Source organism: Gymnodraco acuticeps, unplaced genomic scaffold, assembly GCF_902827175.1.
Source record: "Gymnodraco acuticeps unplaced genomic scaffold, fGymAcu1.1, whole genome shotgun sequence".
NCBI lineage: Eukaryota > Metazoa > Chordata > Actinopteri > Perciformes > Bathydraconidae > Gymnodraco > Gymnodraco acuticeps.
In genome coordinates this window covers 1,586-73,674 of record NW_022990794.1, presented here as the reverse complement: position 1 = coordinate 73,674, position 72,089 = coordinate 1,586, and the positions used below count along the sequence as shown (strand labels likewise).

Genomic DNA, 72,089 nt, shown 5'->3' with positions numbered 1-72,089 from the left:
ATACAAATGTATTGCACAATAGCTGTGCTTTATTTTAACTGAGCTACGCCTGTGGCAAGCTATTAACAGGCATTACACTTTGCCTTTTCTTTTTCTTTTTTAGTGTAGTGGAGCCTCACTTCAGAGTGTTTACCGCGACCTATCTTTGGTGTTATGAAGTGACTGAGCTCGTGACATGTCTACGGGAGGGCGGGGGAGCATCGCTGCGGGGCAACTGTGGACCTCTGTCGCCTGTCAGCGCAATTTATATGATGCCGTTTAAAAAAATGAAGGGCGGTGCCGGCCGTCAGCGTACCGAGCCGGCCGTCAACGGCCCGCTGACGACCGGCCGTTCTGTGATTCTCCAGGTCCGCCCTGTATTCCACCGGGTCACCGCAGCACCGCGGTGCAGACGGACCCGCTGGAATACAGGGTCTACCGCGTTTAGGAACCGTTAAGCAGAACCGAAATTGTGTATTTTGTATGGGTACCCGGTACCCGGCATTTTCTTATCGGTTCTCATCTGGAACCGAGTTTCGGTTCCCAACCCTATTGGTAAGATACTTTATTTTTACAAAAAGCAGGCAAGATGAACAAAAAATGGTCTCTAACTAATCTCAGATTGAGATGACAAAAAACTTAGAACAAAATCATAATCGCTCACGTGGTGAGGAACAAAACTTTTCTTTGAGCACAAAAGAGTAGTGATGGCAGTTTGACACTGAAGCTTCGAACGGAGCTTCAACCCTGGACTTCCTATTCCATAGAAGCAGTGCTTCGAAGCTTGCTTCAAATCACGTGACATATGACGTCAGAAGCAGCAACTGCTTCAAATCACGTGACATGTGACGTCCGAACCAGCAACTGCTTCATTTCCTGAATGAATCACTTGACTGGTTCGCGGTCCATTCACGCGATTCAATGCACTGCCTCGTCTCTATTCTGACAGGTGACAGGTTGAAACAGTTTCGAATTTGAGCGCTTCAACACTTTATGACCGCTCTAAACAATGCGCAATGTGTGGGTTGTCGTAGTTTGCGTTGTTGCTGTTGAGTTGTTGTTGGTATTGCATTTGAATTGTAGTATCATTATAGAGCAAGCCAGGAAGAAAGATAGGTCGTTCTGGCTCGGGAAACACTTCGAAATGTGGAAAAGTTGTGAACAAAAAGACAATCATCAGTCATATAAAAACAGTTCTATATTTTAAGGAATAGATAGCCCAGTGGGTAGAGCCAGCGGCCCGAATGCGGCGATGTCCTCGGCGCAGCTGGTTCAAAGCCCGGAATAGATGTACTTTTAATCATTGCTTTTCAACTTGAATACTTTAATAACTGATAAAAGGCCCTCTCCTCCCAAAAAAATGTCCAGCACTCTCTAGTCTCTTCTCAATAACCCAATACACACAATTATCAATCTTTAATTGCAAATAGAACATGATATTCAGTCTTAGTGTGTGTGTGTGCATCGAATATTTTTCAAGGCAAAGATACGTTAAACCCACTGCAGCCTTGCACTTCGCCAGGAGAGGTTGCTGTAACTGAAGCTTCGAGAAATTAACCTATTTCCGACACAATTGTCCAAGTGGTTCGATGCTTCATTCAAAGCTTCATTTTGCCATCACTACAAAAGAGCATAGACCTGACCAAGGCAAAAGACAAGGAGCATAGACCTGACCATGACAAGAAACAAGACCTTCCATGGCCAAAGACAAAAACGAACTGACACTGAACACTGGGAGACAGGGGAATTTAAACACAGGGTAACAAGACACAGGTGGGAACAATCAGGGGCGGGGCTGACACTGATGAGCACAGGAGACACAGAAGGGGTGACAGGTGAAAACAATCAGGAAATTAGACACACCAGGGAAACTAACGACAGACATGAAAACACAGGGGAAAAGACCAGACAATACACAGGGAGGAAAACATGACAAGGAGAACAGCATAACACCCACTACCAGACACACAAAACTAAAAACGTGACACAACACAAGAATCGTGACAACGAGCCCTTAAAGGCAGAGAGTGAAATTCAGTGAATCATAGGAATGAATGAGGCCCCGCCTCCCACGCTGTATCCAGTTCTTATTATACATCCATGATTCTAGCGCACTCGAGCTGGTTTCTCCAAAATTACCTACCCCGTTAACATAGAGATGTCTGCCTTCGCTCCAATATAATGGAACCAGATGGCTCACTGCTTGTAGTGCCCAATGCCTCAAAAATATACATTTGAAACACTCAACAATAGAGGTTTCTCAATACTCTAATTTCCCCTCCTCAACTCCTTTCCTCGACTCCTATCCTCGATACTTAGTCCCGCCCACAGGAGATGCGAGCGGAGGACTGAGGAGGGGAACCGAGGAGAGAGGAGGGGAAGCAGCAGGCGGTTAGAGAAATGAGAAGCAGCCCTCTGTCTGATGGACAGATGTGTTCATGACGACTTATTTACTTTAAATTAATTGACAGTGCGGTATAATGAGACAATAACAGGCTACAGATGCGGACACACAAATATTTATATAAATATATACAATTTCAGAATCAAACATGAGAGCACTCTCATAATAATGTAACACAATCAGAGACTGGATATACCCAGTACTCAAGTTGTAAAAAAAAATCAGGGGGGATGGTGGATTTTATCATATGGGGACATCATTTGTGCTGATAACCCGCCGAGGGTGGGAGACCAACCAGCATGAAGATAATTATTATACTCCTAAAACAACATGCATGTTATGGATGTTCAGATACTCCTTTCATTGCTCTTGACCAAGGCACCTCAGAATTAGAGTCGGTCCCCGGGCTGCCATGGCACCACTAACATTTAGGGTCAAATGCAGAGGACAATTAGTGCAAAATCTTTTTTTCACTTTAATTTAAAGGGGGGGAGGGGATACAAAAATGTGGTTATAATGGAAGTATATGGTACAAATCTTGTAGGTTAACAGTCCCTCATTTATTATTCAGATGGATCAACTGATTATACTAATAATAAAGTCAAAATAGTTTTTAGAATATTGAATTATAGTGTCTTTTTTCAAAAAAGCAGTTACTGGTATACGATCAAAACTGGTATCTAAAGGGTTACATCTGTATCGTAATTAATTAAATCATTATGTAAATTCTTCATGAAAAATGTGAGGAAATTTTTTGGAAAAATATTGATCCGTCATCATTTTATTGCAGTTCAAATACAAATATTTTATGTTAACATTCCCAATGTTACTTTTTTTAACAGGGCATTAAGTGCAAATTGAAATTGTTTACAAAATATGAAAATATATTAAAAGATTATACAGATAATACAAAATAGGACCAATGTTGTCAATGGCTGCCTACTCCACTCTCCCCCATCTCATAGAAGTTTCCAAAGATTTTCATAATCATGCTTTTTGGTCTCAATTTGTCTGGCTCTTGCTTTCGGATTGTTAGCTAAGCAATGGCTTTGAAGCCGAGTCTTGACATATACCTCTGGTCTGAACTTGTTCAGTGGAGGGCCAACACTTGATGAAAAGCAAGGCTGACATGCCTCTATAGCAGTGCTTCTCAAAGTGTGGTCCGCGGACCACTGGTGGTCCGTGAGCGCCCCCTAGTGGTCCGTGAGTATATTGGTAACATTTCACATTTGAAATAAATAAATAAATGTAAGTTTTCCGCACTCTCGCGGGAATATCTCCGCAATGGAGTGAGCTTAAGTTTCACTTTCGATTGCATGATATAGCCCAGATAAACACAGTCATCGCACATGTTGCCACTTGTTTGTACAATTTTCAGGCGATTTGTAAAAAACGATGTGTTTTGGGATATTTGTGGAGTTAGGTGGTCCGCGAGTGTTTTTTTATTGGTTAAGTGGTCCTTGGTATGAAAAAGTTTGAGAAACACTGCTCTATAGGGAGCTCTAGGGAGCTTCTAGTTGTGGTTAAAATGTTCATCTGACTAAGACTAAACCCACGTTCACACTCAGCTGTGGAGATGACCAGAGTGTTCACTGCTTGAAGGAGGGGTTTCAGCTCTTCTGGTGCTGGTGGTATCATTTCATCAACAGTTTTGAGTCTTACCAGCTAGCTAACACGAGAGAAAAACGTATAACTCCAAACTAAGTTGTTATTGCTGCTGCTTATGTCCATAGATTCCACCTTTGGTGACTAAAGTAGTGAGTAATGACTAAGATTACTGATTCTTGACTTACCTGAAATGTTATTTTTAGTATTTTTAAATATGAATTCCCTCAGATCTCGTTGTCCTCCTGGTCGCTTGGCCATTGTGATGACCGTTACCTGCGCTTCTGGCATCGATCAAGCAGGCGCATCACGGCGCTCTGGCGCCCTCTAGGGCACTTGCATAGTATAGCGTCAGTGACTTGGTAAAAATGTGATTGCGTGTGTGCGTGCTCCCTCGCCAGTGGCGGCGCTAGGGGGTGGCTACTTGGGCTCAAGCCCCGGATGTTTTCTGAAAAGCCCCGGATGTTTCACTTACATTTTTTAAAAACAATTTAAAAAAAAAAAAATTATTTTTAAAACGTCTCGGGACTAATGTGCAGTACCGGAGTCCACCAGAGAGGCAGCGACTGTGGGACATTAGCCTGCGTACTGCGTAGCCTGCCCTGAAGAAGAAGTGATCCTTCCTAGTGCCTGACGAGTTTTAAGCTAATAGCCTATACAGTTATGGATATTAGAAAGTTATTGTCATCGAAGCAGGCCACAAGCTGCAGCAGCAGCAGTATCAGCAGCAGCAGTATCAGCAGCTGACAACAATGTCATCACCAGCAGTGAAGAAATGGATGATGTTTCAGGTTTGTTAATCTAATGGTGATATCTGCACTCTGGCTGACTGAGTAAGAAGTGAAAAAGAGTGATGTAACGTTAATGTTATAGCTAGTAAACATGGAGTAACCACACTAAGTATACCCTTATATGTTAGTATTGTAGAGTTATATTTGTATTTATTCATGTTAGCAAACTATGGATAAGCTTAAAATGAGAATAATTTGGGTAAAACTGTGAGCTGGATTTGGGGCCTTTGGACATGTGTTTTTGAGGACAAAGGAAGATGGGGGGAAGGTGAGAGCATGTCTTGAGTTGCATTCAATTTAGATCTAGCTACAGTGATTGGGGAAGCCTAAGGTCTAAGGTGTTGGTGATATTTGGGGCTGCCAATCAATGATGTCCGAATGGGAGGATCTGATAACTCCTCCCATTGTCAAAGAGTAGAAACACAGAAACACACGCGGTGTTCAGCCTCTTTCCTCTGGCTGGCTCACGTGCAGGTAAATTCGGGATCCCAGGGATTAACTGTGTTGAATTTGTACTGTATTGATTGTATTGTATTGTCATATTATCATTAAAGTAACGGTTATTTGGTAGCTCTGGATTCCTTCCTGTATTAACCAGCTTGATAGGGACGCGCGGAGATTTGAAAAGCGGATCAGATATCCCTTTTAATCTCTAACAAGTGGTGATCTCGACGTGCCAGATATAACGAAGCTGAGGAAGAATCCAGACGACCAGAAAGTTTAAATGGAATATACAATGCATATTTTACTATGTTAGGAAAGTTATATACAAAACGTAAACGTTGATCGCCAGGTAGACGGAAAGTCCTGCGTGACGTAAATAGAGCAGTTTGGCGCAGATCTGCAGGTAGTTTATTCCTGAGTGGCGTGGAGACGGTGCAGTTTTGTGGGTTGCGAGGTTTGATTCCTGCACGACAAAAACCTGGAAACACGATATTTTAGATCGGGTCGCCGTTTATAACTGGGGTTAAATAACAGACCAAGGCTGAAAGCTAAAAGCCACAGGTCTGTTATATGTTACATCGAGGGAGAGCGTTTCTCTTTGTCTGTAACTTCTGCTGCTGCCATCTAGTGGCTGAAAGGGGGTATCACACCCTTGAAACTTCTGCTGCTGCCATCTAGTGGCTGAAAGGGGGTATCACACCCTTGACATTTTTCGAGCTTAGAGTTTAATACATTGCTGGCCGGTATTGAAGACGGGACGCACGTTAATAGTAACAACGACAATAGCTCAGTATATTAATTAGAACTGATTTTGGAAAACTGGTACAAAACAATAAGGAATTTAGACAATATAAATACATGTTCAGAAAGTAGACATAGGCCTACACTTGATTCAAATGTCATTACTGTGATCCGATTGGTGTGCTCTGCAGGTTTACTATTGTTCAAAGTAACAGTGGGATTTAAAATGAGAGAAAATATGGGGATGTTTTTTTTTTTCGTAGTGTGTGGAATATGTGATGCTGGAAACATGTAAGTATTTCAGAGTTGTGTTGGGTAAATATGTAACAATGGATGAAACAATTTTTGGAGTGAGTTTTTGTAATATCATTAGTAGACATTAATTATGTTGTTTAGATGGGATTTAACAACTAAGACAGATAGTATGATTAGAAAGAGACAGAGTGGAAAGGGTTGGATTTATTTAACATTAGTGTGCTAGACTTCAATAGGTAAGGTGTCCCGAGACCTGGACTCCCCCTCTGAGTTAGAAAGGCTTCGATCCCGACCCTCCAAGCAGACAAAAGACCTAACCCAACAGGAGACTCATCCTTCTCCATCGTACAGACAGAGAACCAGAGCTGAACCAACAACAACAACAAGACTACATCAAGACTGCAGCCAGAACTGTCTCCACCTGTGGCATCCAGAACCAAACAGCATGCTGACATACAGAGAGATACTCTCATCAGCCCCTCAGACAGGACATGAGAGCAGAATCCGCCCTCCATAAAAACAGCAGAGAGACTGTAAAGGAGGAGTGCAACAACAGTGGCATGATGGGGCTGCAGATGTGACTGGGCCAATGGCTGCCTACAAAAATTACAGCGGATGGATTCAACAGCTGATGGACTGAAGAGAAGACAGAATCAGAGGAGTTGGCATGGTCGATTAGAAGTGAGGAGGCCGGGGTCACGGCTTGAGAAAACCAGGGGAGGAGAAAAGGAGAACGGGAATGAGTGAGTTACACATAAACACACTTATTCACAAAACGCACATTTAAATAACTTGAATTGACTTCATAAATACGTAAAGACAGAAAGATTTATTAATCAATTGGTAAATTCAAAATAGCAGTAAGAGGAAACTATTAAAGTAAAATGAGAATCATCCTAAAACACACTGACAGAGTAGAACCATATTCTTCAATATTTTCAATCTTTTAACAAATCATTCTTTAAGACATTTTTATTCACGTGTGAATAAAGTAGTGATCTCATTGGTTACAATATTGATCACCATTAAAAGGATAGTTTTAGGAACCACTCTAGAAGACAAATCTTTATTTGTATTAATAATGTTAAAGAGAGAGCTGGTGCCAAGCCACATAGTAAATTCCAATCTAAAGTGTTGATTTCACCATTGTAGCATAGTTATTACCATAGGACTTCGGTTTTAAATCCTTGATAAAGGAGGGAGTAATTGTTGCATGTGCGGACACCCAAGGTTCCACACACTGCTAAAAGAGTTTAACATTGTTTTTTAAGTAGACCAGAATTAAAGATAAATGAGTATAATGAGCTATGAAATACAGAGCGACACAGATCCTAGTAATGTTTTGACTCAACATAATAGTTATGTACACAAGTTTCTGAAATAGATCATTAGACATTTTAATACTAATTAGGTGTAAATGGATTGCAGTAGTAGTGGTACTCGAAGGAAGTGAGTTTTGTACCAAGTTTCAGGAAAAGTGGGAGGCAGAAGTCCCAATGACAAGTGAGAATCATCTTGAAAATCATAGTTGAAATCGTGACATATTTTTGTAGACAAAGGATACTGGCCTATGCTGAAATGTCAAAGTCTCTGCAGAGCACGACACATGGCCAAAAAAGACGGAGACCAACTGACCTTTGACCCTGACCGACAGTGTAACTTGACAAGGCACTGTGGATGACTGACTCTGGGGTGAAGCTGACCAAACTTGACATGACAACCAGACAGTGTGAGTGTGAATGTATGCCGGCATGTGATCAGTGTAACTGCATGATTCTAAAACAATAACCAACCAAGCATGTTTTTGGACTAACATATTATTTTGGAGCTCCAAGGGAAACGAGAGGTTTCCTAAGAATTCCACAAAAAGGGGCAACCGCACATGTGATATTTTCCTCCCACATGAGTTGGCGGTTTGCAAATGTAAAACTAAAATCTGAAGATTCTGTTTCTTTTAGGCCTGAAGCACGGAGAGGAACACTTCTTTTCACTGAAGTGTTCGCTGTGGAAATAATGATAATGATGTCAAATTGAAAATAATGTTCGTTATGTCCCTAACCAATTACCTGACAGTTTTTGTTCCCCTCCCATTACAGGGTTTTGTTACACATGATTTCATGTGTAAAAGGGGGGAGTGAGTATAATGTATAAATGTTAACATGGCTGTAAAATTCACAATTTAAATTTTTCTTTTAAGGATTGACAGAAACCTTCCGCCCCAACCCAGATGTTCAAACTGAGCATTGAATGTAATTAACCTGCTCCATATCTGGGGATAAGATACTGTTTGATGAATGTTGAGATGTTTCTAAATATTGATTTGAATTATAACCGGTAACAAAGAAGCAGTGGCCAAGGGGCTACTGTGAAACCGAAGAAGTTGACCTGTGATAATGAAACAATTTTGTAATATTTTAACAGACATTAGAGTAACTGAGGTTTGAAATGTAGAAAGAACATATTACAGTTAAAGCTAAAACATAGTAGTGTATTGAGACAGAATTTAATTTAGACAACATCATGTAACTAGCCTGGTAAAGAAGTAAAAGCCATAGACTTTATTGTTTAGGTCATTATGGGGATATACATTTCATCTCAATTTATAATAGAAAGACATTTGATGACAGTTTGTTGGAATTCTGTATTCATTTTTCAGCTTGATAATATCTAAGCACTGACAGGTAGAAGCAGTATCACCAGGAAATCATTCACTTTGTTAGTATCGTGATTTTGGTTGTTTTTGAATCCATAACATTAGTGTGTTTCTTTACCAGAAACATTAGCAGTTCATATTATATTTAGATTTTAAATAGGATTTCATTTACAAATAAACACGGATGCTTGTCAGAAATTCAGAGCTATTGAAATATGTTATTTAGTTTACCTAAAGATGTTGGGGTTCTTATTTAGTTGGCACAATCCAAGTATTAAGATTCTGAAGCTGCACTGGCAGATAGGAGGTCTACAATTAATTTAGAAAACCTGTTCACAGACGGCTGTTGTTTCAAGACACCCCACCAACAGGCTCCAAGTGGGTCAAAACAGCTGAGCGTAGGCTTGAGGGAGTTGTATCAGATTTCTCCACACAGGTCGCTGGCGCCAAAAGGGGGACCCGAGAAGCACGAGGCCGACACAGCAGAGTTCGTCTGGCTGAAAGTCATCAGGACAAAGTGGCTCAACCCCAGGCTCTCCGACCCCGACCGAGTGACCCAGCGGACCTCTTATGCCATCTGCCTGGGAGAAAAGGGGGACAGCTCGTACCACGGGAGCCAGTGTGCGGCGGGGAAACCACCTGCTAGGACCAGGGGACGACATCAGGACGGACGTGGCCCTGGCAGACGTGGACTACTCGGAAGCAGGAGGAGCAGGACCCTGGAGACATCTCTACAGCATCGACCCGGAATCCGCCATCAGCGGGCCGGAGGACGAGGAGGAGGAAGACATCTCTCTAGCAGGCAGCCCAGAAGCTGCTGTCAGCGGATCGGGGGGACAAAGACACGGCAAGCCAGGACGGCACAGGGGACTTGTCGAGGCAGCAGAGGAGTCTACTTCTCTCTGATCAGTTCTACCCGTGAAGGGAAAGCCGCATCTCCCCCTCCCTATTAGCTGTCCTTGTGGGCTATTCCTCCGAGGGGGGGGGGGGGGGGGGGGGGGGCTGATGATTCTAGCACTCAGCTACCCCCTCATGGTTCCTTCACTGCCATGGAAAGTGGTGTTCTGTCTCCATGAAGGTTTCAAGTACTCTAAATACCAGCTTCGGATGGATTTATACAATGTTTGGGGGACGGACTTGTCTAAGTTTATCTCTGGAGAAGGAGATAAAAAGGGGGATTTGTAGAGTTATATTTGTATTTATTCATGTTAGCAAACTATGGATAAGCTTAAAATGAGAATAATTTGGGTAAAACTGTGAGCTGGATTTGGGGCCTTTGGACATGTGTTTTTGAGGACAAAGGAAGATGGGGAGAAGGTGAGAGCATGTCTTGAGTTGCATTCAATTTAGATCTAGCTACAGTGATTGGGGAAGCCTAAGGTCTAAGGTGTTGGTGATATTTGGGGCTGTCAATCAATGATGTCCGAATGGGAGGATCTGATAACTCCTCCCATTGTCAAAGAGTAGAAACACAGAAACACACGCGGTGTTCAGCCTCTTTCCTCTGGCTGGCTCACGTGCAGGTAAATTCGGGATCCCAGGGATTAACTGTGTTGAATTTGTACTGTATTGATTGTATTGTATTGTCATATTATCATTAAAGTAACGGTTATTTGGTAGCTCTGGATTCCTTCCTGTATTAACCAGCTTGATAGGGACGCGCGAAGATTTGAAAAGCGGATCAGATATCCCTTTTAATCTCTAACAGTATGTATACAGAACATGACTAAAAATTATCCTAAAATGTAACGTTAACCCTTCATAACTCAGTCTACTTTTAACACACTAAAATAACGTATTCCAATTTTTATTTTGTTTTCACGCGTGGAATTATACCGGCTCTCGTTTCAGTACACATAACAACAGAACTGACAGGCAACCCTCTGAATCAGACTCCGATTGGCTGTGACTGCATCCACTCAGAGTGTCCGATTCAGTAACGTGACTCTTACGGCCCGTCCACACAGCGGCGTGCGTCGAAGCTTCCAACTCTTCTGCCCATTCACTTTGAATGGGGTGACGTCACTTTTAGCCGAACTGCATCGTGGGAAGCGACGCGGAGCGTTGCTGGCGTGGCTCGCTGCAAAAGTTGAGCAATGCTCAACTTTTGACGCCTCGGCAGAAGCGTCAGCCAATCGAATCATATGCCAGTACAAGCTCTAGCCAATCAAACCGCTGCTTATGTGTCAGGGGCGGGAGATTCATGTGATTGGTTGTTGGTCGAGTGTCAGACACGCCCGCCGGCAAGCGTCAAAGCACGCCGCTGTGTGGACGGGCCGTTACACTCTTTACGTCACAAACAAAGAAGGTGGATGAGAATAGATCTATAAACGATAAGCAATGCGCCAGAATCAAGGTGAGACTATCCGCATCCTTTAAAACTCCTACGCACATTCGTTTCACCTTAAATAAGTAAACGACTTTTGAGTGAGTTAAGGCATTAGTTTTGCTTCATTTAAGGGTGTTAATGAGTGTTCTCCAGTGCCTTTTGTCCGCTTTAAGGTGTTATTAGGTAGGGTTAATGTTGCTCTCAAAGTGCACCAGATTGATTGCTTTCAACTTCAATATTTAAAAAAAAATCTTCCCGGGTGAGCATGCCCCCGGACCCCCCCGAGAGGAGGCGACGACCCCCCTAAAGGATGTTCGGTCCACCCCCCACTTATTAAAAATAGCACTGTACCCCTGCACCCCGCCCCCTACCCATATTCTATTTTTTTTAGATGAGGCCACTGTGGTGAGAGTAATACATATAGCTTGTATTCCATTTGTTTTGAAAATGTATATTTATACTTTATAAACAAACTGGTTACCCTTTTTTTAATTAGCATGCAGAACATTATGAAAACAAACTTGACTAATGGTCGGCTCATAACCTCAGAACACAGAAGAGGAAAAACTGCATAGATTCTCGTTTCATTTTGAAGGAGCTGCAGACCTAAAGTGTGTAGAAGACTTAAATGATTACAAAGGTCACAATCATGACTCTATGTTAGAGGCAGAGCTGGAGTATGACGGGGATCAACACCAATCTCCCGGGGGAGGTCACTGAGGGTCGTCAAACAACTCCACAGTGGCAAAGCCCCGGGGGTGGATGAGATCCGCCCGGAAATGCTGAAGGCTCTGGGTGTTGAGGGACTGTCATGGTTTGACATGTCTCATCAACGTTGCGTGAAGTCGGAAACAGTACCGAAGGAGTGGCTGACCAGGGTGGTGGTTCCCCTTTTTAAAAAGGGGGATCAGAGGGTGTGTGCCAATTACAGAGGCATCACACTACTCAGCCTCCCCGGGAAAGTTTACTCTAAGGTACTCGAAAGGAGGGGTCAGGCCGATTGTCGAACCTCAGATTGAGGAGGAACAATGCGGATTCCGTCCTGGTCGTGGAACGACGGATCAGCTTTTTACTCTCGCAAGGATCCTGGAGGGGGCCTGGGAGTACGCTTATCCGGTCTACATGTGTTTTGTAGACTTGGAGAAGGCGTATGACCGAGTCCCAGGGGAGTTACTGTGGGAGGTGCTGCGGGAGTATGGGGTGAGGGGGTCTCTACTCAGGGCCATCCAATCTCTGTACTCCCAAAGCGAGAGCTGTGTCCGGGTCCTCGGCAGTAAGTCGGACACATTTCCGGTGAGGGTTGGCCTCCGCCAGGGCTGCGCTTTGTCACCAATCCTGTTTGTAATATACATGGATCGGATTTCGAGGCGTAGTCGTGGGGGAGGGGGTCCTGCAGTTCGGTGGACTAAGGATTTGCACCACTGCTTTTTGCAGATGATGTTGGTTCTAATGGCTTCATCGGTCCTGCGACTTTCAGCACTCACTGGATCGGTTCGCAACCGAGTGTGAAGCGGCTGGGATGAGGATCAGCACCTCCAAATCTGAGGGCCATGGTTCTCAGCAGGAAACCGATGGACTGTCCACTTCAAGTAGGGAATGAGTCCTTACCCCAAGTGAAGGAGTTCAAGTATCTCGGGCAGTGCTGGAATTGGGCCGGTACTCACCGGTACGCAGTACCGGCACTTCTGGTTCTGACCCATGGAGTACCGGCACTTCTTGCTCAGTACCGGCATGCTGGCGGGTACTCTCCGGTACTCATGCACCGTGCCAGTACTCAACACTCTCCCGCCGTTCTTATTATACATCCATATATATATATACAGCCGCCCGGTAACTCAGTAGATGCGTCATGAGGTGCCGAACGGACATTCTCATCGCTCTAACCGCTGGAGTTTCACAGCGGCTGTCAGCTGTTTACTCCTGTCATTCAAACAGAACGTGCTGGAGAGGGGGCGGGGGCTTATCTTCTCCATGTAAATACTGTGGTGGAAACGACTATGTCAAAATTAACCTATTTGACCGTGATTTAATAGTAATACACGTTTCAAAATAATAATAATAATAATAATGCCGAAGTAACAACATACTGAAAACTGTTAGTAAAACCATGTTTTAATGCTTTACAATTTACATACCTAGATGCACGTGTGTTGTGTTTATGCAGTGCAACTCCCACCCAGTGGGTGGCTATGTAGAGTGATAGAACAGAGCAGGCACGCCCCCGAGAGAAGGAAAGCAAGTCACGTCACAAATTAGCATTTCTAAAATGTTAGCGTGGATTAATAAAAGTGCAAAAAGACAGCGGTTGTCGCCGGAAGAAACTTCAAATACAGAGAATGCTGTGCCTGTGTTGGAAATTGTGTCTGATGGGGAGCTTTCTTTGGTTGATCCTCCTGCTCCAAGTTCTAGTGCATTAGCATTAGCACTAGCTCCGCCGCCTCCTCCAGAGCCTCTAACGTTAGCTGCTGCTGGCGCAACTGCCACCACCAACACCGGGCAAAGCGATGCACCTGACTGCTGGACAACGGACCAGGTGCAATATTTTTGCAAGACCAATGCATGGCTCCTTCTTAAAGATAAGAAGCTAGGATGTCGGATATGCAGAGATCATGTCAAATCTTTGGGAATACACACTGGACAAGGACTGAAACTGTCAACTGAATGGGGTGAGTGTGCAGTGTCTCATTTCGGTGTTGACAAGGGCAAACAACAAGCTAGCCTGAGAAAAAAAATCAAAGAACATAAAGAATCACAAGCCCATGTAAAAGCTGCTGACATCCTTACATCTTTTTCACGTGAAACTATTCAACATCAAGTGCAGGCTATGCATAAATCTGAATTAGACACCACTATCAGAGTTTTTCGAACGGCATATAAATTGGCAAACATAGCCGCCATTCACAGACATGCCAATTGATTTGAATGTACAGAAACTGAATGGGCTGAACGTGGGCAGGGTTTTGCACTCCAATAAAACCTGTGGCGAAATCATCGACCACATAGCTCATGAGCTGAAGAAAAAAAATGGCAAAAGACATTACAGAAAACCAAAGAAAACTCTGTGTTTTGGTCGATGAATCTACCACTATTAGTGGTAAAACGGTGCTTGTTGTGTGTCTACGCTCAGCATTAGCTGATGCTGAGCCCGAAACGTTTTTTTGGGAGCTGATCGAGTTGGATGGAACAACGGCTGATGACATCACAAAGGCGTTAATGGAGTGTCTAGGAAGAGATTTTAACGAGGACTTTTTAGGTCAGTGTTTCGTTTCTTTTGCATGTGATGGGGCTTCAGTCATGCTAGGGAAGAGAACAGGCCGTTGCTACCCAGTTGTGTAGTAAATTCCCAAGCCTGTTTGTGTGGCACTGCTCCAATCATCGTCTAGAGCTGGCAGTTGGGGATGTGGTCAAGGGAGGTCTCAGGGCTCAATCATTTCCAGATCTTTTTTGACAACTCTATTCCTTGTTCCATGCCTCCCCCAAAAATCAGAGGCAGTTAGCGCAGTGTGCGCAAGCAGTCGGACAGCGTCTCCTGGTGATAGGGCGTGTTTTGTCCATCCGCTGGGTGGCTTCAAGTGAAAGGAGCGTCAGAGCAGTCTGGGAAAACTACCGAGTGCTTCATGATCACTTCACAAATGCTGCAAACGACACGAGCAGGGATTCCAGAGACAGAGCAAAGTACAAGGGCCTGGATGATGTGCTCACATCTGCAACGTTTGTCAGCAATCTGGACTGATGTACGATGCGCTCACAGAGCTCAGCGACCTCTCTCTCGGCAACTCCAAAAAAGAGAGATGACACTGCCTACAGCAGATAGGCTCTTAACTCGAGAAATACGAGTTTTTGAATCCATGGTCACCATGCCTGGCCCACACATGACTACAGTTCATACAGCTCTAGCTGAGAAGTCCTTCAAGGGTGTTGCCCTGCGTGAGAATGGCAGGCTTGGTACAGATTCATGCAGGTCAGTTTTTTTCCGCAGTATGGTAGAGAATCTGAGACACAGAATGAACTTCCACAACCTCCTCTCATGTCAGCACAAGAGAAATCCCATTACATGGCCGGGAGGCCCGGGACAATCAGCTAAATCCAGGACATGAAAGTTATCCATCCTGGAAGTTGGGCCTGAAGAGGAGTTAGACGTACAGTATGGGGACGTAGAGGTGCTACGTTTGTGCGAAGTGCTGAAAGTGGACAGAAGAGAGACTGTTCAGGGCTTTCGCGAATACAAGGAAACCAGGGCATCCCGTACACCTGCTGCCATGGAGCCTCTACTGAAAGCAGTCCGAACCATCGCTGTCTCCACTAGTGAGTGTGAGCGGGCATTCAGCTGCATGAACGATATCCTTACTGCAAAAAGGAATGCTCTCTCTGTCAGCCGACTGTCCAGCCTGGTTTTCATTAAATGTAATGGACCATCACTAGGACAGTTCAATCCGGAACAGTATGTGAGGTCCTGGCTGGCAAAGGGAAGGAGAAGTGCTGATGAAAGAGCCTGTCCAGCTCCAGCCCCTGATACTGATGTCCCCAAGGCCTTCTGGAGCCTTTTCTAACAATGTGAAGTATATTGCAAAGCAGCTCACCCAGTGAGAAGACTTTTGGCATAATGTGCCGATTTGTACAGATCCTGGAGATAGAAGGACTTCAGACCAACCAGGGAGTTATCTGATCAGCTTGGTGTTCAATGTAACTCTTTACCATGGCTCAGACTTTGTTACTTGCAGTTACAGTTTCTCATTTTAGATTGTGCAAATTTTGCATTTGTTTTTACATGTTCTTTGTTCATGCTCTTTATCATTTTTCTGAGTTGGAAAGTTAGATTGCATCATAGTTTACTTTATACATATTTGTATTCTTCAGTGGTGAAGTATATTTCAAAGCAGCTCAGCCATGTGAGAAGACTTTTGGCACTTTTTTCGTTTTTCGTTTTCTGAGTTGGAAAGTTAGATTGCATTCAAAATGTACAGAAATACTTAATTTTGTTAAAGCTTTTTATAAAAAATGCTTCTGACCAGAGCTTTGTTTCCTTGTCATTAATGTTGAACACCACCAGAGGGGCTCTCACCTGAAAGGTCTCTGCTTCATGTGTCTTCAGCAGAAGATCTAGACTTTGATTGCTATATTTTCAGTTGAATATTGACCTTACTGAGCTTTAGCCATATCCGCTGCCTATCATAAAAAAATGTTAAGTACAGTGAACCTTTCTAAAATATACAGTAGTAAAGAGACAAACCCACCAGCATTATAGTAGCCAAATTCTTGTTTGTGGGCTGTATATATAAAATTGACTTGAAAAAAGTTGCTGATTTTAGAGTACTGGCACCTTTTCATTCCAATTCAGCACTGATCTCGGGGTCTTGTTCTCGAGTGAGGGAGAACAATGGAGCGTGAGATGGGCCGGAGAATCGGAGCAGAGCGCGGGAGCGGTACTGCAGTCGCTTTACCGCACCGTTGTGACGAAAAGGGAGCTGAGCCAGAAGGCAAAGCTCTCTGTCTACCGGGCCATTATTCGTTCCTACCCTCACCTATGGTCATGAAGGATGGGTCATGACCGAAAGAACGAGGATCGCGGGATACAAGCCGGCCGAGATGGGTTTTCTTTTTCTCCGCATGGTGGCTGGTGTCTCCCTTAGGGATAAGGTGAGAAAGTTCGGGTCATCAGGTGAGGGACTCGGAGTTTGAGCCGCTCCTCCTTCATCGTCGAAAGGAGCCAGTTGAGGTGGTTCGGGCACCTAGTTAGGATGCCACCTGGGCGCCTCCCTAGGGAGGTGTTCCAGGCACGTCCAGCTGGGAAGAGACCAAGGGGTAGACCTAGGACCAGGTGGAGGGATTATTCTCTTCGCTGGCCTGGGAGCGCCTTGGATCCCCCAGTCAGAGCTGGTTGATGTCGCCAGGGGAAAAGAAAGTTTGGGGCTCTCTGCTGGAACTGCTAACCCCCGCGACCCGACCACGGATAAGCGGGAGAAGATGGATGGATGGACAATCACATTAATACAACTGTACTTAGTTTTAGTTTCACTTTTACGAAACAGAGTTCCACATGCACTTTCTAGCATGTTATGGCCATCTCCTCACTAGCCCATATGCTGCTGCTGCCCCTGCCAGCTTCTGTCTCTCCTTTACTCTTCTTCTTCTTACATAAGAAGAGATGTCTGTTGATTTTCTCTTCATTTTCTGCAAATTGACATTACACACAGCAGTGATTAATAGTAGCCTACGCTACCCAGATTTGGCACAAAAAAGGGGGAGTACACGTTTCGCAATTATGCCACATCAAGGTGGAACGCTCTTTCCCACAACTGTTAAAGGAAAGTAAAACTATACTTACCTTCAAAACCTCTCTTAAAGAGGCACCTTCGGGGGAGAGCATTGCAAAACTGGGCCCCGGTAATGGTATAAATCTCAACCTGTCGTTCAATGGGACAGCTTCCCCCCCCCCCCCCCCCATCTATGTATATATACTCGCATTTTAGACTCTGTTACTAACTGTATATCTGTAGACTTGGTATGTCTTAAATGTCCGGTTAGGATGTATTAGAACGAAATCTAAAATGAAAATTGTAAATAAGCATCTGTATGTAAAAAAAAACCACCTGTATGTAAATTGTAAATAAGCCATCTGTATGTCAAATATGTCTTATATGTCTTAAATGACATGATGAATTGGAAATGGGGGACCATGATGTAAACAAGACGAAAGGTCTTTCTCTGGTCTGCATCCCCTTAACAATTGTATGTTTTGAACTGTACTGTACTGTACCCAATATACAAGCTGTTAATAAACTTTCAATCAATCATCATCAAACGCATTACAACCAGCCCAGCATACCGACATCAGCTAACGTTAGCTTAGCAAGCTAAACTAAGGCTAACTATGATAGCCGCCAAAGTGTGTTTACGGACGAATTATACCTGAAGTCAAGCCAGCCTTTACTGAGGCCCTGAGCCTGTTTTCCAGGTCTTCTCCAGCGTTTTTCCTTCCTCTCGTTTTAATGCCATTGAACACACATTTTGATCAGAATAACAGCTAAAGGTAAGCATATCTACGTTTTTTTGCTAACTAAAGCTAACACACTAAAGCCTAAAGTGTTGTGGGGCTTAACAGGCAACGAACGTATACGACTTACCTTCTAGAAGTCTGGTGGATTTTTGTCAAGTCAGTAGAAAAGTCAGTAGAAAGAAACGTTTTGCTGCAACCTGCTGGCTGTCTGTGCGAGTATCAGAGTGGTGCGCGCGAGTGTCAGAGTAGTGCGCGCGAGTATCAGAGTGTTACCATGGTAGCAGAGGGAGAGGGAGGTGCTGCAGTATGAGCGTTGGAAGCTCAAATCAAGCGACTCGTTGACTGTGTATTTGTTGTTAAATATCAGATAAACTACTACGCATACGTGACTGGCGAGGCGGTGTGTGTGGTGGGGGGGCCAGTGGGGGGGGGGGGGGAACAAATATATCAGGGTGGCCATGGGCCCCCCCTTGCTGGCGCGAAGCACTAGATGGTCTTTAGAAAAATATCGACTCCGTGTTTGTAGATATCTACTAAAACTACAGCATACAAATACAGAGAGTAATGAAGGCCTGTTATACTGAGTGATATATATTTTACACACTGCTCTGCTTCTGCTTCTGCAACGGACCCTCACAGCTGTCCTCACTGGAAGATATCGTGTCGCGATGAAAGCAGTTTCTAAAAATAATATCCAGGGGATGCATGCAGAGCTGTCATTGGCTGAGATAAATCCGGCCGTTGCGTCACGCCTCCACCGTTCCCGGGAAATGCGTCCGCGGAGGAGCATCAGTTTCTCCTCGGTTAGAGCTCCTCCAGAGAGCCTCCTCGATGCTTGATGCTCGGTCCTCGATGTGCATTTAGAGAAATGAGATGTCCTTCAACATGGCGCGCTGAAATCCATTTCCGGTCACTACCGGAGGACCGAGGAGTCGAGGAGTGGAGGAGTGGAGGAGGGGAAATTAGAGTATTGAGGAAACCTCTAATGTCTCTTCAAGGATTCTGAATCTGGTTAGAAAAGATAGATCCACACAATTTGAAGTGAGGCAGTTTCATGTAGGAACTATTTTTCTTTCTAGAAAAAATAGTAAATGTTTTCCTTCTACACATGTGATACAATCTGTATCACATGCGTAGAAGAAAAACATTTGTATTTTTTTATTTCGAGGTGAACTGTCCCTTTAAGGAGGTAGAATATTTATATAAGAATCGACATAGGACAAATATTTTGTAAATGTAACTTAGCTGTAAAGAAACCCAGAAACAGACACAATGTAGAAAAGCATGACTCATGGTTTTAAACATCTGTGCATCACAGATGATGAAGGGGACAGGAAGTGCTTTTCATTTGCCTTTCAATATTTTGACCTTTACTTTCGAAACATCTGTAAAGGTATCCAGGTTTTGTAAGAATGAAACAAGCTGAAAAAGGAAGATCAATCCTCAGTGGTAGATTAATGTCTGTCTGGCCGTGAACCTTCATCAGGTAGTGATCCAGCGGTACAGAGCCACTGACTCTCATGAAACAGAGCCAGAGCTGCAGCATCCATCACAGGGGGGGGGGGGGGGGGGGGGGGGGGGGGGTCTGGTGTGGAGGGGACCGTCCCGCCTGCAGGACCACCTTCAGAAGTAGGTCATGCTCAGGCTGTCGGCCTCCATTAGCGTCAGCGGCCGAGCAGCATATAGGCCGCAGCTCCATTTGATGATGTCATGTGATGCTGTATAGTGAAGCTCCACCATTCACAGCTCTGTGATTGGTCGGGCCTGAGTCTGGGCTCATTAAGAGGGACAACTTATGAATGGACTGTTTATTTTTCTTTCTAAAGAGGGGCTGAACAAAGAGAAGTCCCAAATATAGATTGTTTACTCAGGAGTCACAGAGACCCTATCACTGTTATGTTTGTGTGTGTGTACATTGTCACAGTCATTAACTCCAGTTTGCATAACTTTTTATGTAGTCAAAAAGAGACAACAATATATCCCAATAAAATACTACAAATGTTTGTTTTTGTAGAAGAACCAAACAAACAAAAGCGTCTGTTAAAAGAGTTGGTTTTTTCCCAAAGTAAGAAATATCATAATATCATAATATCATGATGTTTGCATGGCAATATTGTATTGGTGCAAAGAGGTCAAGTATCAATCTTTTATTGTATTCATTATTAATAATTGCAAATACAATTTAAACTTTTTGGTAACAATCGTTTTGTCCAGAGTTTTTACCTGATGAGGTCAGGGGGATTGGCAGGAAGTTAGTCAAAAAAATAGATGGAGACGTGGGGAAAGAAATCAGAGAGCTGCCAAAACGTTATCTTATTAGATAAAAACAGAAGTTAGCAAACTGCATGATTTGCAGTTGAACAGAAGGTAAAACATTGGAATATACGGCAATGTATTTTTGTCGCAATCATTTGTGACTCTCGTGCCCTGATCAAACCCACAGCTTCTGTATGATGAAAAAAGTATGGGTTTTATTTGGAATCTGTTTCGGTTTTGTTTGGAACTGCTCTCCACTGGAGAGATGTTGCAGGTTCAAATATGGGAATGTCAGTTTCAGAGCTGTGATATTAAATGAATTTGGCCCGTATAGATCTGATGTGGCAGCAGATATTTCAGAGACAGATATCTCAAACCAAAGCTGTCAGCAGGGACAGACACCATGGAGGAACGTGAGAAAATATGTTTTTACTTGCCTTCAACAAGAGTTTGGTAATCTCCCCCTCAATAAACACACTGCGGAGGTGTGGCTGGTGTGTTGCCACATGCCACTCTTAAAGTCAGTTTGAAACAACACACAGGATATTAAACACACACTCTCTCAAACACACACACACTCAAAGCCTCTGGTATTTATAGCTCTGACTTAAAAGGCTGGTGCTGGAAGACGGATATTTACACATACCAGACCAGACATGAGAACAGAGGGTCACTTCTTAAAATGTCCCCTGTGCGTGTGGGGGGGGGGGGGGGGGGGCTCAGGGAAAAAATAGCCTGTGAAAAACTTACAGCAGTTCTATATAACCAAACAAGTAGAGAACAATGATCAGTATTCATTTAGAATCACGGCCTGAAACAAAGAGGAGACCAAAGACACAAATTGAGCATAAACATTGAGAAGCATCAAAATGTGACTCAATGAATTCAGTGTCACCTGGTCGTCTCACGCATCGACTACTACCTCTTCTCTTTGGTCTCCCTCTCAAGTCTGTCCACAAACTTCACCTGGTCCAGAACCGCCCGCACCATCAGCGGCACCCCCCCCCCTAGATACTGTATACGAGGCTCACTCCTCTGTACCTCTCCCACCTCGTGCATTTCAACAATACAAAGTATTGTAACCAAACGTGTGAAAAGTAAAAGTCTTCATCGGGCAGTAAATGTCCCCTGTTAGTGTTTAACTTGTACATCTGGTGTTTCTGGATTCATGACTGCTGCATTCATGTATGTTGCATTTGACCTCTGTAGTTGTTTAAGGTGGTGCTCATTGTAACTCCTTTATATGCTGTTGGGTAGTTTATTCATCATATTTGATTAGATCCTAATGTTTGTAGCGTCACTGTCCGGTGAGAAAAACGTACATTCAGCTTTGTGACGTCACTTATGTTTTCAGATGATCGGGTATCTCATCACATAAAGGAACACTTCATCCTTCAGTTAATCAAAAACATTCAACACATCTTGAAATTCATCAAGTTCACTGGATAGGAAGGGAAAACAAAAGTAGCTAGAAAGTACAATATTGACCACTCGGAGTAGAAAGGAAGCATAAAGTTACTTCACATGGAAATACTCCAGCGAAGTACTTCAAGAACTGTCAGTATATATACTCTGTCGGGAAGAAAGCCCAAACAAGTGTAACAGTATCATGTCCATGGCCTGAAGCAACTCTGATCAATGGTTCACTTAGTGTTCATGTGTCATCATTAAAGATGGCCGTTTATTGTGTTTCAATTGATTTCCTCTTTTGACACTTTACATGTAAGCATTCAGAATCTTCCATACTAATAATGGGGTGAATGATAGAAAAGAGTGGACCTTAGTGTTGGTCATTACTTTATACCGTGTCACCAGCACAGTGAATCACACACCTGCCCTCAGCGCAGCTCACCTGGATGTGTCCGGACTGGAGAGAGTTCTTAGAGATCCAACTAGTGTTGGACAATATGATGAGGGCATTGGAGGGGAAACATAAATGGCATACTATGGTTTTAGTTTTTATACTTTTTTATTAACAATGTCATATTGTACTTTCAGTGTACAATTGTCAGCATTGTTTATGCAATATGCTATGCAAAAATATAATTTACAAACACTCCCCTATTCTTTATCAAACAAGCTGTAGCTGCTAAAGCCTTAGCACTCCTGTTGCCTGCAACATGGCAAAATCAATCCATGTATATTCTTTGGTTCTCTGATATAGATCTGTTGGGTACAGGTGTCACAATATCATCTTGGAGAGTAGTTGAAAATGCAACTATGTGAACAATTATGAAGGCTTAGTTTTGCTACATGTTTCTATCTCTGAACTAACCTGTACATTTAGAGTCTTCAAAGAGTTCCCACAGTAAGGCACTTTTTCAACCAGTCTAAAGCCAACTAAGGTATTTTATTCATGGGAATATTACTCAGCTGACTGCAAAATAAAAACACTTTAATCTGACGCCCACTTCTCATTGGGGGTCCTTTTCCCATGTGTCATTAATCCCATAATTACAGTAAATAAAAACCTCCATGCAGGAGCAGTGCGGGGGTGGGGTCATAAGCACACAGAAAACGTTCAACCTTCATTTTTAACCATAGCCCTTTTCTAAAGCATAATTGTACACCACTATATATAAATCATTTAACCTTTGTATACATTTAACAGACTTTCTCCCAAGTTTAAACTATACCCATAGCCCATAACATTTACTTTAATGCATGTGACCATTTTCTGTAAAAAAAAATTAAGAAATAGAGAAGGATATTTAACAAAGTGATCCCTGATGGTTGCGTCTGATTGGAGCAGCTCAGTTGTACATGGTCATGTGGAGCCACTGGAACCAATCAGAGAAGAGAAAACATTTAGTTCAACACATCTGCTTTAATGATGACACAATCTTTACAGTTGATGTGTCTCCTGCCTCAAAGCTCGACAGGGTTCAGTCACATATCTGAGAGGACTGCTCTTTATACACTCTGTATTAGCTTGTAGAAAGTACTCTTAACATAGACCTTATTTGTGTGGAGGTTTGACGGTACGGTACTGTATGTCAAATGAAACTCTGACTGACAGTGCAAAGGACAAAAAGAGACAAACAGCAACATTTCAATAAGAATATAACAACCAGAAAAACACCCCATTTCTACTGATTCTTTTATTTTGTTCTTTATTTTTTTGTCTTTGCTTGTTTATCAACATCTTTATTGTGCGTTTGATTGCTATTTTTGAGTCACTAAAAAAGATTGAACTGAGCAAAATGCAATATAAATACTGTGTGAACCCAAATAAAGCGTTTAAGTTATAACACAGTTAGCTTAGCATCAACATGTGTGCAGATTCAAGAGGAACAGCCAGAGCCGGCCCGACCCATTAAGCGACATAAGCGGCCGCTTAGGGCCCCGCAGCCACTAAGGGTTTCTAGCAAAATAAATAAATGAAAATATTCTCAGTACCATCGTCGCCGTGATAAGTATGTTTAATTAATTGTGTTAATATGCCTAGATTGCCTACTCTCAAAGTCATGTATTATATTATTGAGTCAATCATATAATACATTCACCGTGCTTTACCTGAACCTCATCATGACACTAGAGAGGACGGCAGGAATGTAATTTCCCGTGTTCAGTGAATGCAACAGAGGCAAGACACCAGAACAACCAGAGAGTTGAATGGAAATAAACATCTGTCTTATTGGCTGACAGGTACCTATCCTGTGAGCTGTGACAATGTTTAAACTGTCAGTCGGACTCAGAGTTTTTGAAGATGGACATAAGAAACATTTTTCTTAAAAAAGACGACAATTCTCAAGTGGTGGCTCACACAACAACCCCAGAGCCACCACTTGAGCCAGGTGAACAAGGTATGTACATGTCAGTAACTTCCAAGTTATGCGAACATGTAAGCAAAGCATAAATTACAGCTACGTTGACGTTACTTTGAATCGCGGGGTAAGCTAAACCGTTAGCAAGTAGCTATAGCTAGCCAGATATATTAAATAAACACTTTGTCATACAATCTAAATGTAATGGTTTTTAGCATTACCTGGTGATTTCAAAGAAAGCTCTCTGGGAAATGTTGACTTACTGTTCGATATGAAGCTAGAAGCTACCTTACACTACACAGTTGATCCGGAGTGCTGTCAGTTAAAGTGTTTCATAGTTAGCTTAGCTGAGCATCAACCTAGCACTGAAATATATGGATGTTATGTGACAGTATTTCTGAGAAAAGGTCAGCTGAAATGGTGGCATAGTTGCCACTGCGTGTCAACAGCATGTTTGAACGTATTTGCAGCAGTAAATGTGGCTGTTTGGGCACTGACGTTGCCATAACAACACCTGAATTTAAATGTGCAACCTCTTTTTGTGACAGATTTTTGCAAGAAATTATAATTCTTCTGAATGATATTCCTATTGACAGCTAGTTTCTATGTGAACATTATGAGATGGACAGCCAGAGAGAATAAATGAAAAACAGTTGTGAAATACTATATGACAAAACAAGAACACAGTTTAAGTGATTTGTAAAATATCCATAAAGAAAAATCTGTTTACAGTTCTGTTTCATATGGGTGTTGAGAGATGTATCCATAGATCTCTTAATTTTACTCTCAAAGTGCACCAGATTGATGCATTTAACTTCAATATTTAAGCATGCCCCCGGACCCCCCTAGAGGAGGTTAGGTCCACAGTGTTTACATGGTTATTTATACAATATGTGTGCTTATGCTAACATCATAAGACAAAAGTTGGTTCCGTGTTGTGTGTAGTGAGAACGTGCGGGGGGGGGGCCCCAAGCCAAAGCTCGCTTAGGGCCCCCATAAGTCTAGGGCCGGCCCTGGGAACAGCTTCCTGTTTCACTCAAGTGTAGAATAATGCCTCTAACAAGCTGGAAGTAACTGCTTTATTAAAGCTGTCCTTGGAACAGAAACAGAATGTTAGTGGATGCACTGTGTGAATATCAGCTGGACATGTGACTGACAGATCACAGTTTAACACTCAGTCTAACACTGAGTGCAGATTCAGCTCAATATTCAGAGACATTTGCACATTAGTGGTTCAATAATGATCGATGGTATGTAGCTTCTTGGAACTAGAAAACAAGTCCAAATATTTGTCATCAGTATTCTTCCCTGTCGTACATTGTGAGGACATAAACTAAATGTACATTTTAATCTTTTAATTGTTTTTCTATTTCAGATGTAAATAACGTATTTGTCTGAATTATCATTGGGTATTTGATTTACAATCAAATTGTAGCTTATATTTATTGTGGGATTTTCCTTCACTATATTATGTGTTCCTGTTGCATGTTAAGCCCTTTTTCTTTTTTGTTAAAAGTACAAAGTCAGAGCAGATGAAGGGGGAGGAGTGTGTTGTTCCTACCTGTCTGTAGCTGATGGATATGTTGCCTATCCCCACCATGTCGTACCGTTGGAATTTGTCTGCAGAAGAGAAGAAATGTGAAGATGTGAGAAACAGTTGAACTGTGCCTTCTGTCTGTACGAGAGAATATAAAGATTTACAGAAGCTTTCTAACTATGTTCAGATTTCAAAATGCTGTTTCCAAGTTAAACACAAGTTCGTTTTGGCACATCATTTGTGATGGATTGATCGAGTTTAGCATCATAGCAGAGGGTGTACAATTGTTTGAATTGGGTGCTAATCTGAGCAGGGTTCACAGTAATAATGTGCATTATTGTAATGCATAGTGTATAACATTATTTTAACAAAAACAATGTGAAATCAGGTAAAATTATCATTTTTTCATATTTTTGTATTTCTCCTTATATTTAATATTTGTATCCTCTATTTATTCATTTTTATATATTTCTACGTTTAAGCTTTATCAGATGATTTGTTATGTCTTCCTTATGACTCCATGATGTTTTTGCCAGCGTGAGATATGTTGGCGTCACATCACTGCTGTGAAAACTCCCTCTCTACTGGGGACATCTGGACATGTTGGCAGTGATCAGCAGAAGGAGAGGGTTGGATTGGATTATTCTGGATCATTCATTTCAAGTGTTAAAGTGTTTGAAACATCATATTGCCCCCCCCCACACCCCTTACGGATCATGGTCTCCAGCTTCATCAGCAGGAACAGGAAGCCGGGGTAGCTGATGGTCATGTCGGGCTCCGTGTACCTGAGGCCAACCAGCTGCATGATCAGGTCGTCCACCTGGATGCCTGCAGCACTCACAGAACATCACTTTATTAACATTCATATTTTCAGTATGCCTGAGTTTAAATATATATTTCAATCCAGAGTGAGGTGGAAGAAGGATTACAAATGTTACATTAAGTAAATGTAAGTATTACAAATATAAAAGTATTTCAAGTATCAAAAGAAAAGTTTTTATAATGCTACCATATCAAACACTATAATGAGATTATTATTGTTATTTTAATTACTATAACATTACTTTCCATGTGAATATATAATAATTACATTTTGAACCATGTATTGTTGTAAAAACTCTTTCTATCTGCAATTTTAATCGGAACTAAAGCTGATAAATGTAGTGGACTATAATGAACTATTTATCAGATATGTGGAGGAATACAAGTAGAAGTCAGTCTAAAATGAAAATACAAATAAATGTATTCTGATAATATAATGGATATAAATGTAACTTTATTAAGGCGTTGAATGTAGTCAGAGTATATATGAATGATGTAATGATGCTGAGTAGAGTTAGAGGGGGTTTGTCTCCCTCTGCTGGTCAGGTGTGGATCCTGAACATTAAACAGCTGCACGTCTTACACATGGACTGATACATGCAGCTGAGGGAAGTGCTAAGGTAAATATACTTTTATTGATTTCTTTGATTTGCTGTGAGTCCCACCTGCTGCCTTGAGAGCGGGAGCCACCTCCTGGTACTCCAGACGATTTGTTTTGTTCTTGTCAAACACCAGGAAGATATCCTGAGGACAGATGGAAAACAAGTGAATAACATCATGTCTGTCAACATTATTATCATCATTCTGAAAGCATCACACGCAATGATCGACCCAGCTCCTGTTCCAAAGATGTGATCTTCTGATAAAACATGTTGTTTTTCATGATAAACAACACCTTGATGGTTTTATGTTTTTATCCAGCATGATACTTTTACATTTAAAATGGCAGTGCTGAAATAAACTGCACCACAAAGGACTCAGTGTACAAATAAAGAAAGAGAGGGATAAGAAAATAAATAACCCCCACAGTGATTTAAGGAAGGATTCTTCAAATCAGCCTGTGGAAGAAATCTCCTTTAACCATTACATTTTAGAGTACATAGACAAGTGATTTGAACTGTCATCAACATTAAGTCATAGAGCATATCTGTGACAGGACAGGACTGTGCGTGTGTGTGTGTGTGTGTGTGTGTGTGTGTGTGTGTGTGTGTGTGTGTGTGTGTGTGTGTGTGTGTGTGTTGATGATCTCACCGTCCACCTCCTGATTTTGTCCCACAGACTCTTGAACTCTGACCACTCCAAATTAGCGTTGCCTTGAACCTAAAGTCAAGTCAAGGAAACACAAACAATGCCTCACAGTGACAACATGATGACTTCACTCAGTGTGAAATATCTATCATTTTGTATTTGATTTAACTCACAATTTAGCTGTCAAGTGTTTTCCTCTTGTTTGTAGTTTTTAAAACTTGTCTCGCCTGAACAGGGACTTGAACCCTGGACCCTCAGATTTAAAGTCTCTACCGACTGAGCTATCCAGGCTCTGGAAGGGGTATTATACATTGTGATAGAGGAAACAAATGTTTCTACTACTGTGCTATAGTCTACAGATCTTTTTTTATCTCATCGCTATTTTAGTGTTTCCCACATGCTCTTTTCTCTGAAGTTAACATCTACATTGTATTAAGAAATAATGTAAGATAAAAGTATCAAACCTCAGGATCCAGAGAGAAGCAGGACTCATTCATCGTATGTTGCTGAACTCACTGAGGGTCCTGAATGAAGAGGTATTTACTAACTATCCTGGTTCTCATGGCAGTGATTTACATTAAAGAAAATATCACACTATAAATCTCCACGAGGGTCAAAAACGACACCTCTATAAAAACTCTTCACTAATACTAACAAACTAACAGATATGACAGAGATATAGATAGAAATGACCGATAAGGATACATCCGTGAGGACCACCAGGCTCTTGCAGTGTTCCAGAGCCAGGTACTTCTCACTGCCAGCCAACACTGAGACAGAGAGCACAGAGGGCATTAACACATGCATTCAGTACACACAAGTATAAACAGTATATTAATGAGAGTGAGACAAGTCATCAGAGAAAGAACTGATAGCTGTAGCCCTCATGTTGCAGGCTGGGCTGTTTGGAGTGGCAAAAAAGAATTTCTTAAACAAAAAAAAGAAATGTGATATTATACAGAGGTATAATTAAAATGTGGATTTCCTTATTGCTCTTAGAAAGATCAAAGACAAATAAACGTTTGAATTTTTTTATATAAAATGTATTTAATTGCAAATGGTATATGAAATAAAAGAAAAAAAAGGAATATAATTGAAATGCTAACAATATTTTATTTAGATATTTCTCTATATATTTGCACAATTATTCATTCTTGAATATGAATGTTGTTATGTTAATGACTCTCAACTAGCAGAGGCCTGTACTACGAAGCAGGATTTTCGTTTAGCAAGATAACTTCTGGGATTTCCGGTACTACGAAGCTGGTTCACTTTTTAGCGGGCTAGATCTCCATGGTGACTTATCCTGGAACCTAGTCTGTGCTCCGAAGCCGGATAGGTTCCAGGATAAGAGATCAACTCAGCGAAAGCACCACGCCTGCTGACCAATCAGAGCTCAGTGTGCGGAGGAAATACAGTTTAAACTGCTGTTGCAGGAAAGACGGCCGGCCAAAATCACCGACTGTGTGAACGTGAAAATGAATAGAACATCACCTCCCATCTTCAGAGCAGTCTGACTATTATAACTATTATACTATTATGTTAAGAAAGCTTAATTAAATATCTGCCACAACATAAGTAACCGGATCAAAGTAACATTACGTTGCCTACAGTCACTGTGAGTTCAGACGTTGATGTGTCCCATTATCATTCATATCACATCATATCACATCATAATGTATCATATATTTCCTTATCTGAGTCAGCTGAGCCGTATCTGGCCGTGCAACACTCACAGTGTCACATACTGTATGCAGAAGTATTATTTTAAGCAACACATTAAGTTGACGAAACACTCGAGTCAAATGTAATGAAAGTCAGATGGTGTCTTGGACGGGGCAGTGATATCATAAACCTGTTAATGTACGCATTCAAACACTTTTTCTTTTACCAGCTGTATTCACCTTGCAGGTGCAGCTCTGTGGCTTTGATCCTGGATAAAGTGTTTAAGTCATGGATGTTTAAAGTTTAACTTTTTCATATGTCTAATATTATAGTTTCATTTCACTTTTCATTCAGGAAGTATGACGCTGCGCTGTCAGTACGCTTCTCCATGTTTGTGATTGGTCGAATGCTCCAGATACCACCCCTTTCATGTGAACGCGCACCTAACTAGATAGGACACGGCTGGCTTGAGCGAACGAGTTGATAGCCAGCGTTGTAGGACAGTTTAGCGAGAGCGGCTTTGTTTTGGATGAAGTCAACCGGATAACTCAAAACATATCCAGGATAGTGTTGTGGAATATTTTCCAAGGCCCATAACTTTGACCCAGTTTATCAGTTCAAACTGTCCTGACTGAGCACACGCACCTCGTAACCTTGGCTGCTGTGCTCTCAGTATTCTGTCTCCCTGTTCCTGCCTGTTGGCGTCAGCTGATAGAGGTGTTATGATTCTATGTTCCTGCCTGTTGACGTCAGCTGATAGAGGTGTTATGATTTTATCTTGTTATGCAGCAGTTTGATGATGCTCTCAGAACTAGTTAAATACATGGGTCTGAGGTAGAGTTCTTTAGAATTGACGTGGCAACCCACCCGTGCAGTCTCACCGTGACTGCTGTGATTTGTGATGTGAACTCTCCGGCCGTAACTCCAAATAAACCTCCAGTGTTTGACATCAAAAGCTCCTGCTCCACCGTGTCTCCTTCCTGAGTCGGTGACTCCCACTGCATTGCTACACAGAAGTTTCCCTTACAATTTGGCGTTGTCGGCAGGATACCAACAAATCTTCAGGGCTGGTAAGTGTGATTTTCAAATATACATTTGGACATTGCCTTACCAGAATCTGTGATTGACGGTATCCTAAAATTACCTGTGAAACTGAGCGGCTGCGTTTCGTTTTTGGTTGACGAACATTTGGGGATAATAAACCCAGGAGATCAGTGTCTGGGGACTCAGTCCTGGCTGATTTCCTCTATGTGTGCTGCTCGGGACGGAAGTGCCATACAAGCATACACAGCTCATGTTTAGAGTAACCTTAAAGAAATACATCAGTAAAGTGGAGCTTCTGTATGAGAGCAATGTAAAGATTTGTATTGAACAAATCGCCGAATTCTGGGGTTTCAGCGGCCAAAACAGCAGTTAAAAATAAGCAGCCAGAGATATTCCCCCCATCGCCTCTGTGAGCACGGCTCCAGCAGCAGCCACGGGTGTGTGTGTAAACATCCCCGTGTCTGGGTGGCTGCAGCCGTGCAGCTGAGAGGAAGAAAGTCACAGTTCCTGTCTATATCTTTAACTCACACCACCGCCATCCCTATTAAAAACGGTCTAAAAGCACTCGTTGTTTGTGACCGTCTTCTGCATTGCTGGTAAGGCTGGGGCAGCACGAGGTGCGTGCATCACCTGATGCGCCACAGCTCTCTACTCTGCTGGAGGAACATTTCCTACGTTGCTTGGAAGTGTTGCCTACGTTGCTGGACCAGCTGGTGGCGGTCCGGGGTGCATACATAAACAATTATAGGCTAATTGATCACAGGTGGGCAGTGGCAAGCAAGTGTGGAACAGAAGCTGTGTTTTACCGTTGTGATGAACTCGATGGCAGGTATATAGGCTGGTCGTGTAGGACTACAGTTAACTGTGCTGTTTTTGGAGAGAAAGGGTAGAGAAAAAAAAGTCTATGTTCTCCTGGTCGGGGGTTCATAGCGCCACTAGAATATAGTAGTGGTTGTCGCAAGAGGATAAGCTAGTTATCGCTTTTGGACGGTCTTCAGGCACGATCTTAGCACTTGTACAAGGGTGGATGCGCGAGTAGGTGCTCCATTTCTATAATTCCCTACCCCCACTGAAACCTCTTAATTCGGACTAAATTGAGCTGGATGAGCTTTGCTGTCACGCTGGTGTTTATTACGAGTTCATGTTTTGTTTGTCTGATTGTTTGTATGGGGGGTCTATATTGGTTTGTCCCGCCATCTTGTGTATGTTTTGTAACAACTAATAATGAATCAGTCCATAGCCAGGGTAAAATGAACTAAACTTTAGTTATCTCACCAAAAGTAAATTACTTGAGAAAAATAAATAATATAAAAATGTAAAGCAAAATTCTGGTCGTATAAATGTGCTGCAAAATGAAAAATAAATAGCAAAAGAGTGTTTTTATGTCCTGCCTCTGAGTGTGCAGGGGAAAATGTAAACAAGAAGCCCACTGTTCAGGGTGAGCGCTGTAGGTGTAAGAAGAAAAGAAGATTATATTGCTTTAAGAATCCATTCTTAAATGGTATTGCTGGTATGTTAATGTTTGTGATCTTGTATAAACCCTGTGCCCGTCCTGCGCCCCGAGACCCTCAGAGACCTGCCTGAGGAGATCAGGGTTGCAAAATCTGTTTTTTTTAGGTCAATGTTGTATTATTTGTTTCATTTATTCTTAATCTATATATTGTATGGTAATAATGAATAAAAACGTAATGTATTGAACACATTCCGAAACAAAGCAGATAAGACAGAACTAGACTCAGACATAATACTAATTGTTGTTGAAAACTTTTGCGCTGTTGCTGCAAAATGGAAACTTTGTTGATTGTCTGTTCCAACTGGCCACTGGAATCAGATAATTAATATAAGTTGAAGTTCAATTACAGTTTTAAAAATAGTTTAACATTCTTTATTAAACTGCTTCAAATTATTTCTCGTATCAACCAATTGGTCTCCATAGACATTACTAAGATTAAAATAGTTGTTAAACTACTGACAAGTTTTCTGAAACCGAGCTTATGGACAACAGAGTAAAGGTCGCTGGTTAAGCCAGGATCAATATATTTGTTGAAGTTTTTATTGTGTGCATAATACATGTTTTAAACCTTGGGCAATCTCTTTAGATCAGTATCACTTTTGTGTTGCAAGCCAAATCCAGGGGTTCTACTCGAGCCCAATTTTAAATAAGTATTGAACCCAGCTCGAGCTAAATGTTAAATGTATTTAATTAATGTGCAAGTGTTTTGATTTATTTAAAATGTTCCAGTCTAGCTTCCTCCGAGTTTAGTGTAAACAACATATTGGTTCTCATAACATTCTCACTGCTGTGCTGTCCCAAATGTTTGAAACCTTGGACACACACACACACACACACACACACACACACACACACACACACACACACACACACACACACACACACACACACACACACACACACACACACACACACACACACACACACACACACACACACACACACACACACACACACACACACACACACACACACACACACACACACACACACACACACACACACACACACACACACACACACACTTTGGATGAGTATTCACCTTATCCAAATTGTAAATTGTTGCCTTCTTTAAAGTTATTAGTAATTCAAGATGAATTATTAAATTAAATGTGGTACATAACATAGAATAAACAAAATAACTTTGACTTGATAATTTTGTTCACAACATTAGACCTTGTCCTCTAATCTCTACTAGAATAAGATACGTGTGCATGTTTGGGTGTTTTAACACTCCTGTAAAGTACCTAATCTTGTTATCCTTTTCATTACAGAGCTGGGAAAATGGTGTATTGATTAGATTCTGATCCGTGCAAGTCCAATTTTAACTGACTTTAGTTCTAATGTTAATTTGATTTCAACCCATAAGTAATTATTTAGATTAACTCAACATTTCACATGATGATGGATTAGTGCTCCACATTTTTTTCCACTAATTTGTTGTGCAATTAGGCCAATGGTAAAGAGAGACATTGATGACCCTTTTGTTAGTACGTGGATCCATTTTGTCTATGGCCTTGGACGGCTTCACTAAGAGTCACCCAGTTCTGCCCTGCTACAGTCCGGCTGAGTGCAGTCACAGAGATGCTATGGCTGCTCTACATGACATTAATGGTCTGGTCCGAGAATGGACACCATTCCCTGCTCCCAGAGACAATGCTCCTCAAACTGAACATTACAGCCATTGACACTGTCTCACGTGGGCCACTCCCCCCACCAAGCCATGAACTGAAAGCTTGACATCTGCTTTGAACACCTGGAAGCCTCCCGGTCACACCAGCACCAACCCTTGGGTCAGTCAGATGAGACCAACGGCTTCACTTAGGGCATTTGGTTCAGAAATATGACTCATTACCGCAGAGTGGGTTGTTTTTTTAAGGCTATTCATACTGCTATGCAGAGGATGCCTGTAGATTGGCAAGCTGTTAAAAGCCCCTACTATTTTTAAAAATAGGCCTAATGTCAGGAGCCTCTTAGTTCTACATGTATTCACATTATATGGACAATGTTTCCACCTGGTAAAACTAGAGGCTGCACGGAACTCAGGCTACAATACGACCATTCTGTTCTGCTCTAACGATTCAATTGATAGATTCTACATCAAAACAATTAGCTTTTATTGTTTCCAATGATAACGTCATTTTAAGAGAAGGAATGCAAACCTGTTTTCAAATGTAAGGTTTTGAATGTGTTTGACATTTCTCAGTAGTGACACCCTCAGACACCCAATTCCATTCATGCTATGCCTTCAGTGGTAACTCAGATGTTAAGGGGGATGAAGCTTTTCCTCCCAAATCAGATATGCTTTGTTTTTTCAACAAAGGTATACATTTCCTGCATAATATATGTTTCTCACAATTGTTTTTTTGTAAGCTGCACACAGGTGATACTGAGTCTTCTCGAGTAATAGATTACACCATGCTTAAATAGACTCCTAAGTTATTATTTCATATGAGACATATGTAAGAAAAGGGAGGGAAGAGTCAATTATATTGAGTAATTGATTTTATATTGGAACATTTATTTCTCAAACCTGTTTTATGGAATTATATTTATGGAATTATATTTCTGATAAACTAATCTTTTATCAAACGGTAAATGGTGAATTAATATAACATTTAGAATCATTGAGAAGGGGTGATATCCACAGGGACTAGCTCACCTTTAAATTACAATAACATTTCTCTGCTTTGGACTGATGAGTATATGATTATTGCATGTTAAATGACTAACACAAACCTTACATTTATAATGTGCATGGGTCAGGAAGGCTCCCAAATAATTCTGAGGGGCCTATCCTATTTTTGTAATTAAATGATAATGTGCTAATCCATTACTTTGAGTTGTCTGCACTCAGGAAAACATCCCTATCAAGTGTTAACCCAATAACTAGGATAGTTCTGGAGGGTCAGAGAGGGTCAGAGAGGGTCAGAGAGAGAGGGTCACACTCTCCGGCTGCAGAGGGCACCCCCAGCCACGGGCAAGGAGGCACGAGGTCGTTCGAGATGAGAGGATTCTAATCTTCAACTATCTGAGGAGATGGGATGCTTCTTCACCATTCTGCTCGGTGGGCTCAGGCAGACAACCCTGCGGGACGAGCGAGGACTTCAGAGGCTTCATACAAGGTTCCTTGTTTCTTGGGGGAGCAGATATCTTCCTAACCTCTCCCATCACGGGGGGAGACCTGGATGCGCCACTTGGAATACGCAGTTGCACTGCTCTCAAGCAGATAGCAGAAGGAATGCAGGCAGATGAGCCTCCATTTCACTGGGAGGGATCAACTACAGTGCTCACTGAATGAGCCACACAAAAGCAGAGCAATTGGGGGGGTTGAAATATGGCGCTCTGATGACGAAGAGTTTGAGCCAATCAGCACCTCAGTGCTAATCTATAGTATCAGGATGCCTTTACACACCAGACACTCGTTGTCATAAAGAGAGGAGGAGAACGAGTCAGAAAGACTGAAGGACACGTTCTTCCAGCTCTCGTACAAAGATGAACTTTGCATTGATTTTATATCTTGGATGTTTACAGATGTACAATTAATGACTGTCTTTATATTTCCAATGACCAGACATGTGTTGAATAGTGGTGATTAATATATTTTTGCCGGATCAGATTACACTTTCGCACTAAACAAAATTAATTAATTAATATTTTCAGATGATAAAGTATTGAATAATAAGATATTTCTACTATTATCACAGATAATGTTAATATCCTTTATCGTCCAGCAATCAGGCTTAACAACACTACTCTTTAATGTATTATCCATGCACAGAAATACCTACAATGATGTTTCAAGTACTGGATTCATTTCAGTTTTGGCCCAAAACAAATATTTATAATATTTCATATAACAATTATGTAGCATATTTGATCCTCAAATTAGAGAAGTATAAATTAAAGAAATTGATATTCTATATTCAACATTAGATAAACACAGAAGAATCCTTTCCAAGTACCATAAGTAGCTCAGGTAAGTATGGCTAATAGGAATAATTGATAGACTTAATTTGGTACAGATCAGTGGTAGCATTTACAAATGTAATAATTCAAGTTTTAAGAATGTTTAATCCTTCCTTTCCAGGTTTTTACAAAAGTCTTTGAATATTTGCCTAACTTTTCCTTTTCAGATTTTGAACAATGTACTTGACTAAAATGAATGTATTGATTTGACTAAGTGCCTTACTCTTGACTAAAGCGTATTTAAGTAGACGTAAAAGTAATCCTAAAATTGAGGACACTGCACTTTTGCAGATTACAGATTGATCAAATCACCATTGTGAATTCTATACTCTGACTGTGAATTTTTAGCTGGATCTCTTACGATCCTGAGTTTTAAAATGCTTTTGACTAGTGATTGCCTTGAAGTAAATCTTTAAAGCGGCAAGCTGGTTTTGATTTTATAGTTTGATGAATGAAATTAACTAATGGTAAATGATAAAAGATATTAGTTTAAAACAAATATTTTTGCTATTGTGCACCTGTGTTTTATGTGTGTTCATTATTATGCTTTTGACAAAGGATGATCCAAACACTGATGAGAGATGATTTTTCTATTATGAGGCTGTATCAATCATTGTGATTGAATGTTTCAATCTTAATGTGATTGTTATTGATGTAATTGATGTTGTGTAAGTCCACACTCAAATCTGAAGATTCCCATTGATTTAAGTATTGAACTAAATATTATTAGACTAAGGGTTTTAGATTATCAAAATTGATAAAAAGAAAGAAACTGTTGTGGAATATTTTCCAAGGCCCATAACTTTGACCCAGTTTATCAGTTCAAACTGTCCTGACTGAGCACACGCACGAGGTGTTATGATTCTATGTTCCTGCCTGTTGACGTCAGCTGATAGAGGTGTTATGATTTTATCTTGTTATGCAGCAGTTTGATGATGCTCTCAGAACTAGTTAAATACATGGGTCTGAGGTAGAGTTCTTTAGAATTGACGTGGCAACCCACCCGTGCAGTCTCACCGTGACTGCTGTGATTTGTGATGTGAACTCTCCGGCCGTAACTCCAAATAAACCTCCAGTGTTTGACATCAAAAGCTCCTGCTCCACCGTGTCTCCTTCCTGAGTCGGTGACTCCCACTGCATTGCTACACAGAAGTTTCACTTACAGATAGGTTGAACTAGATTCGTAGTATTCCCCCCCAGGTTAGCCGCTCAGCATAAGTTACCATGGAGATCTAGCCTACTAAAAAGAGAACCAGCTTCGTAGGACCGGAAACCCCGATTTTTCCCAGAAGTTAGCCGGCTAAGCGAAAATCCTGCTTCGTAGTACACCCCCTAGGTCTCAGTAGAGGTAGGAGTGGATCCCAGTGAAGCCAAACCCATGCAGTGTGCTTCATAGTTGTTCAGTCATTATACAAATTAAGTAAAAGACACAAATAGACATATTTTCAATCTTTCTCTTGTTACTGTGCTGTACATCCTCCTTCCTGCCGTGCCATAAATTCAGGTCTGCTCTGATTGGTTAGCTGGCCGTCTCTGTTGTGACTATGTGTTTGTTCATCTGTATTCACTGTGACAGGGTTGCACTACAACATCTCATTGTATATGTTTGTATAATGACAATAAAGGCTTTCTATTCTATCTATTCTTCCTACCAGAAGCTTTTACAGCAGAATTTAGACTGAGGCCTCAATCCTCTTCCATACTCCATGTTAACATGTCGTAGAAAATGACAGAACATTATCAGAAGAGGAGAATTGTATTATTTGACCTATAACTTCACTACAGCTATGGATACACAGTGATGATCTGATCTGGCTGTGGAAGACGTTATGGCGCTGGATTATGATGGGAACTAGAAGGAAAGCTATTGGTTCCTATCTGACTTTGAAGAGGAAGCCTGATGGAGTGTCTGCAATTTAAAACAAGTCTCGCCTGAACAGGGACTTGAACCCTGGACCCTCAGATTAAAAGTCTGATGCTCTACCGACTGAGCTATCCAGGCTCTGATAGCCCAAATCTATAACAAAGAATAAAACCTTGCTATTGTTTAGTGGTCTCAAGTCCTCTACTACTGCTGGGGGTGATTGTGATTCTTCTTATAGCCTGGCTGCAAACTGGGCCATGTTTAAGTGGGATTCAATCCAGGACTTTGGTGTACGAGCCTCACAGATTGAAGACAGCTCATCTTGCTGGAACGAAGCGAGAACAGGTCCTTATTTTTGATTGAAGCTGCGTTGTAGTGCAAGCGTTTTTAGGATTGGAGTCATGTCAAATATGCAGGGAGGCCCTTATTGAGACATCTCAAAAAGTCAAAAACGTTGCATGAAACACAACAAAATTGTAAAAAGATCATACTGCACTGGTGCACTTTACCTTTCTACTTCTTCTACTACCTGTTTATATCTGCACACACTACAGTATACATACGTTTGATCATGTTTTATATTTCCGATATATACACATTTATAATGTTACTCTGTCCATATTACTAGCATCTTTTGCTTTCATAAATGTTGTAGTAGCATTGGTAAAGAGAGCCTGGGAACAATGACTATAAGGACCACTCCATGGTAATGGAGCACATGACTAACACAGACCAGGTCTTGGAATAGAGATTTGAAAAGGCATGTTATGAAATACAGCTTTATTCTGAGCTCAGTAGAATACCAACAGGAACTGACTGCAGCAAACCAACAACCTCTGGGTTCCAGGTTCCCCTCAACAAGAACACCAGTTTGTTTTGGCTTTAAAATTAAAGTAGTTAGCCTTATTTTTAACTAATGTACATGCAGGATTCATTCTTTCTTTGTGTGAGTGTCTCCATGGTTGGTTGCACTTATTGTAAATTGCTTTGTATAAATACTTCAGATAAATGAAATGTAATTCAATTCTGCTTTCAAACAAAAACAACATCAGTGTTGACATGTAACACAGTCACAAAGCCACTGACCTCCTCCCTGTATGGCCTCCGTCAGCAGCCTGTACAGGTGCAGTGGTTTGCAAACGCGTTTCTGATGACACAAAGCAACACAACACAAGACATAGGGCTCAGTAAAACACACACAGAGATCATTATCAAAGCTCCTTACAGCTGAGCTAGTATGACCTGCAGTGAGCAGCAGAATGGCTCACCACACTACATCTGTGCCAAGGAGCTCAGAAAAAACATTTGAATACATCATTGCTATATTCTAAACTGTCAGGGAACAAATGGGTTTTACAAAGTTGAAAACACACTGTGGTACCTTTAAAGTAGACACATTTGTAGATGTTTCTAAAAGGGGAACTATGTTAATCCTCCATTTTGTATAAATGTTACGTTTATGGTGTTCATGGTCTAAGTGCAAAAACATAGGTTAAATTTGAACAATATCTCTAAAATCCCCCAAACTAGAGCGCTAAAACTCAAATGTCATCCAGTATAACGTTTGGAATCTACCCATAGACATCAAACTCTTAAATATGTTAGAGATGACACTTGAGAGTATATTGGAAAAGGTTATGTTTCATAATTGAGAACACTACAATAGAAAGATCTTAGACCTCCTACTCGATGACATCACAGGATTGAGACTTCATTGCTGTTTTAGTTTTGAGAGACAGTAGCTCAAGTTGACATATTTTGATGAAGGCCATATTGGAGTTTTTTATTTAGATGGTGCTTCCTTTAACCACGCTCAGGTCTGGAGTTCAGCAGAGGATCTCACCTTGTTGCAGTGCTTCATGAACAGTAGTTCGATATCTTTAAGAGAAGGAAGAGCTGCCTGGTGACGGTATGAAGGCTGCAGACAGAAAACACAGACTCAACTCAGAAACAAAACTTACACAAACACATCACTTCTTTATAAATGATTAGCTAGAAAGGCAGTTTTTATGGATCTCATTTACTCAGAGAAATTGACTAAATGTACCTCCAGAGTGTCCATATGTTGCATACATCTATCCCTGAGATGAGGTGTTAGGCATTCTTTTGTTTTTTTTTACAATATATATACAAAATATATTTATCGGTGTAGAAATCAACATTTATCCCTCCATTTCTTCTACCCAGTGCATTCTGGTACATATCCCATCATGTTACAGGCCAGTGATAGACTTAACACAATCTGCATCTCCTAACAACACTGGCACTATAAAAAATGCACTGATGGGTTTTTACAGCCTCACTGTGGCCCAGAATTCCTCCTTAGTCAGGACGCTCAGTGAGATTTGTATTTATTTATTATCATTATTTTTATATTCTAACCATGATTGTACCAGATTCAGAGCCTGGATAGCTCAGTCGGTAGAGCATCAGACTTTTAATCTGAGGGTCCAGGGTTCAAGTCCCTGTTCGGGCGAGAGTTTTAGAATACTACAAGCAGACGGCAACAACATGACAAAGCAATCAGAAGCTAAAAGGTCTAATTACTAACAGTTATGAATGAAACACAGTATGCACTTCACACTAACATTAATAATAAACACATTTAGAAAAGTAACTGAGGAATCAAATGGAAACCTCCTAAATATCACACAGTGAAATTTGACCTCTCTATTTAACCCGTCCTACAACGAGGAGCAGTGAGCAGCTAGTGTAAAGGACAGCAGGGCCTTGCTCAAGGGAGGAGGCCTAGGAGGTGAACTGGGACCCCTCTGAGTATGAGTTGTTTATATTTGTACACTGCATTTTGGGACAGTGGTGTACTGCTATTATTATATCTAATAGTTGGACAGTTGTGATGTAGATCATTTGTAATCCAGGTTCAGCATCCGCTGTTTGTTAACTCCAAGGACATTTTAAACTCACCTCATCTGTAAAACCCCATGAACCTTCAGATTATCTTAATTGCTGTTTTTATTTTTGCAGCAATTGTTTTGTGGAAATGTTAGTAGAACATGCCTACTGTATATCATATATATATATATATATATATATATATATATATATATATCATTTAGCACTGTATGTAACTAGACCTGATATTGGTTTCTAAATGAATTCCCCATTGTTAATGTCTGCTTGTTGTATTTAAAACAAATCTCTCCTGAACAGGGTCTTGAACCTCAGATTAAAAGTCTGATGCTCTACCGACTGAGCTAAGGACATAGTGCGTTAGTCTATGTTTGATAGACTGATGGAGTTTCAGGCTCTGCACTTTCCCTCATCACCTCATACCTCAAAGACCGCACCTACAGGGTTACTTGGAGAGGGTCGGAGTCCGACCCTTGTCAATTAACTACAGGGGTCCCTCAGGGCTCTGTTCTTGGTCCCCTCCTCTTCTCCTTGTACACAAACTCGCTCGGATCTGTCATTAGCCCGCATGGTTTTTCATACCACTGCTACGCTGACGATACCCAACTAATTCTGTCCTTTCCCCGCTCAGAGACCCAGGTCGTCGCACGCATCTCTGCTTGTCTAGCTGACATCTCTCAGTGGATGTCTGCTCACCACCTCAAGCTCAACCTTGACTAGACTGAGCTGCTCTTCCTCCCGGGAAAAGATTGTCCCACTCTTGACCTAACAATCAACATTGGCACCTCTGTTGTTTCCCCGACTCAGACTGCAAGGAATCTGGGTGTGACCCTAGATAACAACCTGTCCTTCACTGCAAACATCGCTGCTACAACCCGCTGCTGCAGATAAACGCTTTACAACATCAGGAGGATATGTCCCCAGCTGACCCAGAAAGCCACGCAGGTTCTGGTCCAGGCTCTCGTCATCTCACGCCTAGACTACTGCAACTCCCTCCTGGCTGGTCTACCTGCATGTGCCATCCGACCTCTGCAGCTCATCCAGAATGCAGCGGCTCGTCTGGTCTTCAACCTTCCTAAATTCTCCCACACCACGCCGCTCCTCCGCTCCCTTCACTGGCTTCCGGTAACTGCTAGAATCCACTTCAAGACAATGGTACTTGCGTACCATGCTGCGAATGGATCTGGCCCTTCCTACACCCAGAACATGGTTAACCATACACCCCAGCACGTGCACTCCGCTCTGCATCAACCAAACGACTCGCTGCACCCTCGCTGCGAAGGGGACCCAAGTTCCCATCAGCAAAAACACGTGGGTTTGCTATCCTGGCTCCAAAATGGTGGAATGAGCTCCCCATTGACATCAGGACAGCAGATAGCTTACACACCTTCCGGCGCAGACTGAAAACTCATCTCTTTCGACTCCACTTCGAGCGATAGATTTATTAACAAAGCACTTATATACTAATAAAGGACTGGCTTATCTAAAGCCAGTTGAGTAGCACTTGAAATGTTTTTGCTCTATGAAACCTGATGTACTTATATGATTCTGTTTTCTTCAAGTTTGTATTTTGTTGGTCGAACGCACTTATTGTAAGTCGCTTTGGATAAAAGCGTCAGCTAAATGTAATGTAATGATAACCGTGAAGTAGCTGAAATACACCCTGCGAGCCGTTTTCGAATCCCGCTCAATCCCCTGTATGTCAGAACATGCATAAATGTAAAGGTGGAGCTTATTTATTATTTTACCACACTTTTGGGTAGGTTGTGTATAAAATCAATGGATCATTTAAGTTCTTTACCATAATCATTCGTGAATCATTGTCTGTTTATATTATTGTACTTTGTAACATACTTTCTAAATCTTCAAAGTAACTCATGTTATCGAATCAATGAGGTTCAGAGTCAAATCTTTTCCTCTGAAATGTAGTGAAGTATTAAGGAGCATGCAAGTCAGTACATCATTGTACAGTACTTCTATAGATGTACTTAATATAGAATAGTACTTAGAATATAATATGACAAATATGTGAGGATTATTGTTATGTTGTGCATTTATTATTATAATTACAACTTTTAATAAATGTATTAAAACTTAAGAACAAAGTATTAAGTAAATATAACAATAATGAAAGTGAAATATGAAACAGAAACAGAAACATCCATACTTGTTTTATATGTATTTATATATTTAAAACAACAGTAATAATAACAACAACAATTCTTACAATATGTATAGTAAAGTGTAAAATAAAACTATACAATAAAAACAGTGCAAAATATAACAAAGTGAACAACTCACAACATTTGGTGATTTAAGGTGCATCCCCTCTCTTTCCCCCATACCCTCTTTGCTCCAGCACAGCCCTCCAGTCCTCATAAGACTGGGTCTCTGATTCTTTACAGTACCAATTGCCAAAGTACTGTAATGGCGCATTTCCACCATGGCGCGGAGCGCGGTTTAAGCGTGCCGTGTCGGGCCCGTATTTGGTTGTGTTTCCACTAGGCCTAGTTCCGGCCTGGGGCTACTTTTTCACCTTTTTTCTGGCCCGACAAAATCGTGGTTCTATCGGGGCCAACAACCAGGCTGAGTCGAGCTGAGTATGCTAAACTAGAGAGAGAATCGCTGGCAAGGGAGCTACAACTACAACAACATGAACATATTTGACCGTGATTTAATTGTAATACACGTTTCAAAATGATGCCGAAGTAACAACATACTGATACCGGTTAGTAAAAACCATGAATTAATGCTTTGACAAGTCTGCAGACAGACGGCAGGCGAAAAACCTTTAAAAATGCGTGATGCATCTTCTTATTACAGACACATGCATTTCCTAACATTCGGTCTATATGCTGTAAAATGTATTATCTCTTCGATTTACACACGGCATCTATTGCACGTCTGTCCGTCCTGGGAGAGGGATCCCTCCTCTGTTGCTCTCCCTGAGGTTTCTCCCATTTTCCCTTTAAACTGTGGGTTTTCTCTGGAAGTTTTTCCTTGTACGATGTGAGGGTCTAAGGACAGAGGGTCTAAGGACAGAGGGTGTCGTTTTTCTCATACTGATATTCTGTACAAACTGCTGTTGTATTTGCTGTAAAGTGTCTCTACTGTAGGGTATGTTTATTATATGTACAGCACTTTGGCTCAACCATAAATCGTTTAAAAATATGCTATATAAATAAAACTTGATTTGTTTTCTAAATGGAGCTTGGCTCAGCTAATATGCTCCGACCGTCCACACTCACAACAACGGCCTACAGACATAAATAAACCAGCGACTGTATTCGCCATGACACAGGCAGTCTGTGGTTTGTACTTGTTTAACTTTTGTCCAGTTTGTGAACAGATATGAAGAGCTGTGAGCTCTGAGTGCTAACAGCTAACGGCTGATGTTGTTTTTCTGGGGTGCTCATTGAAGATGACGTCACGGCTCCGCCTACACTGCGTTACTATAGTTACTGCCCCAGCTCGTAAACTGTAATGGAAGCGCAGCATTAAAGTGAGCTGGGCCTAACAAGGCCTAACAAAACCGTACTAAGTCAAGCGAGGCCTGCGGTGGAAATGCGTCATTCGTGGGCTAGTGGCTTCCTGTCTTTGTTGCAGTTTTTGCAAATGATGGCGTCTGTCTTTTTGACATACTTTCTTTTGCCTGATCCAGATTGCTCCCTCTCCTCTTTTGTTTCCCTGTACTGCTGTGTGGTGTACGGCACGTTACTCTGACCGGATGTTAGCGCCTGAGTAGCTGATGGCAATGGCATGGTGAGAAGCATCATCTGAGAACTTCCAGGCACTTGAGGAAGCCATGTATGGTGTTGAGAAGGGTGGAGTCGGTGCAAGGAAGGGAAGAGCATAGTATGGAGGTGGTGGGGGGACCTGTGAGATGGCCACTGGTTGGGATCTGTTCTGGAGCTTTGCCTCACCAGCAGTGTTTGGTGGCAGAACAAAGGTGTGAGGCTCAGCCAGACTGCCAGGAAACAGAGATGTCCCTTTCTGCATTGCCACAAGAAGCTTCTCAGGTCCTGCCATGGGAGCGTCAGGAGCGGGGATACCCTGCTTCAGGATCTGCTCTTCCTGAGACCTGCAGCGCCTGTACAATTGTACTTTTATGTAATTGTACTTCCCTAAAGTTATGAGAGAAACCCAGAAAGTGTTGTTCTGCTTTATTCCATCTGACACACACACTTGCTTATTGTATGTCTCTTATATAATTGTTTGTTTTGGACCCAAGAAAGGAAAGGTGGTGTTCAAGTTAATAAGGATCCTTTAATAAACTTGACTACACTTATTAAGGTGAAGACAGTACAGTGTTTCAGTCATTTTAAAATATTGTACTTAATGTAACAAACCTTTTAGTGCTCTCCACACCTGGTGCCACAATCTTTTTTGTTGCCCTGAATTGCCCCTGCTTCAGTGTGTTTTTGTGACGGGGTGGAAAGCTGGTCTTCTTTTTGGCGGTGCCCTCCCTTCACACTGGAGCCAGTTTGTGTGTAGAACTTCTTGACCTTTGTTGCTTCCAAAGTGTCTGTCAAGTTGAGAATACCATCCCGTTTTCTAAAACGTGGTTCCATCTAGAGAATAAGAAAATAGTCATATTTTAAAAAACTGAGAAATATGTAATTTATAATAAATATTTAAAAAACAAGCTGTAAAAGATTACATATTGATTCAAAGAAAAACTGATGACTACATACAATACAAATTAAAGATGAATAAAAACAAGTACAAATGCAGATTATGCATTTAAATGTAATCAATCGAAATGTATAAATAGCCTATATTTTGTATGAAAAACTCGACCTTCATACTAACTATTTAATAATTGCCTCTCAATTATAGTGTATTAAAGTACCTTACAATGGAAACAGGCCTACCTACTCAAGTACAAGTATTTCATAATATAAGGTGGAGTTAACTGCATTGTAACTTCCCTTCACTGTCTCCCCCGGACTTTCATTGTTTACAGGTGAGGTTTAGTATTTAAATTAATGGTAAAATAAAAACAGGTGTCCGGTTACATTCAAGGGCAAGATTTGTTTTGCTCTTGTTTTATTTGTATATCATATCATGCTGTTAAAGCTCGTTTAAAGACTAAATTCACTTTTAAAACACGTCGGTCGCTGCACCGGTGACGGAGAAAAAAAAGACAATAAAAGAGGCTCCTCCCGTCCGAGATTCTCTCTAGCTCGTAGTTATGTTAGTCCTTAACTTAAACTGGCCAATGTCATAAACAGGCATGTTATTTAGCCAGATACGTGAACATTAAATTAACGATACATGTACATAATAATCCGCTACCGGTAGGTAAACATCACATACATGGAACGGTTACGGGACATGTCCGGTTCGCTAGTCATTAGTAAAATGTTCCTGTGCAACATGTTGTTTAGTTAAAATATATCTATACATCTAATATGACAGTTTATAAGCATTGACAACATAGTTAAAGGATGATGTACTTACTTTCGTGATGTTGGGAAAAAGTGAATCTCTCGCTCGCGGCGTCCGCAGAGTAGCCCCGCCTACGGAGACGCTGATTGGTCAATTCTTGGTAGCAATACGACCGCTGATTGGCCAGAGCTCTCAATTCTTGGTAGAATCTTGGTAGCAGACGTGAACGTGATTGGCTGTCGCGCCATCCAGGCTCTGTATGCCAGAGTTCACAGTAAAATTGAGTAGTTGGGACTGTATGAAAGATGATTATGATTATCTTAGAGCAGGGGTCAGGAACCTTTTTGACTGGGAGAGCCATAAAAGCCAAATATTTCTAAATATATTTCATTGAGAGCCATATAGTATTTTTAACGTATAATAAATTAAATATGTCTTACTTTTAATGTGACTTCTGGTGCTGCATGGTTTTGCTGATGGCCTTGTAGTCTGGTTCATACGTGGTGAGGTTGAGCTTCATGCAGGCGTTGAGGCTTCCATCAGTTAAACGTGAGCGTGGGTTGGTCTTAATGTTCCTCATATGCGAGAATGACTGCTCACATGCATATGTAGAGCCAAACATGGTCAATACGGCAATACTCACACGCTGCATTGTGTGGTATGTCACAGGAAGCTCGTTCCAAGTTTTAAGAATCAGCTGGTCTTCAGGTTGAAGATTTTTCATTTCTGTCCACTTGTGTTCCCTCGCCAGCTCTGCTCGCTGTCGCGTAAGACTTTCCAACTCTCCATTAAGTGACTTGAACTTACTCATCCACATGTCTGATGCCTTCAGGTCAGCAACTTCCAGCTCAAAGTCTCCGATAGAGACCCCGGGGATGCATGTCAGGTCGATTTTGTCCACTCATGTGGATGAGTGATGAACTTGAAAAGACCAGTGCGCGCACGAAATTCTCCAAAACGTGCTTTGAATGACTGCAGGAGATTGGACGTAAAGCCAGCTAGCTGCAGGAGATCCAGATGTTGAGTGGAGTCACTTGCTAAGCATGCATCTCTAAATTGTTGCAGTCTTTCAAAGTGCAGAAGACGACCTGTTTCAATGTCCCTGAGAAAGACTTCCAGCTTGCTTTCAAATGCAAACACTGCTTGTTGAAGGGATGAGATTGTATTTCCAATACCTTGCATTTTCACATTGAGCTGGTTCAGATGGCCAGTTATGTCCACGAGATAGTGAAACTGCAGGAGCCAGTCAGTGTTGTCTAGCTCAGGATGCTTGATGCCTTTCATTTCAAGAAAAGTCCGGATTTCACTCAGGCAAGCTGCAAAACGGCTGAGCACCTTCCCCCTTGACAACCAACCTGCTGTGTAAAAGCAGACCAGGATAATGATTCCCAACTTCTTCTAACAGAGCTTTAAACTGGCGATCATTTAAAGCTCGGGCAACAATAAAGTTGACCACTCGAATGACCAGCGACATCACCTCACCAAGCTCCTGGCCACACGTCTGAGCGCAAAGCGCCTCCTGCTGCAGGATGCAATGAAAACTTAGGATGGCTCTCTTTTCATGTTCACGGAGAAGCGCTACAAATCCTTTGTTCTTCCCCAACATACAGGGTGCACCATCAGTACAGACAGAAATAAGTTTATCCATCGGTAGTTTTTTTTCTTTAGCAAACTCCATAAAAGACGTGAATAAATCCTCTCCTCTTGTTGTTCCTTTCATTGGCAAAACAGCCAAAGCTTTCCTCACGCAGTGTGTCACCTGCAGCATACCTGGCAATTATACTGCACTGAGATAGATGGCTAACGTCTGTTGACTCATCTAACGCGAGAGAAAAGTATGTCCCGGCGTTTATGTCCTTAATTTGTGTTTCCTCGACTTAATTTGCCATCATGATGCTACGATCGTGCACAGTTCTTGCTGACAGGGGCATCTCTTTTATTCGTTTGATTATCTTGTCTTTATTTGGGACGTCATCAAACAGTTCATTGGCCACATCAAGCATGAATGTTTTGGCATACTCGCCATCTGTGAATGGCTTTCCATTCCTTACTATTGCCAAAGCACCCGCAAAGCTAGCGGAATTCCCGTCACCTTGCTTGGTCCACACACGTAGTTGCTGCTGACTCGTCTGCACTCTCCTGCTGTAGCTCCTCGCATGCCCTTTTCCTGCTGTCCCCCGCTGGATATTTCGATGCAAATTAAGCATGGTGCGTATCGAAGTGCCGCTTTATATTTGACCGTTTCATCGATGCAATTTTATCATTGCATATTAGACATACCGCAGATCCTGCTCTCTCCACAAATGCAAATTCCTCTGTCCACGCAGCCTGGAATGCACGGTAATCATCGTCTTTTTTTCTTTTCGCCATCTTTTCCGTTACAAGGGTTGAAGCGGATAAATTTGATTTCTTCACCTTTACAATGACCCGGACATGCTCGCGAGCCATTGGTTCCCGACCCGACCCACGGGTGACCCGTGACCCGTGAAATGTATCTTCAAAACTAATTTCTGTTTACTTTAAAATGACACAGTATTATTAAGAAATATCACAAGTATTTTAAAATCAGTTCCAAACTGATTTTTTTTAATTTTTTAATTTCAACTAAAAATTGTCTGGGAGCCATATGCCGTCACCGGAAGAGCCATATATGGCTCGCGAGCCATAGGTTCCCGACCGCTGTCTTAGAGGGTCGCATTAGTCTCCTAGAGTCTGGGAATGTATTTCTCTGTGAAAACTGTTCCCTGGTATCAATATGTGTAAACACACCGAGCTGCACGACAGCCTAATACATGTGAGGGGGGATTTACACTGTTTCTTTTCACATAACAATAATTTACAGATTATATTAACACTCATATTAATAATAATTAATTTGGAAATGCTCCCGATTTCTGGGGTCTCAATGTTGGCAAGTATGGTCACACTGTCAGTACAGGGTATAAATATGAATTGGCTTACTATGTGCAAAAAGTAAGGGCTTTACATATTCCAATTTTAAAACGTTTCTCAAACACTCCGAAGGAACATGACATAAGTATAAATATACAACTAAATGCATAAATAAAAGTATGAATAAATACAGTAATAAATGAATAAATACGGAAATAAATAAATACAGGAATAAATAAATCAAAGATTAAATAAATGTTGAAATAAATACATGTGGAAATAAATACAGGAATAAATAAATGCATAAATAAATATGGGAATAAGTAAATGAATGTATAAATAAATAAATAAAAGTTGAGAATAAAACAGAACATACACATCTTTAAATGTACTGTTGTCACGATCTGTCTTTATGGTGTTTTGTCTTGTCTTGTTTCATGTTTTATTTTGAAAGGTCTTCACCTCCTGTCTTGCCTGTTTCTGTCTGCGTTGTGTCTTATTTGGATTTGTCTGTGGTTCCCTGTCGTTAGTTTCCCTGGTGTGTCTGATTACCCGATTGTGTTCACCTGTGTTTTCTCCTCCCTCCTCACCTGTGTCTTGTTTGTGTGACTAGTCTTGTGTGTATTTAAGTTCTGGTTTTTCTGTCTGTCTTTGTCGGTTCGTCTTTTGTCATGACTAGTTCGTTGGTGAGTGTTCTGTTTTGTCTTTGTTGTTCACCTAGCCTTGAAATAAAGGAATTCTCACTTTAATCTGCATTTGGGTCCTACCTGCTTCACACACCGTGACAACTGTATTTCTACATTTATGTTCACTTACATTTATTTGTGTGTCTGTCTGCTAATGAGGTACTGTAGGTGGTTCTAACCCCATTCTAAGGCAGGATTAGTTACAGAATTGTGATCATTTCTGCATTCAGCAGCTACAACCTTATTCACTTTTTTGTACAAACTCCACACAGATTGTTAGTGGGAACTCTCTTTGCAGTTCATTTACAGGAAATCAAAGCACACATAACCCTTAGTATCAGCAAGATCATGGTAAATCTGAAGGTCTGATTTTGGGTTTTTTGGATACACAAACTATATTTTACCCTTGTTGACATTGCAACATAGGGCATTTGTTCTGCATTCATGTGGTGTTAGTATAAAGCTGTAGGTCAGGAAAACTTCCAAGGTTCACATGAATGCACCACTGGCCTTGGTGGAGTTCTGTGCTCCCTGGGGATCGTTATATTTCATTTAGTGATGGATTTGTCTCTTACCTCTGTTGCTGAAGAGCTTTCTAGTGGTGGTCTGTGGGATGGACTGGGAAGAAAAGATAAAAACAAGAGTAAACTTTGGTCGGTCATCTCTACTGACCTGCAGCTGTTTGCACCTAGTTAGTTAGACTACTAGTTACATGCCAAATAACAATATAAAGTTAAACCTCATGTTTGCCCAGATCAGAACAAACCCGTAATCTGATAAGGACAATACTAAAACAGACCTCTGTTTATCCACGAAGTCCGCTGCTACAGGCCTGTGTATCTCTGCTCAGAGACTCTGACACTTCTGCTCCGTCTCCTCAGCCATGAACTCGCAATGTAGCGGATTTATTTTTATGCAGATAGTCGAAGACCTTAAAGTAACGCAACTAACGAGATCATTTCATGCATAGTAACTGTAATGTTATTACTGCTGAATAGACAGTAACGCGTTACACTAATGCGTTACAGACACACCTAATCTGATTACTGTAACGTGTTACTTGGTAGCGTGTCACCCCGAACACTGGTTATGACTACATGTTGTACATTTTAATATAGCGATTTAAGTGATTCTGTAATACAGCATGTAGTCTAATGATTTTCCTCTTCAGCTCTTTGCACTTGAAACACAGTCAGTTGGTGCCTGGTGGTGGGCTTCTTTCTAACTCTCAGAACTCTGTGCAACAGACTGATGGAGGACTCACGTGGCAGCGTTGCCCTTTTCCGTCAGCACCCGCAGCAGGAACGCTCCCTGCTGATTGGCCTCTTGTGTTGAGGGGATGATGATGTAGCGACCCGGGGGGAGGGTGCCTCGAAGGACCACCTCCCTGCGGCGGGAGTAGCTGGGGCTGCAGAGGACCGGGCGCTGGACACTCAGGTCCTCCGGAGACAGATACGTGTTCTTAGGGTGAGCCTGCAGAGACAGCACACTCTTATAATACGTGGATATACAAAATATAATCTAATAACTCTGGTTCCCTACTGAAAACTGGTCTCAACAGAGTGGAGACTTGAACCCTGGACCTTCACATTAACAGAACCATCCTGTTCACTGTTTTCTGCAGAGGTGGAAGAAGTATTCAGATATCAAGTATAATAAACAACACAATATTGTAAAAATATATACATGAACATATTCCTCTCCATGTAAAATCTACTATCTTACACCAGGCGCAGCTCAAGATTTTAGACATCAGGCCAGACGTTAAAACCTTTCGGTACATATGTAGCATAAGAACACGATATAACAGTTTCACACATCATTGAAAATGTATGATAATAAAAAATGTAACACAATAAAATATAGAGTGATCCCTGTCGGTAAAATAAAAGGTAGACAAAATCAATAAATACGATAAACCTGCACGATTCGAGAGCAGCCAGGCTGTGGAGGCACAGAAGGACCAGGAGCCCTGCCCTTTTGTTTTAAACAGGGCAGATGTGTGTAAATCCTTTAAAAGGGTTAACCCACACAAGGCTCCTGGACCTGATGGCATCCCTGGCCGTGTTCTCAGGGTGTGTGCAGTTCAGCTGGCAGTGGTGTTCACAGACATCTTCAACAGGTCCGTGCTGCAGTCTGTAGTCCCCACCATCGTTCCTGTCCCCAAAAGGTTTAAATCCACCAGCCTCACCGACTACCTCCCAGTGGCACTGATAAGTGGATTGATAAGCCTGCCAAAGTCAGAGGAAGTGTGTGTGTGTGTGTGTGTGTGTGTGTGTGTGTGTGTGTGTGTGTGTGTGTGTGTGTGTGTGTGTGTGTGTGTGTGTGTGTATATATATATATATATACCGGGAATATATGCAGGGCTATATTCAGTTCAACGCCCCTGCGTCTCTGGTGTTTCTGCATCAGAGCCAACACGAAGGAGCATGTTTTCTGAGTGCTGGCTGTGCTGCTGTCCACCTCCGACAGGGTGAAGTAGAACTGAGGGTTCTGCCAGAAGGAACCTAAAAAAAAAACACACACACACACATACAACAAACTTCTTTGTAATTGTTGTGCACATGAAAAAAACCGAATTGTGTGCAAATGATCCTGTGCCAAGTGATTAGTTACGATGATGGTGAAATCAGACTACACCTACTGAGTCAGTGTTGCAGTGTTGACACACGCTGTAATGGGCACCACTTTGGTTTTTATAGCTGAGAACAAATAAACCTGTCTCAACCTGATGTGTTGACAACTAATCCCAATGTAGAACAGAATATTAACATCGTACACACAGAGATCAGCAGACAGGGCATGAACAAAGAAGAAGGATGTTCCTGACATCAGAACTTTAACTAAGTTACTCAGAGGAACATTAAACTGTTTCTGAAGCAGAGTCAGTTAATACTAATGCCTTCATACATGAGCCATATAGGCAAACAAGACAATGAACAAGTTGACTGGCTATATGGCAACAAAATAAATTGTACTAGGATTTTATTTTTGTAATGTTAAATTGTTGAAAATCACATAACTGTAGCTGAATTTGCTGGGGTAGTAGCACACAAAAAGAAGAAGATGTATAAGGACATTAGAGTCAGGCGATATGATGGTATAGGAAGAAATGTATCCACCAGTAGAGATTTTAACAATGGGATTAATAATAAAAAGATTCTGCAGTTAGAAACAATTACACACTTTTACATTTAAACTTTAAATCTATTAAAAAAAAAATAACGGCCGTTACGTTAGGTCACTATACCCAAAATACGTCACTATACCCAAAAAGTAAAAAATGGAAAAAGAGAAATGTCCAACGAGGCGTTCTGGGGCAGCATAGACAGGTATTTTCTGTGTTAGAGTTTTACTTGCTACAGGGTGTACTTTGAGGGTTTGTGACTCTGCAGACCGTTTACATGCAGAACAACCTTCATAACACACAAGAGGACGGGTAATAACCGGAAAAGCATGACATGGGACCTTTAAGACAGTAGTGACGGCCATCTTGGTGACGTGTGTTGTTGTGCGAGTCTGCGAGACCAGAGATATAGTTCATTGAGTGTTTCACTGGCAAAATTATCTTTTAAATTGACAAACATCATACGTGTAATTCGTGGCACAATTCAAACGGGATCAAAAGATAATCTTTCTCTCTCCATTGACTTCAATCCATAATTTTTTCGAAATAAGGTCCCATGGAGGTCCACCGGAAGGGGAGGGACTTCGCCACTCTATGAACCTCACAGCGGGCGGATCTTGTCATAAAGTCCGCGAAAATAAAGCCCACCCATTTAGAGTGAAGATATGATTGGTCAATTGTCATTTGACATTACTCTCTCATTGAGTTACTATAGCTGGCCCTCAGTGAATGTAGAGAGGGACCAACAAGCTCTCCCGTCTTCACAGTCGCAGAGACGGCATTTAACCCTTCACATTCCAACAGAAACTGAACAGGCAGATTCGAAGGATTTATTTCTTTGGAAATGTTATTTGAAATACAATTAAATCACGTTTTTTTTGGTAAAACTAATGAAAAATGTAACAAAAAAAAGAATATAAAAAAAAATATTTAAAAAAAAATGTATCACTATAACATGATGATGATGGTGATAAAGAATGCATCTAACGTTCCGCTGTTCATACTAATACAAAACAGTGCATTAAACAAACCATCATGCTCTTACTATGAAATCATGCGGAAATGTCGTCATCAGCGGGCCATCACGTAGTTTCAGAAAATAACCGAGTGACACAAGTAGATTTTAGCCGAGACCGGCGGAAAGTTGGTCTCAAAACTCTGTGTGTGTAAAAAGACGATCCACGAGCAGAGATTTGAGATCCACTGAAAATATTTAGTGTATTTTCAGATCCGTTTTACATTTGCAAATGTATTTGTGAGTTTGCAAATCTTTTAAATGCATTTGTGGATGGTGTTTTACATTTACAAATCACATATTTACACACAAATTATTTTTATGTTCACACAAATAATTATGAGACAAATCTATGCCCATAGAAGTTCATACTGTGCACCATTTAGAACTGTTAGTATTTAGACCTCAATTTTAGCTAGTAGATACTTTTTCATGTTGTTGCTGACTGCTTGTAGTTTTTAAAACTTGTCTCACCTGAACAGGGACTTGAACCCTGGACCCTCAGATTAAAAGTCTGATGCTCTACCGACTGAGCTATCCAGGCCCTGATCACTTCTATATTGCAGTAACAAGAAGACACTGTGTAACGTTACTTTTTCTGGTCTGTTCCTCATTGTAAGTTGAATCTCCAATGTAAACTAAAGGAGAGATAGAAGACAAATAAACTTTTCAAATTAAACTGATACGTACATAATGACAGGAAGTCTGTTTTAACAAAAAACAATTGGAACAATTACCTGAACTAAAACCTTATTTCTGTAATATGTAAATGTGGTGGGGTTATTTTTTTTGTTGTGGTCAAAAATCCATATTTAAACATACGAGTCAGCTGATATGATGGATTAACTATTTGGGTTAGAGACATGTGTCTGACTGAGGAGATCTGGCAGTACCTCTACCTATGGGATGTCATGTTTGTTTGCGTGATTTTGGTGACCATCATTAAGCTTTGTCACTCATTTGGTCAGTCTTTTTAACCTTTGGTAGTCTAAAATATACATTTGAGTTTTTTTTAATATTTTTACATTTTGAGAAATTTATATTTTGAACTTTAGGGCCCCCATGCAATTGTGATGTAAGTATTTAAAATCATTTCCCAATTGAATTGACAGAACAGTTACATGATATTTACTGTTACCTTGATGTTAGTAAGAATGTGTTATTTATTATTTCGATTGGACATTATTCTTTGGTACAAACACCCAGTACAATAAAACCCAAACACTTTGCATCATCGATCACCACATGTCTTACCTTCTAGGGCAGAGCCTCCTGCTGAGATGTAAGGCACCCAGTTCCCATGATGCATTATGCTGCACCACGGCACGCTGGACCCCCGTTCATCTATAGGTTCAGTCAGGTGACACACCTCCAGCGTCTCAAAGTTCTGCTGGAAGTCCGACACCAACATCCTGAGGGAGAGGAGAAAGATCCAGGTGAGTTACACACAAGCTAAAATGTAATGGTGGCCATGAAATCTCAATACGTTGAAGAAAGAGAGAGAAAACACAGAATACAGAAACTGCAGCGAGAAGCTCACACCACAACAGAAAATATTTTCCAGGTGATGCACATGCCTGGGGCCTCCCTACAGGCCAATCACGCAGGCTGCATGGGGCCCCACCCAGAGGGCCTCAGCTGCTGTGCGCAGTTCTCCGCTCAGTTCTCCGCGCACCCCCCGCTGACACGTGAGAGGTGACAAGGGGAGCACATCTGTAACCCGACACCGTTGCAATGAATCGACATCTGACCAATCACGGCTTTGATACGGCCACTAGTGCAGGTGAAGAGATGTCGGTGAAATGACAGTTTCAGTCCGTAAGCATGTTTTGTCTTGACTATATTACAACTATATTATAATAAAATAATATAGTATTTATATTATTGAATTGATTATGATTATTATTATTAGTAGAAGTAGTTTATTTGCATTAATTATATTTTAATCTTTTTGAGGCTAGTATTTGGCAGGAAATGCAGACGTATTCAGCTGTAAACGCATACTGAACGACATACATGCACATTTACCATTTACCTCACTGTATAAAAAAGTAACTGTGTTGATAATAATAATAAACAGGAATTATATTTGCAAAGTAGCCTAATTTGTTTCCAAAAAAGATGTTTCACTCCTGTCGGTTGGGGGGGGGCCTCATCTCACAATGTCGCTTGGGTCCCCAAGTTGGCCAGGGGCGGCCCTGCCTGGGACACACTTGTTGTCGCCATGGTCTGGGGTATGCTGTTTTGCTTATAATTAGCCTGCTTAGTCACTTAACCTGATGAAATACACACATTTAACTTTGAAACAGACTAACATCAGCTGAACGTAGATACTTTTTCAACAGTCACTAAGTAACAATAAGGGTTGAATAATTCAATGGTTAAAGGTAAATAAGTTTCACTTTGACAGTTTAATTTCACAGCCAGTTTCATAGATTATTATTATTTGAATTGGTAGGCTTATGATAAGTAAAAGGTTAATGCTTAATTTCATTCATTCATTTCACCATTAAGCTCTCAGGGCCACCGTACAAATATGTGGTTTGATATTTTAAAACTTGAAGGAGACACCCCTCCAGACATACAGAACATAAATAAACCAGAAAAGTTATATTTGTTAAACTAATTCTTCATTTTTATTATATCTACTTGGACAACAGTAGTGTAGTTCACCTACAATATAACTGAAGTTCAACCGCAGTTAGAAATGTTATAACCATCTCACCTGAGCAGGGACTTGAACCCTGGCTGTACCCTCAGAATAGTAGCGCATTGGTCTATATATTTTTAGTTATGAATGATAGTGTAAACTACATGTTAGTAGCTTAATCCCCCTACTGTTGATACTATCTACATCTAGTAATTTAAAACTTGTCTCGCCTGAACAGGGACTTGAACCCTGGACCCTCAGATTAAAAGTCTGATGCTCTAGCTATCCAGGCTCAATTACTGAAATTTCGTAGTAACTTAAATAGTTCACATTACTAAATGACTTTGCTATAGTCATCAAATGTATGTATGGGGAACAGGGTCTGCACACTGAGCTATCCAGACTGTCAAAACCCTGGGAGAGTAAAGGTCAATTATTAAAGTGTCCCATCAATCTTGTAAGTGTGATTCTGGCAACATCAAATTAAATCATGCAGGTTCAGCAGACACTTTTTTCTGGTCAGTTCCTCATAGAAAGTTGAATCTCTAAGTGAAAAAAGGTGAAATAAAAACAGTTTTGTAAATAATGACATAGGGTCTGTTTGAACAAAAAGCAAGTGCCACAATAACCTGGACCAAACCTTATATGTACTCTCTTAAACAGAGGGGAATAAGCAGCATATAACGTCATGGAAAAGCCCAATTGTGTTCCTTGTTGATCTTCTTGTGGTTGGGCCTCACATGTCAGGGTGTTTTGTTTCATGTTTGCAGAAGGCGGACAGTCAGAAACAGCAGTGTGTGTTCAGAAGCACACACTCACCAGAACTCCCCGTCCTCCCGCCTCACTCTCTGCAGCCTGCTCTGCTCCTCCACGCTCACTGATTTCCACTCAGGACTGCACAGATCGATCACAAACAGAGAGGGGAGATATTTATCTATATGTACAGAATATACAGCAGTACAATATGTATTTCCAATTAGAGGTGTTGATAAATGAGGTTAAAATGTACACACGCCTGTCTGCTGCTTGGTGTCCCATGATTGTGTGAAATATATTTATTTATATTCAGATGTTTACCTTACTGTGATTTATTGTGTACATTACAAAGCATAACTTGAACTTATACCTCTGGAAGACTGAGGCAGGCAGAGAGACAAAAATGTACAGCAACTAACAATTCCATGTAGCTTAAGATGTAGGCATTCTATTAAAGAAGCGCAATTATGCTTTTTGGGGTTTTCCCTCTCCTGTAGTGTGTTATATAGGTTTTTGTGCATGTACTGTATGTGTGCTCTGGTTTCAGACAGAGGGTGAAAAGAGGTGCTGCAGCACAGGCAGTATGAGAAACATAAAGAGCTTTTTAAACATTAAAGCATGGAGACATGTCACAGTAGAGACACTAGATACTGATATACACCTGAACATCAGCAGGAGAGGACTCTTTAAAGTAGAGACACTACATACTGATATACACCTGAACACCAGCCGGAGAGGACTCTTTAAAGTAGAGACACTACATACTGATATACACCTGAACATCAGCAGGAGAGGACTCTTTAAAGTAGAGACACTACATACTGATATACACCTGAACACCAGCCGGAGAGGACTCTTTAAAGTAGAGACACTACATACTGATATACACCTGAACATCAGCAGGAGAGGACTCTTTAAAGTAGAGACACTACATACTGATATACACCTGAACATCAGCAGGAGAGGACTCTTTAAAGTAGAGACACTACATACTGATATACACCTGAACATCAGCAGGAGAGTACTCTTTAAAGTAGAGACACTACATACTGATATACACCTGAACATCAGCAGGAGAGGACTCTTTAAAGTAGAGACACTACATACTGATATACACCTGAACATCAGCAGGAGAGGACTCTTTAAAGTAGAGACACTACATACTGATATACACCTGAACATCAGCAGGAGAGGACTCTTTAAAGTAGAGACACTACATACTGATATACACCTGAACATCAGCAGGAGAGGACTCTTTAAAGTAGAGACACTACATACTGATATACACCTGAACATCAGCAGGAGAGGACTCTTTAAAGTATAGACACTATATACTGATATACACCTGAACATCAGCAGGAGAGGACTCTTTAAAGTAGAGACACTACATACTGATATACACCTGAACATCAGCAGGAGAGGACTCTTTAAAGTAGAGACACTACATACTGATATACACCTGAACATCAGCAGGAGAGGACTCTTTAAAGTAGAGACACTACATACTGATATACACCTGAACATCAGCAGGAGAGGACTCTTTAAAGTAGAGACACTACATACTGAAATACACCTGAACATCAGCAGGAGAGGACTCTTTAAAGTAGAGACACTACATACTGATATACACCTGAACATCAGCAGGAGAGGACTCTTTAAAGTAGAGACACTATATACTGATATACACCTGAACATCAGCAGGAGAGGACTCTTTAAAGTAGAGACACTACATACTGATATACACCTGAACATCAGCAGGAGAGGACTCTTTAAAGTAGAGACACTACATACTGATATACACCTGAACATGAGCAGGAGAGTACTCTTTAAAGTAGAGACACTACATACTGATATATACCTGAACATCAGCAGGAGAGGACTCTTTAAAGTAGAGACACTACATACTGATATACACCTGAACATCAGCAGCAGAATAGGGCTCCTTAAATGTTGCATGTTGACTCCTTCATTAACAAGTTTTACTTGACAGCTGTACACCTGTATGTACCAACCCTTGCATGTCACTCCAGGGCCCCTCCCACTCGGTGTTGCCCCAGGGGTTGAGGAGTCTTACTAAATCTACTGTCCCGTGTGCTGTCTGGACCTGGCAGAGGAGGAGGGAAACAGACAGAGAAAGGTGAGAGCAGTGGGAGGAACATGACGCTCCAATCACCCTCACAACTCTTTAAAGGAGCTGGACCCAGATTCAGAGCATAGCTTAAACTAGGACTGCGCATACACACACACACATACCATGTATACATCACTTCAGGGGACATTACATTGACTTACATGCATTTCCTGGAGCCTTATCCTAACCTTAATCATAACCAATGCATGCCTAACCCTAACCCTTAAAGATCAAATGCAAAGCTTCCAAATATGCTACATTTTTTATAGAAATGTTGTTTTTAAGACTGCCTGTATTTTTTATTTTATTTAAATCGAGATAATACACCCAAAAAAAAGCTTTTTATTGATCCAAAACTCGACCCAAAGCCGTCTGAATTTCTGACATGTAATTCCCAGCAGCGTGACGTAATAGTGGCCAAACAGTCTCTGGACCAAATATCCCGACTCGGCAGTCTCGGTCACATGTTTTTCGAAAAGAAAACTGAATTAACATGGGTTATTGTTGTGCTTTTTGTTGTACGAACGGTGCAGGATCTGGGAGAGTTTTACATGCATTTCCCAAAGACCAAATCATCCGCAAAAAATTCACTTTTTTAGTGAATCGTGTTGGATGGCAACCGACAAAATGGAGCAAGTTGTGTTCTGACCACTTCGCGTGTGATGCATACGACGTTGATCCTGCTATCATGAAGTCTGTTGGTGGAGAAGCATTAATAGCACGTCGGAGGCTGAAACCCGGAGCCGTCCCCTCCATATTTCAGCACAAGAAACCACTGAAAGAACGAAAGAGCCGGGCGATGCAGAAACGCCAAAGAATTGAGGTAAACAACTTTTGATTAGATTTCAAAGCGCACGGAGCACAGCAGATAACGCAGATAACGGAATTGCAGTTTTATTGCTTATAGAGGTGGGCACCGTTAGATTCTGTGTCTTTACGATCATAAACAATGTGTTTGATGTGGAGCTAGGATAAGTAATAAGGGCGCTAGGAGTGATTTCGGTGCAGTAATAGGTTAGCATTTTTCGTATCACTAGGCCACCAGGGTGGGTGGAGGGGGTCAGGAGGACGGGACTGAGCTGACCGCCCAGGAGCACAGCAGAGGACCAGGAAGGGATCTCGGACGGACGGCCCGTGGGCAAGGCAGAGTTCAAGGAGGGGTTCTCGGGCGGACGGCCCGGGGCAAGGCAGAGTTCAAGGAGGGGTTCTCGGGCGGACGGCCCGGGGGCAAGGCAGAGTTCAAAAAGGGGTATTCGGGCGGACGGGCCGGGGGCAAGGCAGAGTCCAAGGTGGGGGTTATGGAGGGGCGAAGGCCATCGCGGGCGAACTCAGGGGGCCGAGCATGAGGGCGAGGACCGCGGCCGGGAAAGTCTGGGGGCCGGGCTCGAGGGCAAAGGCCGCGGCAGGAAGAGTCAGGGGGCCGGGCTCGAGGACGAGGGCAGCGGCAGGAAGAGTCAGGGGGCCGGGATCGCGGGCGAAGACCACGGCTCACAGAGGGCCGGGATCGCGGGCGAAGACCACGGCTCACAGAGGGCCGGGATCGAGGGCGAAGACCGCGGCTCTCAGGGGGCCGGGCTCGAGGGCGAAGACCAGAGAGCTCCGGAGGCCGGGCAGGAAGGCGCTGACGGGCCAGCGCCGGAGGCCGGGCAGGACCCGGTGTCGGCCGGACAGGAACCGGAGCTGATGGGACAGGCCTCGGCAGGATCCCCCACGGAAGAGGACCAGGACACGGGATTGGCAGGACCCCCGGCGAGACAGAGGATGGCGGGGCCTCCAACGGAACAGGACAAGGGGTTGGTAGGACCCCCGGCAGGAGAGTAGTCGGCGGGGCCTCCAATGGCACAGGACAAAGGGTTGGCAGGACCCCCGGCAGGAGAGTAGACGGCGGGACCTCCAACGGGACAGGACAAAGGGTTGGCAGGACCCCCGGCAGGAGAGTAGTCGGCGGGGCCTCCAACGGCACAGGACAAAGGGTTGGCAGGACCCCCGGCAGGAGAGTAGTCGGCGGGGCCTCCAACAGCACAGGACAAAGGGTTGGCAGGACCCCCGGCAGGAGAGTAGACGGCGGGACCTCCAACGGGACAGGACAAAGGGTTGGCAGGACCCCCCGGCAGGAGAGTAGTCGGCGGGGCCTCCAACGGCACAGGACAAAGGGTTGGCAGGACCCCCGGCAGGAGAGTAGTCGGCGGGACCTCCAACGAGACAGGACAAGGAGCTGGCAGGACCCCCGGCAGGAGAGTAGACGGCGGGACCTCCAACGGGACAGACATACGATTGGTAGGACCCCCGGCAGAGGAGTAGTCGACGGGCCCTCCAACAGCACAGGACAAAGGGTTGGCAGGACCCCCGGCAGGAGAGTAGACGGCGGGACCTCCAACGAGACAGGACAAAGGGTTGGCAGGACCCCCGGCAGGAGAGTAGTCGACGGGCCCTCCAACGGGACAGGACATGGAGTTGGCAGGACCCCCAGCAGAACCTCCAACGGACCAGGACATTGGGTAGGGACTTGAGACGTGACTCGAGAGGGGACTCGAGAGGGGACTCGAGAGGGGAACTAGAGAGGAGAACTAAGGGGGAACTCGAGAGGGGACTCGAGAGGGGACTCGAGAGGGGAACTAGAGAGGGGACTCGAGAGGGGACTAGAGGAGAGAGGAGGGACTAAAGGAGGGACTAGAGGAGGGACTAGAGGAGGGACTAGAGGAGGGACTAGAGGAGGAACTAGAGGAGGGAACTCGAGAGGGGACTCGCGAGGGGAACTAGAGCAGGGACTAAAGGAGGGACTAGAGAGGGGACTAAAGGAGGGACTAAAGGAGGGAACTCGAGAGGGAACTGGAGAGGGAACTCGAGAGGGAACTGGAGAGGGGACTCGAGAGGGGACTCGGGTAGGAACTTGAGAGGTGACTAGAGAGGGGACTCGAGAAGGGACTCGAGAGGGGACCTGAGAGGGAATTGGAGAGGGAACTGGAGAGGGGACTCGGGGAGCTGGTGTTGGCTGGAGAGCCAACAGGAGACAAGGTGCTGGAGTCGGCCGGTACGCTGACAAGACTCGGGGAGCTGGCGTCGTCTGGGGAGCCAGCAGGAGACGAGGTGCTGGAGTCGGCCGGTACGCCGACAAGACTCGGGGAGCTGGCGTCGGCTGGGGAGCCAGCAGGAGACGAGGTGCTGGAGTCGGGACCATGACTGTATGGGCCAGCTCTGGTGCAGGGACCCACGGTTGTAAGATCCAGTTCTGGAGCCGGAAACATGGCTGTAAGGTCCGGAGCTGAAGCCTGGATCATGGCTGTGTGGGCCGGTTTTGGAGCCGGAAACATGGCTGCTGGGGCCGGCACTGGAGCCGGAACCATGGCTGCTGGGCAAGGAACCGGAACACGGATCCATGGCTGTGTGGGGTGGTACTGGAGCACGGTACCATGGCTATGGATGGTACTGGAGCACGGAACCATGGCTGCTGGGTCCGGCACTGGAGCCGGAACTGGCGCTGGAACCCTGGCCTTTCGTCCTTTAGAGGCTTCGTGGACCTCCAAACGCCAGACCAGACCCCAGGAAAGGGTCAGAACATGAAGCCTGGTACTCAGGGCTACGTGAGAAAACCCTAAGCCACTCGGGCAACAAGCTCCAGAGCCAGGGCTTGCGAGCAACCTCCTGACGTGCCTCCTTCAACGCAGCCTCTCTACCCCGTCTAGATGAGGCGCCTTTCCACGTATAAAAAATATACTCCAGAGAGTATCCAAGACTTTCCGCCTGTCGCATCAAAAGGGCTGAATCTGCTGGGTCCATAATGTGGTCGGTTCGTACTGTCACGGTGTGTGAAGCAGATTAAAGTGAAAGTTCCTTTATTTCAAGGCTAGGTGATAACACAGACAGAACAGAACAAAGACAAAACAGAACACTCACCGACGAACTAGTCATGACAAAAGACGAACCGACAAAGACAGACAGAAAAACCAGAACTTAAATACACACAAGACTAGTCACACAAACAAGACACAGGTGAGGAGGGAACACAATTGGGTAATCAGACACACCAGGGAAACTAACGACAGGGAACCACAGACAAATCCAAACAAGACACAACGCAGACAGAAACAGGCAAGACAGGAGATGAAGACCTTACAAAATAAAACATGAAACAAGACAAGACAAAACACCATAAAGACAGATCGTGACACACACAGGGAGTGTGACTTCACTCTCTGCTCAGGGCGCCATTACTACACTAAATATAGTGTTTTATAGAGAGTATAATAAGAGTTTTTAAGACCTGAATGATTGTAGCAACAATTATTATTGATGGTTATACTATTTAACGTAGAGTTAAGATGATCTAAATGTTCTCATCTTCTCTTACCCTCTCTACTGCAGTCAGAGAGTAGGCATGTCTGAACATGATGCCTAGTTCATTCTTCTGCTCCAAAGGACCCTGCAGAGAAACACACATCCACCCACAGGAGAACAAGGCATTACACTCAGTGACTCGCATACAGTAAACCTTCAATAGAAACATGTTGCGCTGCCAGTAGATACTCAACAAAAAGTAATGCATTACACATGACTAGTTACTTTTTTTTTTAAAAACTACTACTAATTTACTCACTGCTGAAAGTAATTAGTTACACTACAATTTACATTCATTTAGGACTACTCTGTAACATCATCTGAGATGCACCATAAATCACATGACAAATAACAGTATAAAGTTAACCCTAATTTAAGCCCGGATCAGCACAAATCCTAAATCTGATAAGGACAACACTGAACACAGACCTCTGTTTCTGCTCTCTGTTTGAACATCAGCCTTAACATAACTTCACAGAAAAATGTCTGTCATACACCAACATAACTTAAAATAAGTTTTCCTTTCAACCATCGAGCGCAAACATGAATTTGTTCAAAATAACATCAATAAATAAAATAAGAGTTTGGCCCGCATCAGAATATCAGATGTACAATGTCATTAACAGAGCAAACAGACTCACTTAGCTCACACTGCCAAACTATGGCTTTACACTAGATGTATCCCTCTTACTGGTCATGCTTATCAAATAAGTGGTTAAACCCTTTATTTATAGAGTCTATGGTTATATGGTTATACCTCATGAGGAGGAGTCTCTCAAATAGTTAGTCTGACAACCTGTAACTCCTCGGGTCCAACACAAGACGGCGCAGGCTGAAGAGACTCTCAACTGGTGCCCTACAGCAGGGGTTCACAACCTTTATTGTGCCAAGGACCGGCAGATACATTAAAAGAAATTCACGGACCGGTTGTCAATTTTAACTGATTTTAATATTTACTCATCTGCAGGTGGCAACAGAGGAAAATTGTATGTAACAGCCTGAACAAATAATAGAACAATATGCATCCAAAACATATTAACAAAGTTTAAAACCAGGATACAATTAAAACAAATTAGGACCACTGTACACATATTGATACAACTGAAATGTCAGTGAGACCCCTGGGCTTGTTTGCTAGCCATAATAACGTCATACCGGGGCGTTCGTTCCGGTGCACAGCATTTAGCACTACATCGAGATTAAGATTAAACTAACTTATTTTTGGAACACCCACATACCTATGGAGTTGGCCAGATGTGTCTAAATTACTGTTCATGGTAATTTGAAAACAAATGCCGTTGTTGGACACACACAAACACACCGAACATACACACACACAGCGGAGCTGAGCAGAGCACATATACACACACATCATGCGCCTTTGTGACCGGACATTTCCTTCATACAACGAGTAATAGGGGGAATAATCGGGCCGTTCGATGTGTGTGTGTGTGTGTGTGTGTGTGTGTGTGTGTGTGGTGTGTGTGTGTGTGTGTGTGTGTGTGTGTGTGTGTGTGTGTGTGGTGTGTGTGTGTGTGTGTGTGTGTGTTGGTGTGTGTGTGTGTGTGTGTGTGTGTGTGTGGTGTGTGTGGTTGAAACGTAGCAGCCTGCAGTGGGGAACACAGTGAAAGCGGTGTGTACGCGCTGGTGCTGCACTTCTCAGAGGCTGCCTCCATTTCATGAAGTGAAGGAGGTTTTACAAATAAAAAAAATAGCTCTACACCCCTGGCCGCAATGTCCTTAAAATGAAGTCCGAGTTCGAAATATATCTCAAATAATGTATGCACTGCCATTTCCCCACATAAACATAACAGTCTGCGATGAAACGGTTGTCTCCTGTGTGCTCCACTTCCTATTGGCGCACCGGTAACTTTCTCTGCGCACGAGAGACCTTATGCTAATCAATTTTGATTTATTTTGTATGTTTGGGATGAAATAATATGACTGGTATAGGTACAAAAATAAAAAATAAATAGAATTTGTTTTGATAATTTTTTTTAATATATTTATAATTCTGCAAATATTACGATAAACTCACAGCTATTTCGCGGCCCGGCAGTAACACCTCCGCGGACCGGTACCTACAGGGTGTCGATGTATCAAATCTAACTGCTATAGTATACATTTGGGGTTCTGCTGTTTTCCTCATCTTTGAACCTTTGCGCTTAGTAACCTCCCGTCATGTCAGACGAGTGAAGTGCTAGCACGCATGAAAAGGGACGTTTGATTTGTTTTTCTGTCCTCCCATTATGCAGACAGTTGAGGACCTTAAAGTAATGCAAGTAACAAGATCGTTTCGTGCTTAGTAACTGTAATGTGATTACTGCCGTGTTACATTACTGTGGTATAGACAAATGTAATGTGATTACAGTAACGTCTTACTCTGTAGTGGGTTCCCCCCAACACTGGTCTGACAGATTAAACTAGCCCCCACGGTCTCGTACCTGGCAGTTGGCGCAGTTGATGAGCGCTCCTTTAGCCAGCAGCTGGCTGAGGAAGGCCAGGGGGTCTCTGGTCAGATGGGAAGCGGTCAAAGTCTCAGTCACCCCCCCCGTCATGTCCACCATTGCCTCATGAGGGAAGCCCATGTCCAGAGCTCTGTAGCCCCCTTTCACCCTGGGACACACACAGGTCAGACAGGCTACTGGACAAACAACGTCTGAATCAGCATTAAACAGGTCTTGCAAGAATGTGTTTCCTAAGAAAACCTGCCAATACATGAACACATAAATGAGTAAATCTGTTCCATCATTGAAGAATTACTTTTGAGTATGTATGATGTATGGTGGTGTATATAAGGTCTGTAGTCATTTTAGAGAGGAACAGTATTTAGAGATGTAAGGAGATGTCACATGTTTAAACCTGCTTACTCTACAGCCCTGGAGAAGAGACCTGATGAACATCTGATTTTTGTGACTACTAGGCTTAGTTTTGGCAATTCTAATATAACTGATCACTTTTTAATTGTGAAACCTGAAAGTCAAAATCATTAATTAATGTGAAAAGTTGAAAGACAGGAAAGTGATCCAAGTGCTGAGTCAGACAGTAGCTACAGTTCTGCTGGTTGATAACGTTTAGGAAAATGTTAAGGCATTTAAGAGACAGATCAACAGGGAGATAATTAGAAGGTTTTCAATTACAGACAGGTGAAAGGGCCGTATAAAATAAATGTTCCACACCATTTGCATTTCTTAGACGTCTTTGCTGTTTTTCTGTTGGGGAACAAGCAAGTGTGTGCAGGTAATATCAAGTCAGCAGCAAAGTATCTGTGCAAAGAGTGGTCAGGATAGCCCTGAAGATAATGCTAGCTGAAGTTGGACCATATTTAATGTCGACTTGCAGAAATTCATCTTTAAAAATATCCTTATTGGTGATCTAACTGGTACCTGTTAGATGGACCTTTAATCATTTTAAATAACTATGTGACTCCTCCTATTTGCTTATGCAATTAATTACACTCTTGGAGGGAATGGGATAGAGCAACAAAATGCTACACAAACTGGCTTTTGTGAATGAACACAATTTAGGAAACGTGTAAAATGCAGATTACAATAAAGCTCTGCCCTACAGGCTGCAGTGAGCAAAACTATTGAGCCAAACAGACAGCATGCTGATGGATACGCTTCATAACGTTGATTCTGAGGGGCGACCACTGAGACGTGTCATTAGCTGTATTTACCATGTGAGACGTTTTGCAGAGTAGATTTTAATATGACTTGATTACAACTTAATATCTGGCCTGTCGTGGTGCCATAGCAGCCTTTATCACATCTTTACGTAATAAAAAAAGTGTCTTCAAATTCACATCTGAAAATGCTTCACAATCCAAGGGGTGTTATTAGCCTCACTTTTCAATGAAGTAAGGGTTGATCATATTTAGCAGATTAAACCCCCCCCCCCACACACACACTGGTTGCAGGGACTCACTTGGCGTAGGCCTTCTCCAGCAGGGAGCTCCAGAACTCGTGTCTCTCTGGAGAGCTGAGGTAGATCAGACTGTTGTCCTGAGTGGGCAACCGGTCGTCTACCTTCACCTCCTCCCACTGACCGTACTGCCAGAACTGAACAGGGGGGGGGTATTTAGTCTTGTCAGTGCACCGTGTGTAACTCACATATATAAATACAAAATGTTAGGTTGAACTTAATGTTATTACTTTCTACTAACTTAATACAGTTATGTGAAATGTGTTGATATTGTTTTCAGTGTAGCCTGCATACATCAACCTTTTCAGGTCCATTTGAAATCTAATTTGTCAGTTTATTTTTGTCATTGTCTTTGATTATTTTAAACTGTTTCACAATCTAACTGTAGGTAAACATTGTTCTTGAGAGTAGGAGTTCTTCAGTCCTGCACTGACAGCAGGGTGCCAGGTTAATGTTTGTGATTACCTTGAAGGTGAAGCAGCCGCTGTATCCTTCTTGGAAGCTCTGTTCTAGAGGCATGACCTTTTTGAGCAGGGAGCGGTGCACGGAGAGAGAGGCGATGGCAGAAAGTAACCAGCAGTCATCTGAGGACAGGGGGTCAGAGGAGGTCAGGTTGTCAACAAAGATTGTCTGAACCTGTTCATAAGCCCTGTGGATCCTCCTTATAAAGTTGTCTCTTTAGCTTTCTGCTTCCCATAATCCATTGTGCACTGGCAAACCTTTGAAATAACGTAGGTACAACACTCAACTAAATGAATCAAATATATTTCTAGTCTTTTACATTTCAATGACGAAATGTTATAATACTTTTAAATCTATTGCAACGTAATTGTCATGTCACAAATGTAATGCAACAAAACATAATATCCAGTATCCTGGTTTGATAATACACCAATGGTGTATTTGTATAATGCTTCCTGCAGCAGACTCACAACTTTCTGTATTTCTTTCTTATTCTATTTCTGTTATGACAAGAGCATTTCACTACAGGGGTGAATAAAGGTCTTATCTTATCTTATATCAAATGAACCCACCTTAATTAACAAAAATACGAATGAATACAGAATTATAACTGTTTTAATGGGCTAGGGCTAGGGTTAGGGTTTCCCTTGTGTTATGGGAAAGCCTTCCCTCATGCGTTGTGTGCTCTGGATGAAGTCTCCTGTGTGTTCCCCTGCAGCTCTACTCACTGAGTTTTCCCTGGCGGAAGTCCAGGTGCGTCGCTCCGTTAACAATGAACTGCGGAGACGCACAGAGCTCCTGCAGACCGACAGGTGATTGGTTGATCATTAAGAGGAGAGAGAGGAAACGAAAGAGAAGAGATTAGAGTGGGTGGAGAGGGACACAGACAAATTATGCAAATAAAACAGGACCTAGCGTGTCAGAACAGCACCACAGTTAGCAGCAGATTATGTGTCAGAGCAATGAGGCAGAAACCTGGCCCACTACCTGACCTCTGGAGAAACTCAGCAGAGTCAGGGCTGAAAGTTTATGATTATTCCAAATGCTGAACGATTTGAACTTTTCAACCCATAAACAACCCATACAACAAAGGGTCCATCTAATAATGCCACATTACCCATCAATATACATATCTATATACAGATTCAATGCATTTTTATTTATATAAGCACCGCCGTGTGTTTTATGAGACCAGCACTTAGAGAAATCCCTCAAACTGATGCTCAGAAAGTTGTTCACTGGTTCCCCTGCAGAGTGAAACCTTCAAAGTATTCCCCATTTATTATTTATTTATCTTACCAGCCTCCAAAATACTTCAGGTTCAAAAAAGCTGCCAAAACTGCCTATTACCGAATACAAGTCCATGAACTGTCATTTAAGTCATTCAGACCAAGAAATGCCCTTAGCATTTTCTTTGTTAAAAGCTTTTTTTAAAAGTTGAACAGCAGCAGCAAGAGACCTAGAAAAAGGTTCATTATTGTTGATATTCTCATTACTATTCCAGTTCAGCAGGATTGGCATGAACTGTTCCTGGAGAAGAGTGGTGCTGTCTAACAAAAACTTACAACACCATATTTAACATTCCCGCCAGATAGTTATAAAGTGTCTTTAAGGTTCACTTTATGTTGGGTAATCCGATTACTGCTACTACTGCTGTGTCCTGGTTTTAACTGGAGTGTGTGTTGGTGAAAAGTGGCATTAAACGAGCTTGTTGAATAATAATAATACATTACGTTTATAAAGCCAAGGACACCATTACACAACCTTCTTTATAAACGGTAAAACATGTATTTGTTTGTGTCTTTGTTGTCTTTTTGTTGAGAATTCTTCGAGAGGCATCAGTCCCTTTACCTTCATACTGGGACAACTACCTGAACACACTGCAGGTTACACAAACGTATGTGTTAGTGCAGTTATTTGATTGAATCCCCACTGTACACCAGTCCACAGTATTGTACTGCATTTCTTTCAGTTATAAATATATCATATCTTATTCCTAAACTTTAACTTCTTCTTATTGTGATATTTTTAACCAAGATGCTTTTATTTTTAAATCCAATTTTATATTGGAGAAAGAGACCCAAACTTCCCAACTGCAATGTCGGGTTGTGTGTATGACACATTTAGACAAATAGCCAGGACCACATACACATTTCATTTTCTTAAATAAAATAAAATAATTTCCTACCCGAAAAAAGAAATAGCAAACTTTATTTGTTTCAAAATGATATTTGGTTTACACTATATTCATCACACAAGTGTCTGTGTGATGGTATGGTAGCACCTGAAGGCAGAGCTCGGATCTTGGATAATGTTTTATAATAAAATAATTTAAATTCATTCTTTGTAAAAGAAAAAAGGATTGTGGTTCCTGTTTGTACACCATGATCGTCTCCCTTGAAGATCCCCCAAAGGTGTCAAGTATAAGGTTTAAGATCAGATTATACTTTGTATTATCTTTGAGCAAACACCTGTTTGTAAAGCTGTTCCTGCTGGTCTGCGCTCCTCTCTCAACAGGAAGAAGATGACACCATTCACTGACCTCTGTCTCGTGAAACCAAACATACTTCCATAATATTATTATGTTATCATCTGCATACAACGTGTCTTCTTTGTGAGCATTCACATTTCATGTTTCATTGTCTGGAGGAAATTATGTTTGGAAATGTGAGAGAATATGAGGTGAAGGGGTTTCATAACTACAGCATGAGAGTTTTCAAAGCCTGTATGTTGTAATTGTTTTGTTTTGACACATCTTACTAGTTATTACTGATAGATTGCATCATCATACTGTCATGTAACGCATTCTTGTTGTTTGGTCCCCTCTCAGCAACAACAATACCTACTTTATGAAATGTTAACACAATAATAGACATTTTGAAAACACTGTCAACATTTTGCCACTGTTCCTAGAACTAAAAATAGTTCAGTGTCCTAAAAACTGCTTCCTACAATTCATATTGACAACATGTATGATCACCACTACACAGGAGTTGATGTAGCGATAGGAACCTATTATATGTCATATTTACTCAACAAAGCTCCTGTGCAAACAGGTCACATATTTACTGAATACATTTCCTGTTATTACAACCGCAGGTTTTATCTTATCCGACAAGCCCTCCTTTGTTAAAAAAGAAGACTCTCTTAAATGCTTTGAAGTGTGACAGGAGAAAGCTGTTGCAAATGCTGGAACAGCAACTTTTTATTGCACGATAGTTAAAGGTCCCATGTCATGGCCATTTCCACCGATCATAATTCCATTGTTGAGGTCTACTAGAATATATTTATATTGTGCAATGTTCCAAACTCACATTGGTTTCTCAAACAGCATCTCTGTAAACTACGTGTATTCACTGAATTTCACTCTCTGCCTTTAACGGCTCGTTGTAGCTCCAATAGCTCCAGCCCCCACCCTCCCTGTGAGCACAGTGTGCTCTGATTGATCGGGACGTTGTAAATCGCGCTGAGCTCCGTGGAGGTGTTGTTTCCTTGTTTAGCGATACACAGCGAAACACAGCCAAAGCACACCCTGAGCACACACAAAGTCACAGCCGAAGTAAAAAATAAGTGTGGCTTGATATTGAGTAAGAAAAAGGTTGATAAACGCTGAGAGAACGGGTCTGCAGAGAGAATTTTGCCGCGATCCCAACTGTCTGTTATCAGCCTGCAGCCAGGGAGGAGAGATCAGCAGAGCTGCCTGCACTGAGTGTGTGTGAGGAAGTCCGTGGATTGGTCAATTTGGACCAATCAGCAGGGGCTTAATGTAACGGCTCCACGGACATAACGTAACGGCTCCACGGATTGGTCCATTTGGTTCCGGGTAACGCATGACCGTATCGCGTCATAGCTCTGGGCGCGGCTACTGGCTACGTCACAATACCCAGGAAGTAAACAATGGACAATGACGTATCTTCAACGAGGCGTGTTGGGGAGGTATTTTCTGTGTTAGAGTTTTACTCGCTA

The 72,089-nt window shown here is 42.1% G+C and overlaps 1 protein-coding gene and 3 non-coding genes across 4 annotated transcripts; 1 reads left to right on the top strand and 3 right to left on the bottom strand.

The window, feature by feature from the left end:
* Positions 1 to 22,404: 22,404 nt before the first annotated feature.
* On the bottom strand, positions 22,405 to 68,921 carry zgc:85932 (uncharacterized protein LOC405875 homolog; the record flags this gene model as incomplete). The annotated part of the gene is given in 19 exon segments (XM_034232774.1): positions 22,405 to 23,234; positions 25,783 to 25,841; positions 26,470 to 26,586; positions 27,246 to 27,324; positions 27,832 to 27,900; positions 28,534 to 28,598; positions 38,970 to 39,030; positions 39,727 to 39,801; positions 50,299 to 50,341; positions 50,988 to 51,196; positions 52,073 to 52,230; positions 55,120 to 55,277; positions 57,335 to 57,409; positions 59,284 to 59,375; positions 63,751 to 63,822; positions 66,182 to 66,353; positions 67,665 to 67,798; positions 68,127 to 68,245; positions 68,852 to 68,921. Coding segments are annotated over 19 exon segments (1,854 nt in total), but the record flags the coding sequence as incomplete, so codon positions are not given.
* Positions 37,949 to 38,021, bottom strand: trnak-uuu. The gene has a single exon. It is a non-coding gene; the product is annotated as a tRNA-Lys (tRNA).
* trnak-uuu lies at positions 40,287 to 40,359 on the top strand. Its single transcript has one exon. It is a non-coding gene; the product is annotated as a tRNA-Lys (tRNA).
* trnak-uuu lies at positions 54,337 to 54,409 on the bottom strand. Its single transcript has one exon. It is a non-coding gene; the product is annotated as a tRNA-Lys (tRNA).
* Positions 68,922 to 72,089: the final 3,168 nt, after the last annotated feature.